Source organism: Pyxicephalus adspersus, chromosome 10, assembly GCF_032062135.1.
Source record: "Pyxicephalus adspersus chromosome 10, UCB_Pads_2.0, whole genome shotgun sequence".
NCBI classification, from domain to species: Eukaryota; Metazoa; Chordata; class Amphibia; order Anura; family Pyxicephalidae; genus Pyxicephalus; species Pyxicephalus adspersus.
The window spans coordinates 55,874,184-55,946,023 of NC_092867.1; the positions used below are offsets into that span (position 1 = coordinate 55,874,184).

The 71,840-nt window shown below is 40.1% G+C and overlaps 4 protein-coding genes across 9 annotated transcripts; 3 read left to right on the forward strand and 1 right to left on the reverse strand.

Annotated features, from left to right (window-relative positions):
* The first annotated feature begins 12,190 nt into the window (after window positions 1-12,190).
* Window positions 12,191-19,417, forward strand: LOC140338962 (uncharacterized). Of its 3 annotated transcripts, none has more exons than XM_072423359.1 (5): window positions 12,191-12,232; window positions 12,691-12,823; window positions 12,905-13,087; window positions 13,166-13,289; window positions 16,515-19,417. In XM_072423359.1, the coding sequence occupies exons 2-5, from the start codon at window positions 12,746-12,748 to the stop codon at window positions 18,443-18,445; spliced, it is 2,316 nt and encodes a 771-aa protein (XP_072279460.1). In that variant the 5' UTR covers window positions 12,191-12,232; window positions 12,691-12,745; the 3' UTR covers window positions 18,446-19,417. The 3 variants fall into 3 exon arrangements, with proteins under 3 accessions (XP_072279460.1, XP_072279459.1, XP_072279458.1); XM_072423358.1 differs by lacking the exon at window positions 12,191-12,232 and adding an exon at window positions 12,239-12,484; XM_072423357.1 differs by lacking the exon at window positions 12,191-12,232 and having other exon boundaries at window positions 12,239-12,823.
* Window positions 19,418-19,885: 468 nt separating this feature from the next.
* On the reverse strand, window positions 19,886-29,212 carry LOC140338968 (uncharacterized). 4 transcript variants are annotated; one of them, XM_072423370.1, is made up of 6 exons: window positions 29,034-29,180; window positions 28,855-28,914; window positions 27,152-27,278; window positions 26,221-26,406; window positions 26,025-26,148; window positions 19,886-25,312 (listed from the first exon to the last, which is right to left on the reverse strand). In XM_072423370.1, the coding sequence occupies exons 3-6, from the start codon at window positions 27,227-27,229 to the stop codon at window positions 23,637-23,639; spliced, it is 2,064 nt and encodes a 687-aa protein (XP_072279471.1). In that variant the 5' UTR covers window positions 27,230-27,278; window positions 28,855-28,914; window positions 29,034-29,180; the 3' UTR covers window positions 19,886-23,636. The 4 variants fall into 4 exon arrangements, with proteins under 4 accessions (XP_072279471.1, XP_072279470.1, XP_072279469.1 ...); XM_072423369.1 differs by having other exon boundaries at window positions 27,443-29,212; XM_072423368.1 differs by having other exon boundaries at window positions 27,377-29,212.
* Window positions 29,213-33,721: 4,509 nt separating this feature from the next.
* On the forward strand, window positions 33,722-40,371 carry MRPL16 (mitochondrial ribosomal protein L16). The gene is made up of 4 exons (XM_072423695.1): window positions 33,722-33,879; window positions 34,585-34,656; window positions 34,737-34,885; window positions 39,656-40,371. The coding sequence occupies exons 1-4, from the start codon at window positions 33,825-33,827 to the stop codon at window positions 40,139-40,141; spliced, it is 762 nt and encodes a 253-aa protein (XP_072279796.1). The 5' UTR covers window positions 33,722-33,824; the 3' UTR covers window positions 40,142-40,371.
* Window positions 40,372-49,039: 8,668 nt separating this feature from the next.
* Window positions 49,040-70,346, forward strand: LOC140338948 (uncharacterized). The gene is made up of 5 exons (XM_072423286.1): window positions 49,040-49,133; window positions 51,094-51,270; window positions 53,290-53,416; window positions 65,285-65,398; window positions 65,803-70,346. The coding sequence occupies exons 2-5, from the start codon at window positions 51,202-51,204 to the stop codon at window positions 69,219-69,221; spliced, it is 3,729 nt and encodes a 1,242-aa protein (XP_072279387.1). The 5' UTR covers window positions 49,040-49,133; window positions 51,094-51,201; the 3' UTR covers window positions 69,222-70,346.
* The last annotated feature ends 1,494 nt before the right edge of the window (window positions 70,347-71,840 follow it).

The following is a 71,840-nucleotide window of genomic DNA, read 5'->3' on the forward strand; positions in this document are numbered from 1 at the left end:
TGTGTACTTCGTCTGGTGGATGGATCATCTGTTATGATGTCTGGCCCTGAATTCTGGACTTGCTTATTGGAATCTTGACACTTCTATCTGTGGGCTCCTTGTCTGCTGCCAGCCCATCTCCACACACCATTTGTTGCACACGGGGGCCTGGGGGCAACCGTGTGCTGGAAGAGGCAACCTGTCTCCCGAGGCTGAGCGGGGGCTTACTAAAGGCATTAACTGCGGTGTAGGGCTGGTGTCTGGGGAATACTGGGGCTAACCAGGGCCTTACAAGTAGGGGCAGAGGGGGTTCTGTGGGATCTTCCTCATTTCAGGTTCTGCAAACCTTTACAGATCCTGCAAGGTACCAGGGGTTGGAACAGTCACCTCATGGTGACACTTTAGAACATAAATTACAGGGAGAAAAAGATCACAAAATTAGGTAACATATTATTTGATATTGTATTGTTCCGTAAGCTCTTCTGGGCTTGAGCACAGCCCACTGGGTGAAGAGAGTATTGACAACGCCACAAAAGAAGGTCACTCTTCATCCAGGCACCATACACACCCAAGTGTCTTCCTATAGACAGCCTATTTATAGGACATTGTTAGGCTTTAACAAATGTCACACTGTAGTGTAAGACTCTGGCTTTTGTGAGCTTCCAGAGAAGAGCAAAAAAAAAAAAACAAAGAGCCTAGACAAGTTGTATGACAGACAATTAAGAGGTTCTCCACCCCAACATTCTTAGAAAAACCCTCTGTGTAGGATTGAAAAGAGTCCAAAGCAGCCAGAATACATGCAGATGGCCATCCAGTGTTAGAACACTGGAGGAAGAAAGCCTTGATGGACATACCAATGGAGGCCTTGATTTCAGCCTTGCTGAGCCCCCTGTCATGGCTGCAAGGCAGGTCCTAAGTCAACATAAGTGGCACCAATGATTTTTTTGGCTATCTATATTTGTGACATTTTTCCCAGTGGCCAGTAGTGTAAGAGTAATTCTTCCTACTGACCAACACACTAATGTACTGTGAGCTGTGGATATAGTAATTATAGCTTGGGGTCCCTGAAGACCTGAAAGTTTTTTTCAAGGGGTTCCCCAATGTTAAAAAATTTGAGAAACGTTGCCTTAGATAGGATCTGCCAATGTCTTTAATGCACCAAGGCTACCTTGTTAAGCTTACACTAGGTTCATACTCTTGATACAGGCATAATCATAAAAGCTTATCCACAAGTTACTGTGGAAATACGAAAGTTAGAACAACCGTACAAATCTGAGAGTAAGAAAACGGAAAAGGAAGCTTCCCTGAGACCAGTAGGGATCACCAAGGTCGTTGGCCAGATATACAGTGTGAGCACCCATCCAGCATCAATGGGAATGGCATATTCAGATCTTGGATCCCCTATGTGTGATGCCAGGAAAACAGAAAATACATTACCAATAGGTTTTGTAATTTTCCCTGTCTCTATGATATTAATATTTAAAAGGTAATATAATATACTAAAAAGTAAAATATCACTTAGTGCCAAACATATTTTATTGCTTTCTCCCAACAAACTAATTTTTTTTTTTTTTTGGTCCTCAAACCATTTACCAGAATGTGAAAAGGCAATTACGCCTGTCCAGCCAGGTCATCCATGACCTGTACATCTTTCTGGGAGCTAAAATTGCTGCAAAAACCAAGAGAAGCTAGGCTGTGCCAAGAATGACGAGGCTCCTGGACACTCTATAAATTTTATAGGAAAATATATATATTTATATATTTTATATAAATTTTAGGAAGGGAGTCCTTTCAAAATACGTAGCCCTTAATTTATGCACTGAGCCAGTATACAGTTTCCTGGGTGTTTATGAAGGTTTCAATGCCATTTTAGACCTTGGCCCACTATATAGTCACTTTCTCACATCAGCTTGGGAGTGGAGGAACATCATCCACGAATGTATGGTAGTCTGTGATGTGACATTCCAGAGGCTTGGCAGCACTGCAGAGAGATGTTATCGCCCTGTAAAAAAAATCGATTACATTATTTGGATGTGTTAAGCAGCATGATAAATCATGTTTTGTTGGCAACCACATGGTACTGGATTGTATTTTTCATGCTTTTCTGGCTGCATAAGCAATGCTTGCCCAAATCTGCACTAAATTGCACTCTGCCCCAGTTTGGCAATTTTTTTTGTAAAGTGTCACATAAAGGTCCAGCTCTTACACAAATATAAATAAATAAAAAGTCTGCTATTTCATTTCCTAAACGATTAAAAGTGTGCTTGCTAGGTTGGTTTGTAACCCAAACATGATGTGCTAAAATATGTAATGCATGCATTGTAAATGTAAATATGTAAATACTCACGCGCAAAGACATTGGCAATAAATTCATCCCTGACTCGACGGCCCTCTGCTGTGCTTTGGGAGCTGAAGGCGCGATGTTGGTGCACCTCTGGCTGAAGTTCCTCTGGAATGTCCCAGGTATCGCCATGGTGCAGGACGCACCATGCCATAATGACTTGGGCAGCTTTCCAGGGTGCTTAAAGGAGTTCACCACCGGGCCGCACCAAGCACAGAAACCGTGCTTTTAGCAGCCCGATCGTGTGCTCCACAACCCCCCCGGGTTTTATGCAGAACCTTGTTGTAATTATGCTCTGCTTCAGACCGGGGGTGACGCACGGGTGTCATAAGACATGGAAGCTGCCCGTATCCTTTGTCAGCTGTAAAAAGACAAACATAATACGTGTCAGTTCTTGGTATAATAAGTGTTCTGTAAATGCAGTGTAACACTAAAGTTTTTTTTACAAAGGATGTTAAGGATTGTGCTCTTCGGTTAGTTTATTGCTTTTTGGTTATTAGGAGCCATTGTTACTACTGACTACCACACTGAAGTACTGTGAGCTGTGAACATAGTAATTATACGAGGGCTTCTGGGAACATGTGAAAGTTTGTTTTTCCCCTAAGCTCCCAATATTGTACAATATTTATAAATTATTTGCTAAGTTAGATGTTAGCACAAAATATGACATATATACAATATAGGTCATAGCCTGACATTCTGACAATGCAAAGGGACATAGCAACATAATAGGTGTCTTTAGGATTTGACTACTGTTAGTTGTATTACAGTAATGACATTATATATTACCTATTAACAGCCCTCAGGCATTTCTCCAGAGATGAATTTCTGGTAGAGGGCTGTCTGACACAGGATATAGGCATCATGGCATGATCCTGGGAAACCTTTGCATGCACTCATAATTTTCATGTTGGCATCACAGACTATTTGTACATTCAGTGGATGATATCGCTTCCAGTTGCGAAAGGCGATTTCCTGCAGTTTAGGTGCCTGATTTGCCACATGGTTGCCATCGATGGCTCCCAAAATATTAGGAAATCCCGCTTACCCAAAGAAATCCACCTTTACCTTCCTCCACTCCTGAGCTATTTGAGGGAACTGAATATTTAGTGGGACAAGGTCCACAATGGCATGTATGACCTTCATAAAAACCCTGGAAACTGTAGGCTGACTTAGTCCGCAAATTAAGGCCGAAGAGGTTTGAAAGGAGCCCCTTCCTAAAATATAGGGAGTGGCCAAGAACCTGACCATTCCTGGCACAGCCTGGCAGTAACCACAAGAGTTGTTTCTTGCCACAACAGCAGTGGTGAAAAGCAACTCCACCTCAATATCCTCCTCCATGATAACAACATGCACAATCCTCGCCCCCGCGCACATTTGAGCGAGCATGAACGTGTGCACGTGACACGCATAAACATGCACTGCGTGCGCATGCAACGTGCATGAATGTGTGCACGTACTGTATCCCTATAAATTTTCACAGAGCTTCTTAGCCATTCTGCATCCAAACAAAAAATTGACAAACACAAAAACAAAAACAGCACACAAACCAGAAGGCTGCTATAAGGAAAACAGAACTGAAAGTAAGAATACACCATACACCACACCTTCAGGATAGGCGTTGGACCTATCCTGAACACCATGTGCAGCGTCTCAGGGAGTAAGAAAAATTGGCGTTGACATTCATTGGGCCAGAAACGGTAGTAGGGGTGGACTACCGGAATGACTCCGATGCTTGGCAGCCATGTACCAATGTTATTTATTTTGGCTTTTTTTTTACTCGAATATGACCATTCGAATTCGGGTCGAAGCCCCGAATTCGACCCTCCCACAATGCCTAGGGACCTCCCTCATAATGCCTAGGGCCCTCCAATAACAGCAGGGATGCTCCCCTCCATGTTTGTTGTGGCAAGCAGCCGATTGGCTGTCTGTCACTACATGCCACACAGGCAGCTATTGGCCTGTATAAGGCCAGGGCCTGCATAAGGCCAGGGCCTGCCTGCATTTACAACTCCTGACAGAGATTTGCTAGCATCACAACCTTGTTATTATTAGATTGTTAATTTAGTCAGGTAGAGTGTTTCACTGTTAGCTAGATAGATAGATAGTCAGTCAGTGTGTTACATACACGCAGCCAGAGATAGGGTACACTCCCTGACTGTGTGCACAGTATCACACTTGTACTGAGAAACAGACACACAGACGCAGTATGAGTTTGTTTTTAGCTGCAGACCCGAGACCAAGAAGTGCTGCTGTTGGTGGTGAGCGTCCATTATTACCACACCATGAACAAGATGTGGTGGAGTACATGACCCAGCCTGGGTCAAGTGATTGTACCCCCTCTTCATCCCAGTCCCAGAGACAGGCCTCACGGGTGTCCCAAACAGTCTATGATACAACTGTTCCTCCTAGTTCTTCATCAGCGGATGAAAAGTCTTGTGTACAGCAGTATGTAGAGGAGTCCCACCGAGGGGTTGGTGAGGCGGAGCTACAAGCATTTCTTTAAGATGCTCAGTTGTTTTACTCATCTGACAAAGAAAGTCAGTTCACAGGCTTTCCCCCCACTTACTTTTCACCCGAACACTCTGAGTCAGACGAGCCAATTCAAACTGGCTCCAAAAGGCCGCTGCTTCCTTTGGACACATACAAGGACATACTAAGGAGTGAGGGAAGCTACCTATGTATCAAGTCCCAAGTGACATGTTGTCAAGGTATTTGGATATGTCCAATAAACTATCCTAGAAGTGATGTACTGGCTCCTATGACACTTTTCAATCGAAATGCCATCTTGCTGGGACCCTGGCAAATATTTTCCAACAGGGACAGGGACAGGGACATTGATAACTCTCTAAGTTAAGAAATGTCTTCCTGTTGTAATTCTGGTGAGCATGTCATTAAGACAAATGCAGGACCCCACGATGAAAACCTAAAACAAATTTTAGCCTTTCATTGCTCTATTCTAAAAAAATGGTTTGGGTTTAGTTACATTTTAACATTTACAACTCTAGGGCAAAAACAATCAAAAGTTTTACATAAAACTAATAGATTTTTTTGTTCTCCAACAGACACATGTTGAACAAGACAAGAGTTTACTTTAGGCACAGTGCGAAACCACTTGATGAGGATATACTGAAGTTGCAAGAAAAAATGTCTCACTATGGTTGCTTGGGTTTTTTGCCCTTGTTTCTTCCTTGACACCATGATCTATAGCTGTAGATCTTCCTGAAATGATGGTGTTCATCAGACATGCTACTGTCAGAATTCTGATCTGTGGACTTGTAGGATAGAAGGTTGTGTGGACCATTTATATGCGTATGATATGCAAGTTGTCGTCACAATCTGAAGGATTTGCCAGATATTCCATATCTGTCTCTTCCACCACTTTAATTGTAATGTCCTCCTCATCCAAAACCTCCTCCTTTATAGATATGGATGTGTCCTCCCTATCAACAGGGAAGTCATGTGATCCGGATTTGACCACACTGCATGCTCTGTTTTGCTCCATAGCATTGTCCAAAAAAATGGTTTTCTTTTAAAGCATCCACTTCATTGCCATCCCTTCTTTCTGTAACAGACACATAACTGGTACCTGATATGATTTTATTTTGCTTTATGGGTGGAGCAAAGCTTCCACTTACCAAAATTATTGGAGGATTTATGGTCCTCCATTATGATGTCATCATACAGGTCCTTGTGTCCTTCTAAATACTCCCACTCCTCCATGCAGAAATAGACTGTGACGTCCTGACACCTTATAGGAACCTGACACAACCAATGATAGTCACCACCCAGACACATCCCATAATAATGTCCCAGAAATCCCGGCACCTCTCACCTCTCCTGTCAGCAGCTCAATGATTTTGTTAGTGAATTCTAGAATCTTCCTCTCATGGCTTCTGCTCAGTCTTCTGGAAACACAGGGTTGTAAATAATTTGTCCCCAGTGGTTATGTAGCTCTATCTTGCTTCCTAAAAGAAAATTTAAAAGCTTTGGGGACAACCTGACCACTTGTTTCAGCATGGCATCTAGAAAGGTTACACCATCCTATTTTTTTTACTACACTTCATTCTGTATATCTTATATACAAAGCTGTTCTTGAAGGATATCTGTTGGTTCTTCTAAACATCCAGGTCTATGCAGAAAACCTTTAGTTTGCAGACTGAGAAGGGACTGTCAGCTACCTAGCTTCTAAGCCTACTGGCTCTCTAGTGCTCAAGAACGAAAATCCAAAAAGCTTTGAGGATACCTGAAGACTTGTTGATTTGTTTCCTCATGACCATCTATAAAGTTGATATCAAAACCATCCTTGACCACACTTTGCTCTGAACCATACAGTTTATTTCTAAACCATAGCTGGAGGAAACTGGTCATTCAAGGACCCAAATCCATCCAGATAACCTTCAGTTTTGAGCTTCTTTTCCCAGACCGAGAAGTGGCTGCAGTAGGAGTCGGAGTATGGTAGACATGGTCATGGTTTTGTTCTTGCCCGTTTGGTTATGGCAGTTGTTGACACTGCAGTACAGCATCTTGTCCTAATGGAGAAAAGAACACTTAAAGGAACTTAAAGGAAAGCTTTACTGTTACTGGAAGATCAGGACATCTGAACAACTCCAAATCTGACATTTGTCCATATGATAAAAGTCAGACAGGCACACTCACTCATAGCGAGCAGCTATGTAACTGAAAAGAAGATGACATGAAGTGCAGTCACAAGGTTCACAAACCACAGAAAAATATAACTGCGGCTCATCTAAAATGTAAAGGCAAAATCCCAAAAAGACATTGAGCATTTGGGTCCAAGAGGCAAATTGAAGACAAACTTGTGGCACTCACCAAACTTTGAAGATCCAAAGATTATTGGCCAAAACTGTCCTGGCAAACCTGGCCATCTGCTGGAACTCGTTATAAAGGTTTATTGAAGGTGCCTGCTGCAGTGAGCATTTAGACATCCCAGGTTTTATTTAATTTATGGAAATTAGAGAGAACCCATGAATGTGAAGGTCTCAGCAAAGGGTCCCACCAGAGATTTCAGTTCAACCAAAATATATGCTGATAAAATAAGCCACCTGACCATCATTCTATTTGTTGGGCAATTCTTTTGGTGAGTTCCTGGGTCTTTGGACCTGGGGACCCTCATAATGGGCACAGCAGGGGTAAATATCTGCTCTGATCATATGATGGGTTCTCTCCATTCCTGTGCTGAGTTCCTGAGGCTGTAGCTTTCCTGTGTCCATTATGAGGGGATTCACCATGTGGCACACCACAATGTGATTAGCAAGTCTATCAAAGTGTGAGTTCCAAGCCAGAAGCATGGTCAGACTTTGTCTAAGCCCTTTGCAGGATCTGTGTGGTCTACGAGAATGAGGAAGGTGAATCATGGCAGTCATGGGTGGCATCTACTTAGAAGTTAAGATATTTTATTGAGAACAGGTTTACTTAAAATCAGAACTCCAGCAACTAAATAAAAAGAACAAAGATTTACTTTGTTACAACCACTAGATGTCCTCAGTTGTCAACGTTATATGACATCCAGCATCACTTACCCATTTTCTCTAAACTCAAGTTGTCTTATAGCTACCTCCGCCTGAGACTGGACAGTAAAAAGAAAAGCAGAAGACCCATGAGCTCATCCTGCTGTCATTCCAATCTCTTCTCTTAATAGCATGTTTTTTACTCTTTTAATCAGTAGTTAAGCTGTATGGGAACTACAAGAGGCTGATAGTAGGTTAAATGTAAATAAATAAACTCCTCACATCAAAACAATAGTTTCAATAATTACAAGGTTAGATGACTTTGTGTCTTTTATATATCGCAGGAGTTATAATATTATATTGTTACTATAAAGGTATATTAAAAGATGCTCATTGATCATTGTCTGAGGTAGATCTGCTTCACTATCTATCAAATTGAAACATATTTTAGGAGTTCCACCTAAAAAACTGCAACAGCCAATCAGCTTTTCACATGCATCTTTAAACCTGTATCACAAACAAGGGGAGCCTACCTGTTACCCCAAGACCCATCAATGAACAAACCCCAATCACTCAGCCCTGACCAGAAATGGCACTCTGGAAATGCCTAAACTCGGTGTACTGGGCATGGTTTTCTTCATGCTTCCAGGTTGCATTTCAAGACTGGCTCTGGATTTTATGCTCAGTGCTGTGATTAGCTAGTTTTTTTATATATGTTAGAGGTGTGGGTTTTCGCTACATGCGCTGCTGGAGAGAAAAGAAACTCTGCTATAATCAGACTGATTCACCAAGCAAAATCGGAAGCTATTCGCGCATTCGTATTTCAAAATCAGAGGCCTTCAATCAATTTATTAACCAAATCCGAGGAGCTGGCGTACTCACCTGGAAGTCATCAACTGAAGGGATCTCTCCGATGGATATGCGCAGCCCCGGCAGTTTCACACTGGCGAGCTTGCATTAAACTCACTGTTCCCCTAAAAAAAACATTCTTTCTAATGGCACACCTATTACCCTTAGCCCTAAAAAAAATGTTTGTGCTTTTTAAATGTTTAAAACATCTATATGAGCTAAGAAATAGGCATATTTTAAAATGACTTATTTCTTTCCTGTTAGGCAAGAGTTAACCGAGTTCAGCTCCCTTACATAGGCGCCTGTCTAAATGCTTATGATGCCTGATCAGAGGAGCCACCTGGGGGTATATATTGCGACTTTCCGCGGGCTAAACCTCGGTTTTGCCATCGGACTAGATTTTCCCACTAAAGTCACAAGCACACACATGTTCTTGTTTGCTTCTATAGATGTATATCTGTGTGCTTTTGTCTTTTTTTTCTCCTTTCTTGGAGGGGCTGTTGTTTTGTGTGTTATCCCAATTATTCTATGTTGCTGCATTTTATACTTTGCTTACCCTTTAGCACAATAGTTGCAAATGTTTCTTTTGAAGAAAGTTGTTTGTAAAATGTTGTTGTTTTTTTGGGGGGGGGGTTGTGGTTATGGGATCCCCATTCCAATCTCCTAGGACATACACTTAAAAAAGTCAATTGTGATTGTTTTAAGCTGTTCCTTTCTCTGAATTGTTTAAAAGGCTAAAAATAGCACAATTGTCTTGTTAAAACTCAGTTATTTGATGCGCACAGTTGTGCGCCAAACTTCAGGAGTGTGTAGCTCATAGTTTTGCGCCAAGGTCCACCTGCTATGTGCACGTGAACTGTGTTTTATCAGTTGAAAAATGTGCCACACTTTTGCACAGTCCTCATTCAGGTAAGTTTGTATTTGATTTGTGTATATTGCTGGTTTTGCTTCATGTGCAGTCATGTATGTAAAGACATGAGTGCACATAAAGCAAAACATGTATGCATGTAAATGTGTTTACATATACATAGAAAAGAGAAATTATAGGAAGAAATAGGCAAAGAGGGCATTTTGGACCATATTGATTCACATGCTTCAAATTGAAAAGATTACCTATTTGTTCCTATGATTTCTGATGTCATAGGCTTGGCTACAAGCAACATTCATGGAGGATATTGCTTCTGGTTAAGGGAGGAATCCACCGTTATGTGCTTCCACTACAAAGCTGAGGTGAGTAAGTCAATGTATATAATAGTGAGCCAAGGTCTAAAATGCCATTTAAACCTGCAGAAACATTCTGAAGGGATGAAAAAGCAAGAAAATGATTGGCACAAAGTGGATTTGGCCCTGGAAGTTTGTTTTGTGTAAACACCTAAATATTGCATACACTCCAGTATTTAATGCATTAAGCATTAGGTTAGGCAACAACACAACATCTGTTCACTTCCAAGAGTACCTGACCCTGCTTGTGAGCTTGGCAATCAATGTGCTTTGATGTTGTGCTTGGCAACCTGGACCTCCTTCCATTACCATCAGATGTGTTAGAATGAGTATGCAACTCAGCTGGACAACTAATTCACAACCAGTTTGGACAGCAAGTGGAAGTGTGTTTGTATACAATAGTGCTAATATCAGGCAGCACAACACAATGACAACAAACCTATAACACTACTACAAATGAACAGAGGAGTTGTGTGGCAGCAAATCAACATGAGTGCAAATGTCAGAGTAATAAAATTCTAACAAAAAAAACAAAGAAGGAAAAAACATGGCAATTTATTCCTAAAAGAAAAGAAATATGTAGAAAATACCAATATGTGACCTTGAAAAAAGAACAAAGGCAAATAGGGTGTTCAAGTAGTAGTTTGGAGTGGAAACCATACATACAAATATACTGAATATTTGTTGAAAAAAATGACAAAACATTGCAGAAGATTTGCTAAACAACAGAAACTGTCATTACAAACCAAGCACAAAAACATTGCACCAACAGATGAAACTAACAATAATGAGGATTACAAAGTCACATCAATGCATACCATCCAAGCAAACTTACCTAATGCACCCCCCACCCCACAAACCAGTCCAGTTAAATAGTAATAATGAAAATGCATATGTATTTATATCACTAAATGTTTCTTGATACATCTTTAGCAACAATCCTTTTTCAAATATTTGATTTCTATCAAGCCAAACTACAATAAATTGTAATTAGATCACAAATGCTTGGTGACAATTTTTTACAATTCATACTATTGTGTGATGCATATTAACAAGTGTTAACTAGTATATATAATGCTTGATTTAAATTAGTTTGTAGTGTTAGTGCAAAGCAAACTAAAAAGTATGAAAACAGTGCAACAAATATAACAATAAATTACTGAATTGTAAAAAAAGTGGGCAAAAGTATTTTATATTAGGAATAAAATGTTTTTTTTTTATCAAATAAAATGCAAACACTGTGGCAGCAGTTCTGTATGATAAAGAGATGGTGCCATAGGCTAACGTAAGCTCTGTTCTATGCATTCTTCACCTATGCCTGTGTGACCTAATATTGCACCACCACCATAAGTCTATAGGAAGTCTATAGGAAGGGGGCTAAATGGGGCTGGGTCACCCAAAAGATAAAAAATGGTTGCGGTCAAAAGTAGTCACTTTTGTAGCTGACTGTAGATATGGAAAGAGAAGAGGTGGTGAACTGCTTTGGAGGCTGAAAACTCCATCCTTGGAGTTAGATTTTAAACTGATGTACTAAAAAGGGTACTAAGGTTCTGCATAAATTAACCTTCAGCACATTAGATTGTACTAAAGAGATCAAGCAATGAGACATGGTAAGAGGACACCACCTTTCCAAAAAATATGTTTTTGCCCAGGTAAAGCTATTTGAGATGGAAGTGGCTTACATATTGTACTGACCGCAACTCAACATCAGGCCTCTGGGCTATGTGGGAATGCCTAATAGCAAAATATCACTGTTGAGTTCCTCAAAACCTTTCTGACTCTTTAAAGGGTTAGTGTACCCACAACTAATATTCCAGTGTTGTATTGGTGTCAGTGGGATTGGGCGAAGATCACTCGACCCAACATAAATAGCATAATGAGTAGTGTTGGAGCAAAGGATAAATTAGCACTGACTTTCCGTTGTTGATTTGGTTAACAGACCAAAAGGAAGCTTATAAGAGAAGTTCATTGTTAGGATTGACATACACTTAAGTACATTAGTAAAAAAAAGGTTCTCTTTTTCATCAGACCAGTAATCACAGAAAAAAAGGCGACAGTGGCTTAGGCACATTTTTTTTTTATTATTATTTGGCATTAGCGAGGACACATGCACACCGAATTGTCATTGTTCTTAGTTTCTTATAAGATATGTAGTTTTGTTTACTAGCCTAAAAAAAACTACAACTCCCAGAGTCATTAGAATGTCTTTGTCACATGGTTAACTGGGAGTGAGGCTTGAAATGCAAAAACAGGAAGAAAGGCTGAATATCGAGGTGGAATGCATCCTCCCAGCTAACTGATTGGCTGACAGGGGCACCACCTTGTGATTTCCGGCTATCCTGAAGAAAGGAGGGCTGAAGGGCTGCTGCGGGTTAGTGCAGGATATGATAGTATATGTGTGCTATTTGCATTGTGACTTTGCTGGTTATGTGCAGATGCCTAATCACAGTTCTTGTACTGTGCCCAAAAATATCTGACTTTTCTTACAATACTGTTTAGGTTCATGTAGACCGATTTTGTTTCTAAACACCGGGTTTTGCATTAAGAACCATGGATCAGATCATGAACAGATCTTCTTTTTTCCAAATGGACATCGGTAGGACTGACCTCATTCAAAAAAATGGTAAATTAGGTCGAAACCTAACTTGACAACAACGTGCAGAGATCACAGTTGCTGCTAGTACTCTTGGGCAAACTTTGCCAAAATTTGTGGTTGCAAGGGTTACTGCCAATACATGGTGCTGCCACACTTTTGCAATGAATGGACCTAATGGTGAGCTTTTTTTGACAAACGTTTTATTGTATGTAGATGTTTTTGTTTTATTTTAGGGTAATTGCTGCGTTTACAAATACTAAAAGCCATACTAGTAACATACATCTAAGGATGGAAAAAGACAACAAATGTGTAACCGAGATGATACTGAACTTCACCTTGGAGATAATTTACCTGCTGACTGGAGAGGTGAGGACAATTTTAGGAGGGTCACATAACATCACCTTCAGTGCATTCTGAGATATATAACTGACATATTTTATTGTTAAGGATTACGGACCTGTAAAGAAGTCATCCGATCAGCATGTGACCCTGAACAAGGATGCCATTGTGTCAGAATGGAAAATAAGTCAAAGCCCTATCATAGAGCCTCCTCCACCTTCACTGAGACCTGAGAGAAACAAGAAGATTAAAGAAATCATCAGCAAGATCACTGAGCTTCTTACAGAAGAGGTGAGCAGGGCTGGGCATTATGGGACATTTTTTAGTAACTTTTTGTCCGGATGTTGACTGTATCATTGTGTGTGTCAGGTTCCTATAAGGTGTCAGGATGTCACGATCTTTTTTTCTATGGAGGAGTGGGAGTATTTAAAAGAACACAAGGATCTCTACAAGGATGTCATGATGGAGAATCACAAATCCTTCAATTTTTTTGGTAGGTGAAAGTTTTGGGAACTTTTTTCTTTGGGTGAACATGTCTCATTGTAGCTGTTTCCAGGTTTTAAAACCCAACTGACCTACTGACCCTACTGTTTTGGTCACTTACTCTAAAAGGGTATTTGGTAGCCATATGTATGTCTAGATCGCATTTTCCTGCTGATTTATAATTTGTGTATTGTATCAAAATTATGGGTGGGTGTTTGCACAGAACTTGACCCCCTTACCCTTGACCTATTGGTAGGATCTCTGTGATGAGTTCCTGGGTCTGCACTCCTTCTGTGTCCATCATTGGAGGTTCCTTCTGTCCATGCTAGATTTATATCTATTATAAACATTGGTCAACAAACATTTTTTTGCCAAACAGATTTACATCATTTAGGTTTTGTTTGATGCACAGATTCCAAATATGGTATTGGTTTTGCTAGATTGGCTCTAGTTTTTGAAATAATTACCTCAATAATAACCTCATAGAAAACTAATAACACATAAAAATTAAGCAAACTTAAACTAGATATGTCTATGTATACAAAGGTACATTTTTGAAATAATGTCAATTTATTCTATATTCAGTATATTTACAGAACTATTTACAAAGAAGTCATTGAAAAACTCTATGATTTCCTTTTAAGCTGATGATCAAGGCAATCACGTTGAAGGCTCCAGCAGTATTCTGCCATCATGTGTCTATCCCATCTGCCCTGATACCTTTCTTCCATCACCTTTATATCTTGATGGAACCTCTCCCTTTGTTCTAAAATCGCCAAGGTTTTCTGTAAAATTTTGCATAAGGTTATGGAAATAGTGTATCTTTATGCTCATAGTAGCACCCAAATTTTTAAAGTTTAAAAGCAAGTTTTGTACCAGTTCTTCATAATTTTGTGTTTTATGGTTACCCAAAAAGTTCCTGACAAACATGACATAGCTGTGCCAGTTTCCGAACCTGGGGTCCATCAAAGATTTCTGCTTTTAACTTTTCAGTACTGAGGGAAGAACTGAGGGATCTACAAATGCATTTAAAGCAATCACTGTCCTTGTTCAGAGCAATAAACAAATTGCTTATTTATTCCCAACTTTATGTGTAGTGGAGGGAGAATGATTTTTTTTTCTTTGTCAACCATTGGCTCGTTAATGATGTTCGCTGCACCCTTTATCATGTTTTCCCTTGGGGACCATGTCATTTTTTCCAGTGATCCTGCATTGCTCTACTATCCCACAAGCAGATGAAACATGGGTTCTTTGTGTATCCACTTTGCTGTCCAAGTAGGAAGTTCACCATTTTTAAATCAACACATATATTGGTGTTTATGATAGCAAAGCTTTTATAAGACCATTTTCATATTTTCATATTCTTCTTTAAGTTTTGTTAAGTTACCAAATGGAATTGATGCATAGCAGTTGCCATTATGCAGTAAAACAGATTTCAAATTTCGAGTGGAACTGTCTATGAAAAGCCGCCAGTCTTCTGCTTGGTATTCTGGTACTCCCATATGGGCTAGTAGTCCAGAGATGTTACAACAGTACACAAAGTCTCCATCTTCACTGAAATATGGTAGGAGTGTCACCTCTCTTGTGCTATAAACTGTTATTTTAACTTCCGGTCTCAAACAGTTCTTGTTTTGAGCCTGGATGCTAAAAGTTCAGATGCTTGTTGTGACAGGCTTAGGTCACCTAATAAATCATTGAGCTTGTCTTAGGAGAACTGCTGGTTTAATGAAACACTTCCTTCTTATTCACTTTCACTGCTAACTCCTGGATTATCTTCCAAACCCTGTATATCCTCCATGTTGGATACAGGAATATTAGGTAGTGTACTAAACACTGGTATGGGAACATCAGCACCATGCGGCACTGGTTGTCTTGCTGATTCCAAATCAGGGTACCCGCACTTGTTTTTCCTGTTACGACTGAAATCTTTACATTCACAGCACAAAAATAACAAATATTATGATGAAATTTGGGCTCTTGCCATACATTAGGTAAACCAAATGTTACTGTTTTCAGTTTTTCATTTTTCCTCTGACGTAGACAGTCTACACAAGTTTTGCATACCATATGGGGAGCCCAATACTTTTCTTGGTCCCCCAGTTCAATACCAAAATATGCAAGATATACTTGTTTTACAAATACTGTAATGTTTCTTCTCTGTTTTTGCTGAGAATATTCACCACAAATGTAGTAAAATACATTAGGGTCATTTAAACAACTTCTTCTTGAAGAACTCTTGAACTCTGTGAAAAAAGAAAATGTATGAATAAAAAGAAGGCAAATGAAAAATTTTATGAAAATAGTGCTACATTTAATATAAAAATGCAAAACATCTGAGTAAATAAAGATTGATAATATCATGCTGTGTTAACATTTGTTGTTGGTAAAATCATCTATTCCGATTCCTGTATCACAAGAACTAGTGCCAATTCAATGAAACCTATGTCATTTCTGGATTCAGCAGACCTGAAATACACTAAATATATTGAACAATCCTTGGCAAGTGAAACATTTTTTTTGAGCTGTGTTATAGATTATATTACAGGAGGTGCTGGAATACAAAAAAGTGGATGGGAACACCCTAAACTTCCAGGTGGACAGCAACAGATTCATAACAGAATTATGGAAGGGAGATCTCACAGTTGGGAGTATCCAAAAGGTCCAGGAAAAGGTGGGCTGACTCAGACCCCAAGTCACTGTTTATAACTACATTTTCAGTTTCTAGTAGACTGAAGTTTAAAGTAGAATGCAGTGTTCTATTAATCAATTGAACACATCCTAAGTTGGCCTTAATTTAGATAGAGCAGCCATTCTCAACGTTACATGGGGAAACCCTGGAAACAACGTTCAGGTCTCTAGGGAACCAAGTTATAAATATTACATCTACAGCTCACAATATTATATTCATGGTGGTCAGGGGAAGAATGCCACTCTTAAAAATAGCCAAAAAGATAATTGGTGTCACCTAAACTGACCTGGGAGGCAAAACTGGACCACTGCTGAACCACACCTGAACCCCTAGTTCCCTTAGGGACCCTTGGGTTCCACGAAATCCTGGTTGAAAAAAACTGAAGTATAGGAGACTGTGGTAATAATGTGCTTGTGCCAATAATGGCATATCACTGTTTGTCCATTGGTGTTTCAGTTTTTTACCTTTTTCTGATGTAGGCAGAGATGTTCCCAGGCCACGTTTTATTGCACCATCATAACCCTTTGCTTTCTATCTTTCCCACAGGAAACAAAAAAACAGATGGCCGCAATGTTTCTGGTATTACTTCACAAAACAGAGAACGTAACAAAAGCTCCCCCAGGACTTACAAGCCTAAACATCTCCAGGATTCTGGTAAAAATATAACACCTATGGTACAATATATGGAAAATGTTTACGGTCATGGGAGGAATGCATGGCCAGGCCAAGACCTACCTAAAGTTATGGGGGATACCTCTTCTCTGTCTAGGGAGAAAGATGACACTTCTCTTAAGGAACACGTTTTTTTTGAAGGAAGGGAGAAATCATGTTTGCTTAACAGTGTCACAGACAAAGCTGAGAAACAAATTCATCCAGACTGTATTGAGGAAACATTATCAAACTCAAAACCAGATACTACACATCGTGAGGGGCAGACTGTTGATGATTCAGATATGTGCCTGACTGTGGTCACAAATACATTTTTTATTGACACTGAACCATTAAAACAAATGAGTGTGAGGAAAGATAATCCTACTGAATCCCAAGAACAAACTGTTGTGGAAAAGGGTGGGGGTGTTAAAGCCTCAGCAGACCTTAATGAGGAACCAAAGTTTACACAATCATCTTTTAATGAGAAGATTGTGTTTAATCTGCACAGGAAAAGTTATACTGGGCAAAATGGGTTTGTGTGCAGTGAATGTGGTGAACATTTTAGCAAAAATTCGCAGCTTGTGGAACATCATCGGTTGCACAGCACAGAAAAACCATTTGCTTGCCCTGAATGTGGGAAACAGTTTGCTGAACGTGCAAATGTCATTGCACATCAGTTGATACACATCAAGCTTTGTGCACCTGTAAGAGTGTGTTCCTCAGGAGAGGTTCCAGTTGTATGTTCAGAATGTGGGATGACTTTTGTCAATAGCTCTGCCTTTGAGGAGCATCAAAAACTTCACCGTCAGGAGAAGCCCTTTGTGTGTCTGGTTTGCAATAAAAGCTTCACCAGGAAAGGACATCTTAGTAACCATAAAAAAATTCACAATGGGGGAAAAGAGATTTCTTATACTGAAGGTGTAAAAAAAAACTTTTCTCACAGCAGCTACACACGAAAGAGATCTTACTTGTGTCCCGAATGTGGGAAATGTTTCCCGAGCCGCTGCCATCTTGACAGACACCAGCGTGTTCATACAGGGGAGAAACCATTTTCCTGTACAGAATGCGATAAACGGTTCACTGACCGCTCGGGCTTGGTCATACATCAAAGGATTCACACAGGAGAGAAGCCATATAAATGTGACCAGTGTGAAAAGCAATTCAGAGACCGCTCAGGACTTGTAGTTCACCAAAGGACACATACTGGTGAGCAACCATTCAGATGCCTCCAGTGTGGGAAGTGTTTTCACAATCGGACGCGCCTTGAGCACCACAAGAACACTCATGCTGAAGAGAAGGCTTTCACCTGTCCACAGTGTGATCACGTTTTTCTAGATGTCACAACCTTTGCTTTGCATCACCAGACTCATTATGCTAAGCTGCTACAAGCTAAGGGAACAAAAAGCTACCATCCCCAGCTGCTTTCCAAGCATAATCAGGAAACACCCCAGCTGTTTTTGTGTCCAGAGTGTGGGGAAAGTTTTGAAGATCCTTCTGTTCTAGCTCTTCACATTCGAACTCACCAAATAAATCAGACACAAAGTTTCTCTGAGCCTACACATTTTGATCGGCAGCATAAAACTGTTACTGTAGAGGTGTACCAATATCAAGAAGGTCAACAATCACACCAGTTTTCCCATCAGAACGTTAAGGGAACAGATGGGTCACATTCATGTTTCCTGTGCAAAAAGAGTTTTCCTGATCTTAATAGTCTTATGGCCCATGAACAGCAACACTCAGAAGAGAAACCCTATAAATGTGCAAAGTGTGGGGAATGTTTTGTGTTGAAGGGGTATCTAATGAAACACTTAGAGACTCATGAGTGATGGGTGGGCATGAGACACTCACAAAGCAGTTGCTAAATAAGATGTTCGATGTGCATGCCAGAGGAATTTACAAAGCAATTTAGGTAGAACCCTAGGGCCTCAAAGATAAAACCTTCAGGAAATCAGGGGTGTGAAACTGGGGAAAGCTGTATACCTGTCTACTACTTTACAAGGAATGTAATTGTAGGCTATTGGTGTTTAGTGACGAGTACTTGGTCTGTGCCAAGTGCAATCTTTATCAATATAATTTGAAGTAAAGTAGGAGGCCAAAGCAACTACCTTGCCTAAGGCCATTCTTCCACCATTGGTCTCTGGTTGTTAGTGTTTGTATTCTAGAGACAACTATCACAAGGTAGATAGCATTGTGAGTCTTGGGAAACCAACAACCTCATGGCTTGAAATGTTTGTCTCTTCAAGCAGAGTTGTCTCTTCAAGAAAAGTTGTCTCTTCAAGCAGCCACAAGCTTTTTTTCTTGACAAGTTTCCCATGTGATGTTGTCAAATCTTCATTTCTAAATATGGGATCTTGGTTAGCTAATTCTACAGAAATCCACATTAAGGTACTAAAAATACATTTAAACCAGCTCAAACTGGGATGTGTTTCCTAATAATTGTACTGTTTCTGGTTTCCCCTTCCTCAGAGAATACCGTGCAAACAGGCAAGTGTCAGATGTGCCAACATATTATGAATAGGGGTAAGGACAATGACAGTCCTGAATAAATTTGTTGGCCAACGTCATCTGATAGATTTGCACCATTGCTGGCTTTACTCCTGCTACACTATATAAAAAGCCCTCCAATGACCATGACAGGGGATAGGGTAGAGACACAGAGAACACCCTGGAGAGACATAGAACAGAAGAGTTTTGACATTAAAACTGAAATCTATTTGTGTGCAAGTTAAAGTCCAGTCTGTTTTATAATGTTCAGGTGATGTCCCTTCTGCATAATAATAACCTTACCTGCCTGATAATTCTTTTTGTTACCTCTCCCCGCTCCATCACAGGTGCTGCCATCTTCCCCTTGATTGGCCGGGTGGAATGACGCAACTCCTGCACAAGTGGAGTTGATTCATTCGCAGAAGCCTTGGGGGATGCCAGGATACCATCTATAACCCAGCATTTTACATTGAGCTGCACAACCAGGTTTATTTTTGGTTTGATAAAATTTACTTACCGCTTGCTCCACCACCAGCTGGACCAGAACTTCAGGGTGTGGGAGAAAATGTAAAAGTCTTACCAACAACTCTGTTAGTTGTTGAGCAGTTAAAATCTGGGACCAGTGCTATGCTGTGTGCTGAAACCAAAAATGAAACATGAAACATTGAAAAATGGATCTGGAAGATTTCCATGAGGGAATGCCTGGTACCCTGTTTCATAAAAAGCCCTTGGAGATTTTTCACTGTGCTGTTTTACTTTGTTGAAGAAAAACATCTCACTGATAGATATGACACCAAACTATTTTTATTTCCCAGCTGAACATTCTGGCACTATAAAACATACCTCCAAAAACATTCAATGACAATATTGTTCAGATCAATTAGGGGAAAAATTGGAATCAATATATTGGAATCGCCTGGTAATTTGGAAAAGGAACAGATAAAGGTAGACCTAGGAAAGTCAAGATGTAAAAACTCAAAAGCAATATATGCCTGGAAAAAAACACATAAAAAGAAACAAAAGATTTTAAAAAATTAAAAGAAACAGGTAAATAGGAGTCAAAATGTATGACTGAATTGTAGGAAAGATGGAAGGAAATTAGATTTACATAGGGAAATCAATGAAGCTCATATTTCATTTTGTTGCTGGCTACAACATATAATATTTTGACAAAATTTTGCCATCCCATTGAAGTATGCCACAAAATTGGCACTGAGATGCCTGGAATTGGACCTGACAGTGAAGTCATTAGTAACCTTTGAGCACTTCTACAGCTTAAAAAAAGGATACATATAAGGGTACATAACATGACCTTAGGTTTACTGGTGATATTTATGTACGCTTCTCTTAACAATGGGAGGTTTGGGGTCCTGGTTATGGCAGGGTCCATCTATATATCTTACGTGTGATAAATTATGTAATGAACCATAGATGACTAGTGGTAAAAACAATGAAATTATAGACTCAAAAACACCTCCCTTCTGCTGCTGACCCTTCTAGTGATGCATCCCAGAAGTGTATTCACGTTTACCACCCTCAGACCTATTTGCTCCTTTTTCAAACATATACAATAAGAGTGCCCAACTTTGGGCCAGAGCTGCCAGATCCAGCTCTTTCTGGATTCCCTCTCTGCTCGTTGTCTTGCGGGGGATAGGGCGCGCACATCGTCTATGTTTCTCTGAGAGTGTGGTACCAGGGGAGGGAGCTTCCTCAGCATGCTCTGGGTGAGCTCCCTGAGAGTAGGTGTGTACTATAGACCTGGCAATCAGCCAATCAGCTGTGTCTGCTTCCAGCCCACCTTGGACTGTGAGATAAATCCAGCAGTATGAGTGCTGTGTCTGTGTCTATGCTGCTCTCATTATTCCCATGTATAAACCTTCATATCCCCTATACCGATTGTCATAGAAGTTCAATATTTTCAGGGTACATGGGACTATGAGAGCTGGAACTAAACCCCCTAAACATAACAGGTTGCCAGATACAGAGTCACAAGCATAAAATCCTAATAACAATCATGGATATTGTCACAATAAGGAGGAGCATTAGGGTACTGTCAATTCGTTCTGTGCTGTGGTGCCCTAAATATATACTTGCTCGTTCACAAAACCTCAAGGCTCACTGCTCCCTGGAGTCAAATCTGCAGATGGACTGAGCGGCTGGTGGGGTGCCTGTAGCGTAAGCTGTACGCTTACATTCTTTGAAGCCTACTTTCTCTGGAACAGGGATGTTTGCAACTGGAAATGTGGGAGCAAGTAGGTAATGCCTTTTGCCCACCCCCTTCATTAAAATGTTATACCCATCATATCATGCTAGCGTCACACATATCTTTTGCCTTACTCTCTACGAACCCCAATTTCTCTGTAAGAAAAAGAAAATGTAACTGTAACCTCCTAAACTTACATCACTATAGCACCATCACAAGATACAAAAAAAACCTTCCATACCATGCTACCCTGTCACACATAGCTGGCCACTTACCTTCTGTGAACCCCAATTTCTCTTTTAACAGTAGAGAAAGCAAAATGTAGGATAAATGAGGGACTCTTGTGGCTACCCCCCCTGACCCCTACCTCACTCCTACCATACCATGCTGCCCTGTCTCACATATCCAACCACTTACCTTTTGTGAACCACTTTTTTTCTGTGAACCCTAATTTCTCAGGAACGGGCAGATGTAGGGACCTGAAGATGTAGTAGTAAGCTAATGTACCCTTCGGCTATCTGACTCATGAATTGCATATCTCTGGAAGTATCCATAGCAGAGATTTTGGGGTACAAAGAAGGTTAGTGGCCCCCAAAAACTGACAGGACACATTGTATGGTGTAGTTTTTGCTCTATGGTGCAGGAATTGTGAGCAGGGAGCAATATATGACGGCCCAGCACTGTATGATAGATTTAGTTTGTATCTTTCATTAATAAAATTAGCATAAAATGGGGAGTCAAGAAATTCTTGATTTGTCATTAGTTTTTTTTAGTGCATGTACGGTATGGTAACAAGAAACATTTCAGTTTAATTTCCTTTTCTATTCTAATTTTTAACATCTTTAATGTTTGTTTGCATTGTGTCCAGCGAGTTTTATTTTAACAGCGGCCTCAACATGTCAACAGCAGCTCCCAGATGAAAAAAGGTTAGGCACCACTGATATAAAATACGCACCTCCAAGTACTTTTTTTCTGTAGTTCTGACGAACTAGGTACCACCAATAATATAATCTATCGGCATTATTTTTCACTACGTTTTTTGCACTAAAAATGCTGAACTGCAGTTTCCACTGCTTTGACTGATTTTCCAGCAATTCTAAATCATGTTCCATGTTACAAATGTCTCCAAAAAGTTTAACCCTGTTACATATTTGTTTCATTAAACAAATTCCAAACCTTACACACCTTTCAGGTCTCAGTTCTGGTCCCCAATCAGGTTTTATCCATCACTCTTACTAATTGCCCTGGTGATCACCATAACCAAAATGTAACGAAAAGCCATCACTTTGAGTTGTCATAACAGGATTAATGGGTATTTTTCTAATGGGGATACTTGTTTCCTATTTACCCAAGAAGGTATTTCTCCTACTTTAAAGAAATTTTGTTTCACCTAATGTTGTATCCTTAAGACAAGTAAGGAAAAATTCCCAATGGGACGCAGGTGGTAAAAACCTAACTGTGGATTTAATTGCTTTAGTAAGTTACATATTAAGTCAGGTTGAAAAAAGACATCCATCAAGTTAAACCATTAGGGAAATAAACATGTCCCAGATATAAAACCCTATGGACATAGCTGATCCAGAGGAAGGCAAAAACAAAAAAAAAAACCCTGGAACAAATTGCTCCAACAGGGGAAAAAAATCCTTCCTGATGCCATGAGCTAATAAGATGTTCTCTGGATCAACAGTCTTTGTAAGGCTTGGCTTAAGATATGCTTTACCTTTTATACTGCAAGATCAAGTAAAAACATTTAGACATGTTTATATTTCTGCTGAGGATTTTAGGTACAACAGACTATCTCTCAAGGAGTTCACAAATGCTAGGTCACCTAAATTATAACTCAGAGGATCAAATTTCTGTCCTGCTAGGATGTCACAGTTTGATGGGAGTGGAAGTTTTTGAAGAACTGTGACTACCCTCCTACTGTAAGGTGAATTAAAATGACTGTCAATATATAACGTAGCCCTGTACAATAGAGAGGGTTGCAGATGACAAACCTGTATACTATATCTTATACAAGAACAAATAATGACACATGGGGGGAAGAGGACTGAAATGCTAACTTTGTACCAGATTTTCCCTGGTTTGGTGCTCACCTTGAAACAGATGCCACCATCCAGTGGATTACCAGTAGGGTATAAAGGCAGTTATAACTAGGAGAGTCAACCAAGTACATATTACTGCAGAATAAAAATGCTGTTTTTGTGTTGGAAGTTGCTGGAAACTCTTTAGTTTAAATTCAGAACAGTATATCCTATATACTTTTTAAAAGCTTCCACAAACACACCAAATCAAGATAGGTAAAAAATCTCCTTAACAAATTGATGACTTCACCAACCTGGTGATGAAGATGCATTCTGATATTTTTTGTTAAAAAACGTGCTGGTGTTGTAAATTTTGAGAGAACGATGGTTCACTTCACGGGCTGTCCAACTCTCTGGTCCATCCTCCCCATGTCCTTCATCAACCATCATACTTTCAGTGGTGTGAATCCTAACGTGTCTGTTGAGGTGGCCTTTGTGGCCAAAGCTTTTCCCACAGACCAAACAAGAAAATGGTTTCTCTCCGGTGTGAATACGTTGATGAACGGTAAGGTTTGAGTTGTTGGTGAAGCTTTTTCCACAGACAGGACAGCCAAAAAGTTTCTCACCGGTGTGAATGCGTTGATGGATAAGCAAGCTTGATTTGTAAAAGAACAACTTTCCACATTGCAGGCAGGCCAACTTATTTCCATTATGGACTGCCTGGTGCTTGATTAAGCCAAAGCTGGAAGTAAAAGTTTTCTGGCATACAGAGCAAACGTGACTAGTCTGTAAGGCTAGAGATGTTTGTGGGATCAAAGGATCCATTTTCTCACAGTAGGCTTTGTTGTAACCATGTCCATTAGCTATAGTCTTTTTGCGCATCTTCTGTGTTTTTCCTCTTTCATTCAGGCTCTCCTGAAGTAATGCATACTGCGTTTGTGAATACTGAATAGGGGTATATGTATCACAACTTTCTAAATCAGAGAAAATATCCTTCTTAATGTGATTAAACTGTTTTTGTGGACAAATTGTGTTTAAACATTGTCTAGTTGTTGTGCATCGTCCTGGCGATTCGTGATGTTCCGTGTTTATGTAAGGTTTTGGTGAAGTATCTATTATTGTACACTGTTTTGCTATAAGATTTGTGGTCCTACATGTTTTTTTTGAAGAATTGGTGGTGGCACATTGTTTTGGCCTAGGCTTTGTGGTTGGATATGGTCTTTGAAAACAATTGGTAGCTGAAGAACCTTCTTCATTTAAGACCATTTCCATCTTAACAAAACCAGATACATATTGTTCAGCATCTACATTATAAAAGTCAGTATGGCTTACAGACAATAAATCTTCCTCCTTTTTAATAGGATTTGATGCACATTGTGCATAATCTACAGATGAGCAGTGATCATTCTTTGACAAAGACACAGTCTGTCCATCTTCATCACCTGTCACAGGTTCCTCCTTTATAATATGAGAGGTGAACTGTGGCTGCTTAGCTGGAATGTAAATGTCTGTGTTAAAGGATGTAAAGTTTGACCTAAAGTCTTCATTAAAACCAGATGGTACCTTGGTTTCCATGTATTCTGTTGGTTTACAGATGTCCATGGCTGAGAGGAGAGGAACAGCAGAAGAGGACTCTGCTTTAGTTTTATTAGATCTTGGTTGTGTCGAGGCACATGTATTATCCTCATGGACAAAATGTTCAGTCGTGCACAAGGCAGTTGAGCTTTTATTGGCTAGAGAGTCATCATTAGTCCTACAAGCAGAGGGCGTTGCACATTCTGACCAAGCTGACTTTTTTTCACTGAGGGTAGGCCGCGCTTTTGTATTTCTCATCCATTTGAGCCTCCATTTTCTTGGCCATTTTCTCTTAGAGCTTTTCAAGCTAGTTTTATTGAGCAGAAAAGTTTTATCACTTTCATTAGGTGATACCGAGGACAATATATGGATCTCTACTTCCCCATTCATCTTCTTCTGGTTCAAGTCTGTCAAAAAAGAAATTGGCAGAAAAGTGTGTCAAAGAATTACAGCCAGGAGTAAAGACTTGTACTTAGTGAGAGAGAAATAACATGTGTGATGCTTTCAATGAAGTAATATTCAAAACCTTTCCTACACTGCATCAACAGCCAGGTGACCATTAACTGGCATGATCACACTGATGATCTTGTCCTCCTCTAAGCTTCCCAAACCAATCCCCCAGATTCAACCTAAACCATGTTATATTGATAGCAATGTGTAATATCCCATTTGTTTATGGCCCACACCTTCCCAATTAACCTCCCTGGCGGTCTGATTATGTCCGTAATTATGTCAAAAGTGGTACATTGTTTTGCGTGGAAATTTATTGTTTTTTATTTTAGGCCTGTAGATCTTAGGAATAACTCCTGGGTATGATAAGTTTGAAACACAAATCATACATTTAAATATGATAAATAGTTATAAAAAATTATGCATTTATTTAATTTTATTAAAAAATAAAAAAAATAATAATTTGTCCAAACAAGTGTACAATAATAGAATAAACTTTTGGATTTTTTTATAATTTTTTACTGTGATCAATGTTTTAAAAGCAGAATACAATCTAATGTAAGGGGTTAAAGTACAAGAGTACAGTGTATTGAGTGTGGAGTGTCACTCAACTGCATATTTTAGCTTCTCCTGTTACCTACATAAAGAAGTGGCCCCATTCTCCCTTACCTTTCATGTTGGGAAGTGGCTGTTTGTCCATCACAATGTTCTCATAGAGATCCTTGTGTCCTTCCAAATACTCCCACTCCTCCATAGAGAAATACACAGTGACATCCTGACATCTTATAGGAACCTGACACACACAATGACACAGTCACCATCCATACACATTCCATAATGTTCCAGAATTTCCAGCACTGCTCACCTCTCCTGTCAGCAGCTCAATAATCTTTTTGGTGACTTCCAGAATCTTCTGGTCTTTATTATTTTCAGATATCGAAGGAGATAGAGGCTCCATTATGATACTTTGACTTTTGCTTTTTCCTCCTGACACATGTGAACCAACACTTCTTGTGATATGTACATCGGATTTTCTTAACGGTACATAATCCTGTATGAAGATATGTACATGAATATTTCCATGGTTGGAACATATAAATATGGTAAAGTACTGTTGGGTTAGTACAATTTTATTTAATATCAAGTATGTCTCACCAGCAATAATGTTTTAGCAGTATATACTGGTATATGTATACTTTATGTCATCCTAAGGGAATGGAGCACATCCTTTAAAATGCTGGTTAAAGGATGATCATTGGTCAGTACTGGTCAAGCATTGGCCATTGGCTCAGTTCCTGGATAGTTTTAAACACAGTGCCACACCTAATTAAGCAGTTTCAACTAGACCTTACTGCATGCAACATGTTTTTGATTATCTGCCAAGCCATTAAACTGGGGGACTCCTTGGATGAATGCAACACACTTTTGCAGCTAAGTATTATTGTTATATCCAACTATTTGTCACAGCATCGTTTTATCTATTTGCCTTTTTTTTTCAATAGTTTTAAATAGTATACATTTAATTTAAATTTAGTTAAAATTTTACTTACAAGTCTGTGTTATCTCTTTGTACACTTAAGTTTAAATCAATATTTACATAACTGTCACAAATTATTTCCATGACATAACATATACCAAAACCTATAGAACCCAAATCGGTGTCTAAAGAATTCTTTCTGACAGTTCTTGGTTTGCATACACATCATTTACTCCAAGACTCCTCACCATCATAAGCTGTGTATTTTATTGGGATAGAATAAAGTGATGATATGTGACCCTCCCAGAATCTTCCTCACCTCTCCGGTCAGAAGGTAAATGATCTTCAGAGTGAGGTTTAATATTTCCTTGGTCATGTGATTCATGTCTTTCTCCATGCCTTAGATGTGTGCAGTGTTGAGATTCCTAGTCCCCATGCACAATATACTGGTATGAAAAAAAAGTATAAAACATTGACCAAATTAGTTACAAATCCAAAATATGTCTCTATTAGCTTAAGCAGATCTAACCACTGGGATTTTCACCTATTCCACAAATCAAAAGTACTCCAACTTTTTTATGTTGGATTAGTTGCATTAGTATACAACAACCTTCAAGTCATGCAACAGATCCTCAGTTGAAACGATGTCTAGACTTTTCCAAGATATTAAAATGTTTCCCTTTCAGCCAAGTGTAGCTTTAGCAGCCTGTTTGGGAATATTGATGTGCTGGAAGGTGATCACCAAGAATTGCCCTGTATTTAGTTCCATCTATTTTTCTGTCAAGATTTTCTTTTCCTGCCAAAAAAAAAACATCCCACATCACGATGATTCCATCACTATGCTTCAATGTGGGAATGGTGTTCCCAGGGTTAATATTAGTGTTGGGTTTGTGCCACATGTGGCCAAAAAGTTCAACTTCAGTCTAATCTGACCAGAACTATTTCCTTGTGTTTGGCGAATCCTCCATATGCATATTTCAGGCAAACTCCAAATATTTTTTTTTTTTTTTTTTTTTAATGCCAATAACTTTTCCACTCTTTCACAAAGCTACACTATGTGGAGTATAAAGCCGGCTTAATCTGACACATGTTACCAGTACAAAAAGTATTAGCCCTAAACAATGGAACCATCAATCCTGATTCAATAAATCTCTCCAAGACTCAAGAAGATAGACTATCATGGGAGAACCTGGGTGATCCAATAAACCTATGCCAAGTCACAATCAATATGAAAATTACCACCACCACTTATCATCAGCAAACAGACAACCAGAACAATTTTATTTTATTAGTTTTGCCATATATTTAACTAGGAAGAAAAATAGTGGGTTCACATGAATTCTGGGTCAGAAATCTTCCCAGGGATCTAGCCGGCCTTACTGGACATGTCCACTGTAGTTTATAAATTTTAGTTGTCTGCGGCTTCTTGATGGGCCTTACATTGACATTAATGAAGTTCAATCCTACTGTATTGGAGGTTCCACAAATGGCTGTGTGAATGTACATTCACTGTAAGAAAAATGAAACGTGTAAAAATCTACAGCAGCCAATCAAATCTCATCCTTTACATAGGACTTCAGCAAAATAATACAAATAATAATAATACTGATCTGTGCACCACCCACCTTGCAGGAGGTATTGTACCCAACTGTATTTCCTACATTATATCCCCAGTCTGCTCCAAACCAACTGGGATTCAGTAACCTGAAACTTACACAGGGCTATGCACATCCTCCTCTTCATGTGACCACGTTTGGTCCTGGTCATTGGCCATCTAGGCATAGAATGGTCCATTATAAGAAATGTGCTGTGTATCTTTACAAAGCCAAGTACCATGTGTCAAAGACACCTGGGACAGCTGAGCAAGAGGGAAAATAAGGAGACCTCCTGACTCACTGCTGCTTCTAATTAAAGTAAACATGTTCTTCTAGATAACATGGGCTAAATACAAAATCACTTTAATTCCGGACCCTGCAGCAGCACATATATTTATTTTTTCCCCTGGGAAGTGAAATGACATACCTGGTACTTCCAGTTATGGTGAAGCATGTGGCTCCCTCCTCTTTCTCTCACGTGACAGCACTATGGAGTAAACAAAACGGGAGAATCGCCAGCAAATTCAAAATGTCTTTAGTCTTTACATTACCCCTATCCTCACCTGGGGTGTCGGCACTGAATCCAACCATTCGTTTTTCACTCACCTACAGCTTCCTATAAACCATAATCTTCGTATGCAGCTGGCCGGAAGTTGTTCGCCGGAAGTGTAGCTTGCGTTTCAACTGCACTTCCTGGTTGTGCGGCTCAAGCCTCCTTATCTTCCACGTCACAGTCATCAGAGGTATCTGGGAGTTGTAGTTTTGTAGCTGTTGGTAGATGTTTCTGACATAGTAGGGCATTCAGTTTATGGAAAGTAGTGAGGGCTGGAATGGCTGACCTAATATTAAGTAAAATGTGGTGCACCTTCATTTACATGGGAGTGGAAGGAATAAGTAATCTACTTTGGTTTGTAATGTTGGGGTCTTTCATGAATTGAGGACATTTATAATTCCTGACATGTCATAATATACAACATTTTTCAGAAAAGCTAAATCTTTTGTCAGGCTTAACCCATTTCCAGCCCAGTGACCTAGGTTTAAACGATGTAATCAAATAAATCGAGCTTTTTGATTTGAATTTTACATTAATTGCAGAATGGGGATCTCAGTTACCCCCCAAAAAACTGCCATTGTATGTAATGGTATTGTATGTGAAGGATACATAGATTTGGCTGTGTCAGGCAGGGACCATAGTACTTGGGTATAGAGCTTGGTTGTCAACCATTATCATGGTAGCCACAGTAGTGGCAGTAGCATGATGTTCCTAAGACATTTGGTGATCTTCCAATGACGTTATGGTGCATCTGGCTGCTGTAGTGCCAAAGAAAAACTGGAAAATGTTTCCCCATTAACTGCAGAGGGATTTCAATTTGGGATATTCACAATTTTTGCCATGATATCCTCTTTCATTTTAGTCAATCCAAAAATAACTCGGGTGTACAGGACAGGGTGGAGGATAACCATTGTGCATATATCTTGTCCACCCAACACCTGAATTCTCTTTTACACCCTCATAGGTGTTGAAATGTTGGTATGCAACTCCTTTTTGGAGGGGTTCCTCAACGACTGGTTGAGCAACCCTAACATCACAAGACTGGGGTTCCTCCATGATATTCCCGTAGGAACACAAAAGATGACGTGAAAATCTTTTGGAGATGACTCTCACACCTGGCCAGTTTCTTAATGTTATATATCAATGGTATATATGATGTGATCAGGTGTCTTGCATATTGTTAGTAGCTTCTCACCAATCTCTAGGAAAAAAAGAATCAGCAAGAACTGGGAGCCCATTCTTCAGCCAAAGTCCTGCTCAAGTGCCCAAAATCCTAACTTGTTTGAGTCACCAGATACGGGGTCAGCTGGTATTTTGGAGGCATTGACTCTATATACTCACAAGATGTCCTGGAGTATTTGCCACCAAGATGTAAGCAACACTTTTAATGACACTACTCCCAGCAGTCTGCCTTGTTTCTTTTCTGCATCCTGCTGCCATTGCTCATAGAACCATTACGCCGCTCACAGGCCCATTGTGGGCACTTTACATGGTAGAGATGGGTCAACATTGGCCTTGTATACAGTAAGCTCTGTTGCACTGTGTGTTGTGATACCTCTCTCTCATGACTGGTATTACCCTTTTCAGCAATTCTTTGTACAGCAGCTCTTCTATGGTATCATGCCAGATGGGCTAGATGCCCTCTATAGAAATGACTGGACGGGAAAGGATAAAAAGATTGTACTAGAGCATGTAGATAATTTGGTGCATAGCCACAATGAGATACGATATCAGAAAACAAGGAAGGAAAAAGAAGCAGCTTTTTTTGTGGCAAAACAAAAAATGTCTTTATGTATACTAGTTGTTCTTCATGTTAACATCACAGATTTTTCAACACAGATTTTTCACACAGATGAAAATATAAAAACCAATAAAAATAAATACCAATGAAGACAAAAAAAGAAAATTAAGTGTACCCCATGTACCCTCCCCTTCCACCTGTAAATCATCACTGGCCTCCCTCAGCCCTATTACTGTGGACGAGGTTTTATCTCTTCTCTCATCATCTCCATCTACTACCTGTCCACTTCACCCAATCCCCTCTGATCTACTCCGTGCTTATTTCTCCACCCTGGCCCCTGCCCTAACCAAACTATTCAACCTCTCCCTTTCTACTGGTAAATACCCCTGAGCTTTTAAAAATGCCATAATTCTCCCTATCCTAAAGAAACCCTCACTGGACCCCTTCCTAACCTCTAACTACCATCCTATCTCCCTTCTCCCATATGTCTCCAAACTTCTTGAACGCCTTGTCTGCAAAAGACTCACCCATTACCTGAGCACCAACTTTCCTTGACCCCCTCCAGTCTGGTTTTAGAGCTGCCCACTCCACTGAAACAGCCCTTACTGTGGCCAACTTTTCCCTACTCCTTCTCCTTGATCTTTCCTCTGCTTTTGATCACCCCCTTCTAATACAAATCATGCACCCCATTGGTATCAGTGACACTGCTCTCTCTTGGTTTGCTTCTGACCGCTCCTTTCAAGTTTGTTTCAATGGTAATTCCTCCTCACCCACTCTCCTCCCTGCTGGTGTTCCCCAGGGTCAGTCCTTAGACCGGTTCTCTTTTGTCTGTACACCTCCTCTGTCGGTAGTCTCATATCCTCCTTTGGCTTACAGTACCATCTGTATGCTGATGACACTTGTGGAAGGCAATAGCCTTATTCACGAAGCATCAGGAGTCTCTTGTGTTCAGTGAAGCAAAGTTTCTTTATTCATGCATGGAGATTCTCACAATCAGTTGGCACGTGCTCTAATAATAATTTCATACAAATTGTCTTGTTTCCAATGCGTTTCGTCTTCTGGCTTTCTCAGGGGAGTTTTAAGACTTAGCTCTATTAGCATGACATAACAAAATGATAGGGTAAGTATGTATACTATATCTATCATACATCATAATATATACACAACCAAAGTTATATTTGTCTTTAAAACAATACATAATGATTACACAACATCTTGAACATAATAGGTAAATATGAAAAACATTAGATATGCTTGTACTCATTGTAATAATATTGACACCATAATCGATTAAAAGAATTAGCAGATCATAAACTACTAACAGAGTAAACTTACTTGTGTGGGTATTAAATGTCATTGTGGTAGGAAGACGCATCAGTCTCAGGGGGGAATATGTTGAATAAATGTGTTATTTCATAACTCTGGCTCTCTTCTTTCTAGGCAAAGCCAGGAACTTATTAGCACTAGTGTTGGTGTTCGAATTCGGGTTGTGCTTATATTCGACCCAAAATTTGGCTCTTTGAATTTGGATAGACCTGACTCGAAAAACACGGGATTCGACGGTAAAAATTTGTAAAAAAAAATTGAAAAAATGTGTTTAAAAAAATTTTTATTTTAAAGTAATTTATTGAATGTTCATGTTTTTTAACTAACTTTTTTTTTTTACAAGTTTTACTCAAATGACAATATGATTCCCATGGCTGTGCAGCCGTGGTAATCCTCCTGTCATTGCGGGATCTCGGGGCAGTATAGGTGATGAGTGGGAACTTGTCCCCATTCTTCACCTATAGTGCCCGGAGTTCGTAGTGGAATTGCAGAGGTAATCTGCAGTTTAGTTCTATTGTGACGTCACGTGGGAAACTGAACTGCAGACCTCTGCAGTTCTACTACAATGTCCGGGCGCTACAGGTGATGAATGGGGACTTGTTCCCATTCATCACATGTAGTGCCGTGTTGTTGGATAGAGTTTCTCTATCCAACAACACATAGTACAGTGCTGCAACAGCAACCGCTGTTGCTGCGCTGTGCTACTACTATGTATTCTTGGATAGAGTTTCTCTATCCAAGAATACAGGGCACTACAGGTGATGAATGGGGACAAGTCCCTTTTCATCACCTATAATTCCCAAAGATCGTAGTGGAACTGCATAGGTAATCTGCAGTTGATTTTCCCACGTGACGTCACAATGGAGGTGAACTGCAGATTACCTCTGGAGTTCCACTTCGATCTCTGGGCACTACAGGTGATGAATGGTCCCTATTCATCACCTGTAGTGCCCTGTATTCTTGGATAGAGAAACTCTATATGTATAGTTTAAGAATCTGTGATGTTAACATGATGAACAACTAGTATACATAAAGAAATTTTTGTTTTGCCAAAAAAAGCTGCTTTTTTCTCCTTCCTTGTTTTCTGATAGATGTCTTTCATGTATGAAGCTTGGACACCCATTACTTTGTGGTAGATCCACCAGTTGTTCCTCCTGGAACCTGTTTTTGGTGGCAACTAACCATTGTATACCACAAAAGAACCACCTGTTTGGAGATGCTCTAATCCCGTCAACTAATCATCACAATCTGGATAAAAATGTTGAGTTCTCTACACTTGGTCTTTTTTCCTGCTTCCAACACAGCACCCACAAGACCTGAGTGCTCACTTATTGCCAAGTATTTCTCCTCCACCTTGTCAGGAAGAATTAATGTGATCACTTCCTCAGTCAGGAGGTGTAATGTTTTGGCTGTGTTCATGCATTGACCTATAAATTAGGTTTAATAGGCTGGCTGGTCAGTGACTAAATTATACAATGATTATACATTGATGACTGTTTATATTTTGGTGATCAGGGATTATTCACTGGTTGCTTATTGTCATACATCTCCCATGGACGATTTAGACTTCGGCTAGCGTTGACCAATTGCAATGTATTGCGAAGAACATACTGGGAAATCTCCCTGTTCACCCTTATACATCGGGTACTGCGTATGCGTAAACCACGCGCGTCAGTTGCCCTTGACCTTTCCGCCCCTCCCATATACGTGGTGTCACATCCCTCCTAACTGACTGCTGTCTGGTGTACAGGGTGCTCGGTGTCAGCCTGCTGGAAGGATGGCGCTATCCCTTTGGAACCGCTTGACGAGGCTCCGAGGTCTTTTGCTGACAGGTAGGAAACTGCTGAAGCCGTCCTGCCAGGATTTAACATCTTACAACTATCCGGGCAATGACCGCGATCACACGGAGTGTCATATCCTACTGTCCACTAGAGGGCGAGGTGTTGGATATTTGTCTCCAGTATCCTGTGCACAATGTTTAATGGCGGCCATTTTCATGTAGTCCAATTTTATTTACGTAGTATAGAGAGTGCTTCGGGAAAATGGCTGACATTCAAGGGACAGAAACGTAGCGATCATAAGTTTGACAATGCTGATCTGCACCACAAAGCTCTACCTATTTGTATTCAATTTTTTTTTTTTTTTGCGATGGATTAAAATTGTGCAGGAGGTTCTATTTGTAAAGATTTATACAATGCTGACGTTAAAGTCGTTGGTTTTCTTCCTACCCCATCTGCTTACCAATCTGATCCCTGGCTCAATTTTTCTGTTGCTTTGGGTCTATTTTTTATGTAGATCTCATAATAAGCTTATAGAGGGTCATAATTGACGTATGCCCCCCAATTGGTGATTGGCCTGAGCACTCTATCCTAGGGGTAGGGTAGAAGGTCACATGCTCCCCCATACCCAGAACTGTTAGGTACAACTGGTGCACAGATGAATGAACATGGCAGTGGGTTGGGTGGTGAGCTTTTGAGAAATACTGGGCATGGTGACAAGTTCTCTTTATTCATACCCTTCTCTTTTTCCTCCCACAGGTCGCATGGCTAACCCACAGAGAGCCGCCACAGCCGGACTAAAGTCATATGAACCCCCACCAGATTTTAGCAGTAAGGATTTTTTATTTTTTTAGCTGTATATGGTTGTGAGACATACAATATATAATAAAATAATTTCTTGTGTGTTACAGAGGTAGAAATAAGGGAGAGACCCAAACTCCGCTTTATGAACAGAGCCCCTGACCTTGTAAAAGTGATTAGAAAGCCCAGGGAACTGAAAGACATCCGTGGTCCTGCCACAGAGGGACGGGAGTTCCAGGAAGGAGAATATGGCATTTTGGTAATAACATATAACTTTTCAGAGTTGTACATGACATAAAGTGACCCTATAAGCCTAAGGTTATGGTGAATGTTATAAAACATACTTAGCTGTTCTGTGGCCTTTTATTGATTTGCTTCCTCTCGTTGCTGCAATTAATCAACTAGCCTTACGCTTGAATTGGTTCCTTACTATAGTAACACATGAGGTGATGGGAAGTATCACACTGTGTGGCAGGGGAGCAGATATTTTACACACCTAGAAGTGAGGAATAGTTGCAGCTTCTGGAGTGTTTGCTTTTACTTTACCTGTATATTCTGATCTTGTAATAGCTGTGTTTCCTGTTCCTATTTAATATTATTACTACACACAGTATTTATATAGCGCCAACATATTATGCAGTACTGTACAAAGTCCACAGTCATGTCACTAACTGTCCCTCAAAGGGGCTAACAATACCATAGTCATATGTCTTTATACAGTCTAAGGTTAGTTGGCTTCCCCCCAAAATTGACGTAACTGCCACATGCAGTCACTTTTTTATCTTTTTTTGTATTATGCCCGAACAAAACATGTATTTAAACCCAGTTTCCTAGTGTTCTATGTTTTGTTAAGCGTTTATTTCATTCTCCCCAGTCCCTTTTAGCAGGGTGTACTACCCGGCACTTTTCAGTGTAACAAGTTGGGCTTAGTTCACATTAGCAATAATAACCGTGCCGATTTCACTTTATAATTTATTTATTATTTTACATTATTGGAAAGCCTCTGATGATGCATGCCCAATCTCAGGCATGCACAGAAGAAGCATCCCACAGCCTCCTGGGATATTTGTATTCCAGGAGGCTGCAGGTTTCCCTTTCAGTCTTCACTACTGTGATGGTGAAGACAGAAGGGGATGGGTTCCCCCAAAAAGCTAAAAAAAAGCCCAAATGATTCCATTACAGTGTTCTCCCCAGATTTTTTTTTCAGCTGAGTGGGGGGGAGCTGAAGCCAGGTGGTAAAAAAGTGGGTGGGGTAAGACAGCAAATTTAGAGCTCCTAGTTATTTGTGCCATTCGTGGCCAGTAACCTCTAATTTTGTGTCAGTGTTCTACCTTCCCCCTATGCTTTATCCTAACTTTCTATTGCCTGGCTTGGAAAAATGTCCAATTTTTTCCATTTTTTATATTGTGCCTCAACAGTCCAGTGTAATGTCTTGTATGCATAGTGTGATCAATGTGGTGTAACAAGTTAGGCTTGTTTCAGATTAGCAGTAAAAAAAAAAAAACGCCATTTACCCATTTACAAGTGACTACTTGGTAACTTCTAGGCTCCTGGGATTGGTAACCGGTGGTAAGTGCTGGACTTTTTCAGGCCTAGCAGTTTTTCAAGCAGCAATGGTTTGTGGTGAGAGGAAAGTGAGGGGCAAATGCAACTGCCATTGTGAATTCAGCCTAACTACAGATCACCTCCTAGCGCCTTATCTGGATAAGGCAAAACTTTTCTGAAAAAAAAATTTCTCTTTGTCCACAAATTGAGCACAGCTAGTCCAACACTTGCTCATCTTCTCTATTCTTCCCGATGCTCACCGCTCCATCAAGTGCTGATCTAATTGGGCATGTGTGAGATTGAACACATTTTTTACATTATAGGAAAACCCCCTGATGATACATTCCTGATGTTGGATGCGTGACACAAATATCCCAGAAGGCTGTAGATTTACCTTGCAGTCTTTACCACCATAGCAGTAAAGACGGAAGAAAAGGGGTCCTCCCCCCAAAAATTAAAAGAAAAAACAAAACATTTTTCTATTAATAAAAAAGAGGAAAGTCACCCTTTATATAATGTAAAAATGTGATGATACTTTATATTCTATGGGCAAAAAAAAAACTGCCTGTGAAATTTATCCACCCTCCGTGTGATAGCTGTGTGTGTGTCTAGCAACTCACCGCGTTCAATCTTTCAGATCTCCAAAATTGTTGGTTGTAATTACTTTAAATTTTTAGGGTACACAAGGTAATCTCGTAGCTACTAATAACCAAAAATGTCTTTAAAGAATTTCAACATATGGGGATTATGTGTTCAAAAAAACTACACCTAGCAGCCCAAAATTGAAAATGCAAATTAAAGATTAACTAAACCCAAAAGTGCCTAAAACAAAAAAAAAAATCCACTTACCTTCAATCCCGCAGGCCATCCGGAGGTCTCTTCCATCAGGTCCCGCTTCGTCCCAGCAACCTTCGTGCGCCAGTCGCCACATTTTTCGCCTCTTTTTCAGTGTTCTTCCTACGTCATTCGACCCAGGTGCGAGATCTGGTATTGTAGGTTGGGTTGGGGAAAAAAAACCTGCCAATCTCACTGCGCATGCGTGAGATCGGCAAATTTTTTTTTCCCATGAAAAGGCTCCTTCTGCGCATGCCTGAGCAGCCTCCCAGGGTGCCTGATGAAGGTATCCCGGGAGTGTTTGCGCTTTCATTCATTTTTGACCACCTAGGCGATGGAGAATTAGGGGGCAGTGCTGCACTTTTTTTTAAATTTTTTTAAAGAAGAGTTGCGCTTAAAAAAAAAAAAAATTACTTAACATGAAAAGGGTTGTCCACCCTTTTATGTAAAGTAAAATTTCTGAGTTTAGGTACACTTTAAGGCCCCCGTGGCCACTAACATAGCAAGAAGCATTGGGGTGGAGCCCCTAAATTTTTGACCTACCTTTCTTTGAACCCCAATTTATCTGGAATGGGGAGGTGCAGGAAACTGGAAATGTAGGTGCAAGTGGGGAACAGATGTAATAATCCCTAACATTTCATTAGCATGGCATCATTAGAACATAAAACTTCTGCCCATCAAACTCTCCACTTCCCTACACTGAACCCTAGTTTCTCTAGAACAGAGAGGTGCAGGTAAACAAAATTATAGGTGCAAGTGAGGGATACTTGTGGTTAACACCCCCCAAACTTTCATCACCATGGTATCATTACAACATAAACTGTGCCCATCAAAACACACTGACCTGTTACATATGACTGAACTCTACCAGTACCTGAACCCCAATTTCGTTTTGATGGGCTGAGTTTTCTTTATGTTCCAATGATAAAGTAGTAATGTTTTAAGGGGGTGTTATCCATAGACGTTCCCCACGCATTTTCAGTTTCCTACACCTCCCCATTCTAGACAAATTGGGGTTCAAGTGTTAGGAGTGGGCAGTGCATTTGCCAAAGTAATTAAATTTTAGTTTGTGTGTGTGTTGTTGGGGGGGGGTAGCCAAAGGTGTCTCCCCCCCACTGCACCTACATTTTTGGTTTTGTACACTCCACCATTCTAGGGAAATTGGGATTCAAAGAAGAGAAGCAAACAGGGTAACATAGTATGACAGTTATAGATTTCTGACAGGTAGGTATTAATTTAGGGGCCCCTTCCCAATGCTCCTTTCTATATAAGTGGCCCTGGGGGTCCCCAATTTGCATTTTCAAATACGGACTCCTAGGCACTCTTGCTTTTATTACTGCACTCCCAATGTTATATTTTCACTAGTTTTTACAATTCTGATCCTCATATCCTGAAAAGCTGGGGTGCAGAAATTGTGGTTACTACTAACTATGAGTGTTCCCTGTGCACCCTGAAAATTTCAAGTTATTATGACATACGGTTTAGGAGATATAGGGGTTTATACACAGAGAGCTGTAAGGCTGCAGAATGACATGCAGCACACCGACTGCTCTGATGACGTCATTACACACTCCCACTGGGCGGATACATTGTTACACTATGTTTTATGTTTTTTTCTTTTTCAATAGAAGATCCCGCACAGCTAGAGAATAGGGAAGGGACAGCCTGTGTCCCTATCTCATGCTAGCTGTGCTGTTCTCCCTTCACATGGCTCTTACCAGCAATGAGCTCTTATCAGCTGGGAACTGAGCAGCCTCTCGGTTGACAGTTCAGAAGGTTAGAACTGCAGATAAGCGCTGGGCAAAAGAGGCACGACAGCTGGGCACGCCATCCACCAAAAACAGGCTGGGGAGAACTATGCATTATATAAAGGAATAGCCACCATTTTATATATTGATAAAATAGTGGTGATAGGTCCATGCATGTGATAGCATATTGGGGGGGGACTACTGGTGTTCTGCTATTATCACTTCTGAGCACCTGTAGGCAGTTGACAGTAGGACTACCCATACCCCGGTGTGATCCGTTCAGCAGATAATCATGCTGATGGCAGGTGGGTGGTAGAGTCACAAGTGCCAGGCGGAATGCCCAGAAAAAGGGAGAATTAAGTGAGTGTGTCTCAGAAGTTAGCACTCTGGCCTTTGCAGCGCTAGGTTCCAGGTTTGAATCTCGGCCAGGGTGCTAGCTACATGGAGTTTGCAGGTTCTCCCTGTGTTTGTGTGGGATTCCCCCGGGTACTCTGGTTTCCTCCCACATTCCAATAACATGCAGTTAGGTTATTTGGCTTGCCCCTAAAAAAAATTGACCTTAGACTGTTTTAGAGACATATGATTATGTTAGGGACATTGGAGGACATTTGGGAGGAAACTGGAGTACCCGGGGAAAACCCATGTATAAACCCTATATATTTATGTGTTTTTGGCTTTCTTTAGCATGACTTTGAAATACAGTGAATGTCCGAGCTCAAGCTTGAAAACACCAATAATCTTTAAACGTGTGACTATATTTAAGTCTAAATTGACTGTGGAATCTGGGGAGTTTTGCTCAATCTAGGCAGCAGGAGGGCTTGCCCAATGCATGACAAACTACTGATTATATTGACATTACCTCCCAATGTGAAGTAACATTCTCTTATTTTGTGTTTCCTTAGGCTCTGGGAGGTGGCTACTTACGCTGGGGTCACTTAGAAATGATACGTCTGACCTTAAACCGCAAGTTCGATTCCCGCACCACCTTCAGTGTCTGGAGAGTGGAAGCCCCCCACAAGCCCATTACTCGCAAAGGACTTGGTCAGCGTATGGGTGGTGGGAAAGGTGCTGTGGACCATTATGTCACCCCAGTCAAAGCTGAGCAACTGATCTTGGAAGTGGGAGGACGCTGTGAGTTTGAGGAGGTCCTGCCAGCCCTGGAACAAGTGGCCAAAAAACTTCCTTTCCCAGCAAAGGCTGTTAGTCGGGAGAGCCTAAAACAGATGCGGGAAGAACTAGAGGAGAAGAAAAGAAACAACCAGAACCCATGGACATTTGAACGCATTGTGTCACGTAACATGATGGGATGCAGAAAGTATATGAGTCCTTATGACCTTCAGTATAAGGGCAGATACTGGGGCAAACGCTACCTGATAGATCGTATATGAGAATGTTTACCTGAGATGACACAAAATGGCAGCTGTTATGATCTGGGTTGGCTGTTGTTAGTAATATTGTATTGAGACTGGGTACATCATGTCCAAATCCATGACCATGTATTGTCCTTTAAAAAAAAAAAAAAAAAAAGAGCCTGTTATGTTCAAACGATTTGTTAGCCAGTATCTTTTTCTATATATGTATGAGCAATAAAACCACAGGCTGAGATGACAAAATGAAATTTTTGTATTTGTACTTTTTTTTTTTTTTTCTACCTAGATATTTTACAATCTGACACCCAGAATCTTTATTTAGGAAAGTGTTAGAAAATCAGCTACATGCAGTGATCAAGCTGCAACTGCACTGCATGTATGCTTAAATGGTGAGAGGACAGCTCCTCCTACTAGCTGACACGTGCTGACCATTGTTCTCCTATTATGTGCAGTACATCCATCAGTGTAGCCATTTGGGGGAAACCTGTCTGATGCAGCCTGTCCTTGCATCAGAGCAATTAGAGCATAAGAAAGAAACAGAGGGGTTTGATGGCACAAAGTCAAATATCCAACTTTACTTAATATATTACTATAATTGGTACACAGATAGTTATACATTCAAGTAGGGAGGGATAAGCCAATGATTGGTGGAATAGAGGTATATCCTAGCCAAAAATTATTTGGGACTTATTGCCCAAAAACAAATTTACTTCTGATATCCAAGTAGTCTGATTGTTTTCACAATTACAAATGTTGTGGTTAAACTACTAGATGGTGCTAGACAAAGATATCCTAACAAGGGATTATTTGGGGCACACGGAGTTTATGAAGTTTACATCCAAAGAAATTTTTTAAGCCATTTTGTTTAACCCGACGCATTTCACCAGTGAGCTTGGCTTTTTTTAGGGGTATTTAAGGGCTTGCATACCATGGCTAAATGGTTAAGAAAAACAAGCTTAGTACCAAAAAAATATCCAGAATGTTTGGCACATGGTTAATATTAGAATGGAAGAAATAAGTAAAAGAATACAGAAAGTCTTGAGTTGTATTCAGTTAGTACACAGATTAATATTTGCTCTTGTTCAGTGGAAATTTTGATAAATCAAATAATTACTAGATTACTCACATGTAACAAGGATCATAGAGGCTCTAAGGGTCCCATATCTAGCAGATACAAGAGGCTACCTAGACAGGGACAAGCATAAGTGGTAAAAGAACAAGTGTTATATGTAAGCTAGTATAAAGAAACAATTATATCTAATATCTAATACAATTTTTATTCCTAAGAAGAGATAGGTCTATGGAGGATCTGACCAAGTAATGTATGAAGTCCTGCTAAGAATAGAAATTAAAACAATGTCCTTGCAAGTTTACATAATTAATTACAAAATGTATGCATTAGGAACCTTTCTTCTGACGGCTCATATCTTGGTTTGATAGTTGCTTATGTTTGACAATGTTTAATATTTTACACTCCTTTTATGTATTTTGAATAAAAAAAACTGTAGATAACCATGGTGTAATCAGGTATACTATGTATTGCAATGTTGGCATCAGATGCTCCAAGTTTACCTTTATTGTGAAACATTCTGATGCCAATTATTATAAAAATTTATGTTAGGTTCCATTCATAGGGACAATTAAAGTTACTTACCTGTGCCTAATGTCATGTTCATGTTTAATTTTATGTTACACACTGAGGTCCAAAAATCGAATTTAATGATATGAACCTCCATTTACTTGAAACTTTAGCAGGGGGAGCACAAGTAAAAATTAATTTAGATTTTTTGAAAATGATAAAGAATATACCAAAAGATGTAAAGGAGGTAAAATGTGCAAAACTTCAAAATGAAAGACAGATTGCAAAATGAAGTTAGGTAAACCCATTTAAAAAAAATATATAATAATAGCAAAAAGATCATATCTGAGCATGTAGGCTCCTTAAGGGATGTCTGGGGGTTCGTAGCTGGGGATAAAGAAAAGGCAGATTTACTTAACATTTTTTTTTTTTTTTGCTTTGTGTATACAATGGTCCAAGTTACAAAAAACAATGTTGCAGCCTTAAATGAGCCAGAATAACACAAAATTGATATGACTGAGATAAAATTTGGATAAAATTAAGGTTGATAAAGCACAAGGACCTGGTGGATTACAGCCACGTCTTCAAAGAGCTGAGCTCAGTTATTTCAAAGTCATTGTTTCTAATTTTTAGTGAGTCAGCATAGATTCAAGAAAGACCAAAGTTGTCAAACAAATCTACAGACAGTGGAGTAGCAGTTGACCACATCCAGAGAGTTGCCATTAATGATTCATACTCTGCCTGGTCTAAGGTTATTAGTGGTGTACCCCAGGGTTCAGTAGTGTTGGGACCTTTACTTTTTAACATCTTTATAAATGATAGTTTGGGATTAAAAGTACCATTTCTGTGTTTGAAGATGATACTAAACAATGTAATATAATTAAGTTCATACAGGATGTCTATAATCTACAAGCAGACCTGGATGTACTGTTTGATTGGGCAGCCAAGTGGCTAGCAAGTGCTAGCAATGTACATTCTTGCATTAAAAAAGAATTGACTGCAGCGATGGATACATAATCCTGCTCCTATACACAGCATTGGTCAGACCTCATCTGGAATATGCAGTCCAGTTTTGGGCACCAGTTCACAAAAAAGGATATTGTGGAATTGGAGAGCGTGCAGAGAATGGCAACTAAACTAATAAAAGGAATGAAAGTGCTGCGGGGTGTTACTGCTGTGTTACTTATATATATTTTCTATTGTTCCTCATCACAAGTACTTTGTGTTTCCTCTTGTCCATTTATTCCAATTTAACCAGCAGGCACCCATTCACATATTACAGTGAAAAAAAAGTCTGGTGGCCATTTAAAAGAATGATCCTATTACAGTGATTTCTGAAATCAAATCTTTATAAACAACTAAAAACATCAGTAAAGTCATGGGGTGGTTTCAAAATATGGAGGCATCACCAAAAAGAAGGTCAAACACAGTCTGAGGAACCCAGAGTAACCTAGGGATGAAAGGTGCTGGAGAATAGCTGCTTTAGAGGATGAAGGGGTTCAATTTGGAACCCCCTGATCAGGTTTAGAGATAAGGGAAACCTATAGGAAATAATGACTAAAACCTGAAAGCATTGTAAAGAGGAACTTGTGATTAATAGACCTTGGGATTTATGATGACCTGGACAGTGATGGTAACCCCCGTAGATTGGTTAATCAATACCATTGTTATTCAATAAAGCAGTGGATATATTTAATATATATATTACACATTTTATCAGACTTTATGTGATATGTACTTATATGTGAGAATTTTTGAGGAAGGGGAAAATATGTTGTTTTTTCTTTAAATACCAAGGTTGGTGTTTTATTTAATAGGACTTAATTGCCTTTTGTCATCTACATATTTAGTATGCTAGGCATTTATAAAGTTTTTTTTTTTTTTAAATTCATTTTTTTAAGATACTTACCTTCATTTTCTTTATCTGATAGAATTTCAACACCATTATTATTTTGAGAAAATTAGTTATCCAATAAACTCCACCTCTTCCTTTTTTCTATATAGAGTAGACATACAGCACATATAATTCTTAAAGGCAAAGATACCAGTTGTTCTCTTGCTATTCATAGACTTTTTATTATTAATTTTATTTCTTGGTTTATTTATCCTTTATTGATCATATTGCCAGCTGTTGTGGCATAAGCTATTCCAGTCTTGGTCCAGGGTAATGTGAGCCACCAATACTTCGTTCAATGAGCATGCATTTCTATTGTAAGTTTGATTTCCTCTGGGATTATGTATTATGAAAATATTGTTATTATATATATAGGATAACCCAATATCTCCATTCAAAAACTTTTTTCTTCTTTTTTAGAGAAATTATCTTTACATCCACATGTTACAATACTCCTGATGAAGAAGACTGTAAAATGCGTCGAGTTTCGACCCTAGTGCCTGATACAATCTTGTAACATGGGTATTGGAATTTACATAGGAATTACCATTACGAATTATACATTTATATTAGAAGTATTTGATATATATATGCTGAATCGTGTGTATTGATGTTTTTATTTGTGTTGGATTTTAGGAATTAGTAAATAAATATGAAATTTTATTATATATCATCCTTATAGTGATTTGTAGCAGTACCTTAAAAGTCCCTCTATCTCTATACATTACTCCATCCTGGAGCTAAAACTTTTTTGTTCATCTTTCTGAACTACCTTGCCTGCTTATATCAAGAATCTGGACAGTTTCCTGAAACCCTTGAAACCCAATCCTCAAAATGGAGACATTCAAAGCTGCCATTATACTCTTGGAGATACAGCCAGTCAAATTTTCTCCATCCTTCTCCAAATTTCATCCACAACTCATCCTCTTTCACTCAAAAGTGCGGTATACATCCAAAAGCTGAAACCAACAAAGTAGTGGTCTTTTTACACATTGGTCAACGGAAATGTCAAACTGGAACAGCAATCTGGAGCTGAAAGGTGCTTTATTGGCTTTATGAAAGGCTGTCTGAAGCTTTCCGAATAGTTTTACGGTCTTACGAAGGCTTTCCATTTAGGAAAATACACATAATGTCCTCAAGTGGCAAAGCTTCCTCAAGGCTCAGAGAAAAAAAATGTTTTAGTTTTGCTTCTACTTCATTACACTTCAATCGGTAGTCAGTTGCTTTCTTTATTTTGTCATTAAATTCATCTCTCCCTTAAAGTTCATCTTCCACATGTAAACTACTGAGCATGAACAAAGCAATGCAAACCCATCAGCTGCTATCAGATAACCTGGTGTTTGAAACAGTATCAGTATCAGAAGATGTGATTAGCATTGAAACACTGGATGCCCCCAAATTGTGGGATTTGCAAAAGCTAGTGGATTGGAGATTAGGTACTGTCCTTCTACTGACCACTGTTAATGGGATGATTTATAAGGGAGCAAGATGCAAGTGGAGAGTTTGGCTAGCCCATAAGGGAGCTAGGTGCAAGTGGAACTTGACCATCCACTTGCATTTGACATTTATTTAGGTAGTCTTGACTACCCTTACTCCTGGCTCCCTTGCTTTTTCTTCTCCACCATCTAAATCCATGTTCCCTACCATAGTTTTCCCTAAATGATGGCTCCATGGTAGCATATGAAAGGTCCTCAGAGTGGGAGAGTCCATACGCCTAGTGTTCTGTAACTAGCCCTTCTTTAAAAATATGGGTGGTTATGTATGCTGCCGCAGAGCTAGAAATAGAAAATGGTAGTTAACTATTACATTTTCTGGTTTCCATGACCGCTCCGTGTCAGCAAATGAATCGGAAATACCTAGCACACCCAGGAAGGGAAGTTCAAAAATACTTGAAGCTAACTTTTATGAAAAAAAAAAAAAATATCAGTGGAAAGCTTTTTATCATTTCACAATCCTAGTCTCTCCTGTCTTCCTTCTTTTTTCCATTTTCTGACTGGACACAAGGAGCCAACTTCTTCCTTCTTACTTCACCAGATCTCTCACTGTGCAGATGGCAGACCAGGTGAGGAACTTGTAAAATGTAAAAATAAACAAAAAATGTGCCAGTCTCACTGCGCATGCATGCAATCACAGGAACATGGCACTATACTTTACAACAGGAAGTGTTTGTACTAGAACCGTCATGGCAGGATCACCAGGTAAGACACATCATTGAAAGAAGTTTCCCTAGCACAGAGCATGAACAGATCTATTGGTTTCATTCAGATCCTTCACCAGGTGTGAGATTTTAAGCAAACAACACCTGATCACATGCTGTTGTGTGTCTGCACATAGTGCTCCTATAATAATGCTGAACCTTAAGGTAAAAAGTATTTATTCACATATCATGTCTGTGGCTCCACATAAAGGAATCCCATGGCATAAACTAAAGATATAAAGCTTTCATTGAGGACTTGCACAACGCAGTGTAGTACCCACACTGGCTGCTCTCTTGAAGTACAGACTTAGAGCTACTGTACCTACCTACCTCTGTGTTCAGGGTCTCTCAGGGTCCTTCTGCTGGGTATTCAATCAGGAAAGGTGAGGAGAAGAGAGACTAAGAGTTCTGATGACCCAGGTAGGGAATTGTTCTCAGGAAGAAAAGATTTCTCTTGAAGCTTAATCTCTGAAGAGTGCAGGACTAAGAGTTCAAAATGCCTGCTAGCCATTCTCTGCTCCTTAGCAGAGAAAAGACACAAATCCATGACAACATTCATTTCCTTGAGCTCAGCCCTAGCACCAAGTATCACTGGCTTTGGTGGCTCTATTGGCTAAAGAGGATCTTGGAGCTTTTTGGTAGTTCTTTTCAGCAGGGCCCGGTACTACAATGCCCCCCGCCCTCACCCTGATGGAGGCCCTAAGGGAAGGCTACAGATAATGGTGAAAGAAGGCCACATCACTAATAAGTTGAATTTGGACTGCAAGTACAGCAAAGGGCAACTGAATGAATATTCATCAGTAGGAATCTGGCATGGGCATCCCCACTCTGGGAGGGGAAGGATCCTGTTACCAGCAATATTAAAGCTTTCCTGTGCCTCTTTAAAAAGGTATTTCATGAACCAGCGTGCGCCTCCTCTCCAGCCAGCGTGCTCCTGCGTCTCCGCCAAGGGTCGCCTACTGTTGGTCAGTATGCAGTACGGTTTCAAACTTTGGCTGCTGAACTCGCTTGGAACAATGAGGCGATCCACGCTACCTTCTGGCAAGGTCTTTCTGACCATGTGAAGGATGAGTTGTCTGGTCGGGAAATTCCCTCGTCTCTTGATGATCTGATCTCCTTGGCAATCCAGATAGACATCTGCTTCCAAGAGCGTTTCCTGGAGAAATCTCGCCCACCCAAAGTCTTTGTCCCATGACTCGCACCATCCTTTCAGCGGCCGCTGCAAACTCCAGTCTCCCGTATTCCCCCGTCTCTGAAGAACCGATGCTGCTAGGCTGAATTAGGCTATCCCAAGAGGAGAGGTGACGGCATCTCTGATCTGGTCTCTGCCTTTACTGAGGACAGAAGGAACTAGTTGATGCCTCCTCTGTTGGAGTGGGAGCAATTCTCGTCCAGACCCCCGCTGGTGCCAGATGACCATGAGCATTCTTTTCCAAGAAGTTTTGCCCGACGGAGAAGAATTATTCCATTGGAAACGGAGAACTGCTAGCTATCAAGCTAGCTCTGGAGGAATGGCGAGATACCTCTTGGAGGGTTCTCCTCATAAGATCACAATTTTTACTGATCATAAGAACCTCCAGTATCTGCAGTCTGTGCGCTGTATCAACCCCCGGCAAGCCCGTTGATCTTTGTTCCTTTCTCGCTTTAATTTTGTGATTTCCTTTAAACCCGGTTCTGCTAACTCCCGAGCAGATGCTCTATCTCGCTCCTTTGATCCACAGGATTCAAAGACTGCTGTGGAACCAGAGTTTATCATTCCTCCAGCCTGCATTCTGGCCTTGACATCTATCCAGGAATCCACTATCCCCCCTGGAAAAACCCTGGTGCCTCCTCAACTCTGTACTAAAGTCTTACGTTTGGCACATGACTCCAAGCTTTCTGGCCACCCAGGCGTCCACAGAACCTTTACCTTTCTCTCCCGACAGTACTGGTGGCCCAATCTTCACAAGGATGTGACAGACTATGTCAAGGCTTGCGCTGTCTGTGCTCAAAGTCCGCCACCTGCGCCCCTGCAGGCCCACTTATTCAACTACCTATTTCCACTGAACCCTGGTGTCATATATCCATGGATTTTATCACGGAACTCCCTCCTTCAGATGGCTGTACGGTTAAGTGGGTAGTCGTGGACCCTTTTTCTAAAATAGGCCACTTTGTACCTCTCCCAGCTCCACCATCTGCTTCAGCATTGGTGCCCACCTTCATTCGGGAAATTTTCCGACTTCACAGTATGCCCACAGATATTGTGTCAGACCGCGGGGTGCAGTTTACTTCCAGTTTCTGTAAAGGCTAATGCCACACATTCACCTGTTCCTTGCTAAAGCACAGGCATCTCTCCCCTGCGCATGCAAGCAATTCTGATGCTCGGCATGCCTCTGTTTACAAACCTTATCAACTCCGTCTATGCCACTGGCCAATCAGAAAATAGCCTCTTACCCAGCCCTGGCTATTTAGCTAGCTCTCAGACTCCATTTTGTGTTAGTGAAACAAGTCGTGTCTCCTTTGTGTCTCCATTGGGCCGGGCCCTTAGTTCTGTGAACTAGTTCCTGTACACCTGCTGCTTAATCCAGTGTTTCGTGTGTCCAGCTCTTGTGTTAACCAGCAGCACAAGATCCTAACCATCATAGACCCTGGAGAAAACCTTAAACCTAACATTTGTAGATATTTAGTGAGGGAAGGAAGGTTGGGTGGATGTTTCAGTGCAGTATGTAGGTTGAAATATCAAAACCAAAATATGTTCCTTGTTTTTTTGGCTGTCTGTGCCCCTACTGGGAGTCTTACCCTCACCATTACCTCCCAGTGTTTCCTGGTAACCACTGTCATTGGTACAGAAAATGAATGAGAAATGAGAAATTCAACATTATGAGTTATTGGAAAAGCATTGGTAGGATAATCAAACAGATATACTTTTTGCTGTGACAAATGTGTGAGATTTCCCTTGCAGAAATTGTATTTTTAAATATGCGAACATAAGCTTCCCTTCAAAAAATGTTTTATATTCTATCCCAAATAAAAAAATACAGGTTTTGGCTTTGGGTAAAAAATAGCTATTTTAAGAAATTTTACAGGGAGCTCACATCCAACTTGCCAGTTGGCACTTTGCCCTGGCCGAGCATGGCCGCTCCGGCTCTTCCTCATGGTTACGTCAAGCCAAGCATCCTCGTCGCCCTGACAACCAACTTCCTCATTGCCAGGAGTCTATGCGCGGGCGCACTGCGCTTCTAGCCGGGGAGGCTGTGTGGTCCTCAGCGCATGCGCAGTGAAAGCCCCCCTCTCCTGTCCGGATACGGACGGTGAAGAAAATAGTGCGGGAGGGGAAAAGGTGCTGGGAGCGCACAGACAGGTAGGTAAAGGATGAAGAAGGCTTTTGTGACAGCTGAGGGTTCCTAAATAAGGGATGCTGGGATAGGAGGGGGTGGCATAGGCCTGTATAGGTGCTCCATCAGCCAGCCTGCAGGTAGCCTGCCTATGGCCTTCAGCCCCATCTTTATCTCTATCCCCAGAGCATCCTAATGTAAGAGCCCTGCACCCAGCTCTCCCATTGCTGGCTTATGTGCAGATCCCATTTATATTCCGTGAGGGGAGCAATGAGGAGCCACACACAAGGACAATGTGAAAGTTAAGATAAAGTCATCAGTAAACTATGAGGGGAGAGCCTCACAGATACAGGTATGGGGGAGGGGAGGGCAGAAAAAGTTTGCAGACAAACCCACCAATCAAATAACCTGTATGATTTTACCACAAACAAAACGCTTCATATGATTGATCGCTTCTGGAGAATCTTGATTTTTGTTCTGGTTTACTTTTCTGCAGGAAAGGCAGTTTTATTTTACTTCAATATATAAATAAAACATATTTACACAAAGACACTGCATGTATAGATGGATCTATAGTTTTTTAGCAAAAATTGTAGGACAAATGTTTTCATCTGGCTCTTCTCACTTTATGCATCATTCCATATGTCCATCAAGCCATCCATCTGTCCTTCCTTCCACTCATCCATGCATTGGACATCTGTTGGATGAGGGGGGTCCGGGACGCTCATGCACTGGAACACTTTGTACCTCTCGGTGTCTGCCCATACTTCTCAGCATCCTTCCATCCATCCATCACTTCATCCTTCTTTCATTTCTCTATCCATAGATGTATCATTTAATTCATCCACACTATCTATCCATCCATCTATCAATCTGTTTCATTCATCCATCTTTAATCAATCCAAAGTTCCATCCATCCATCCATCCATCCATTGCTCCATCAATTCATTTATCTATCTTTCTTTTCATCCATCCATCTATGTACCATCCATCCACCTTTCCTTTCATCAGTCCATAGCTCCATCCATCTATCCATCCATTCATCTATTCTTCTTTTTATCTATACATAATATCAGTGTACAGATCCATAGAAGTCCCTGACTGATATTTTACAGGCTGGGTCTTGGTGAAATTGGTCAGTTCCCCAACTCTTATCCTGTCCACCTTGAATTTGTCAGTGTTCCCAGCACCTCTCCTGTTGCACTTTTTATAATACATAAATAAATCTAAAATCCAGCAGGGATGGCAGGGACACCTCATAATGGGGACACCGGGTGTTCATACCTGAGACACCTCATAAAGAGCTCAGTAGTTTTGGGGGCCTTTTAACAAATATGGAAATATACGTTTTGGATAGTTTACCTTTTTTTGGGTTAGATTTATAGTTAGGGGTTAGGATCAGAATAATTGAATGATCAGAAAAAGAGTTGTAGCACAACCAAGGGGTATATTAAGGGATTAGAAGGAGTTTACAAATTAGATTTAAGTCACATACATACGTCAGACGATTCTCATGTGATAATTGCCTACGAGAATCTGAGAGCGCAGTGGGGTGCCAATCCATCTTTCTTATCCCCCCCCCCTCTCCATAGAGCAGAACAGCGCTGTATGTACAGTGCTTGTGCAGTCTTTTGTCAGTGAAAAGGATTCTGAAAGATCCTGCAGATGCTTACATCCTATAGTAACAAGTAAGAGAGGAGTAATCAGCAACTAGTGGGAATTCTTCATACCCAGAGGAGTGACTGGGAGGCAGAGAAATGTCAGACTATTGGTCTATGGGAACTCAGATAGGTAAGTATATTACCTGTATGGTGCTTAGGGAAATCAGAACTTACACTGTAACCTTGGGTGGGCAAGTCAGGGGCAGATTAGACTCCACCCTATGGTAAAAGTGCATGTTCTCCATGTCATACCCATGCCTCAACCCCCTCCCCCCCCCCACACACACACATACACAATACTAATGCAATGTTTTCACTTTCTCAGTGGAACAAGATGGACGCAGAAGTACAGAAGCCCCTCCCACCTCCCACCGACGAGTAGAATGTAGTGCCCTAACTGCTAATAAGGACTTTGTTGTCACATCTCCTGAATATGGCTAGTGTGCAAACAGTTGAAGATTGTTTTGCCTCCACCCCTGAGCTGAACCACCTGACTGGAGAGGTACGTAGTGAATTATCAGAGACAGAGTCCAGTGATTGCCCCTCCATTACTATGAACATAGAGCACAGGGTATAGTTTGTGCTCCTCCTGATTAGGTTATGTATTGATATTGGTAATTGCCTTTATGGCTACCATTCAGTGTCAGGGTCTACAAATACATAAAAATTTGTGGACAGTGGAGTACACAGTTAGTCTATTGCTGTATGGACAAAGCTTGGGCTTATTCTAATAAATGGCAAAGTGACCATTTGTTGGAATCCCATTTCTGACCCACCAATACTTCCTCCTTTGCTCTGTCAGAGCAATCAACAAATACCTGGTACTTCCAGGTATAAATAAAAAGGGGCATATAATCTCCTCTCAGAATGCAGAATGCAGTGCTTCAGATAAGGGCCAATCACAAGGTCTTTACACTGTCACACAAGGATGACATCAGCAACACTGTGTAATCTCTGTTACGGAGCTCAGCTAAGTGAAGGATGGGCAGGGGAGCCAGCAATTGTAGGTTAGTGGATGGGTAGGTGGGCTCTAAAGAGGTTTTATTAGTCAGTCCTTTCATGGAAAAAGTGATGATCTCTCTGAAGTGTAAGAGGATAAGCTAACACTTCAAACTTGGTCAACAATTATTTTGTTTCGAAAACATACACTTTTTTATTTGAATGTTTGCCTATAGCTCAGCTTTAAGATAATAATAAAATCAATTTAACCACTTTTACCTTTTTTCCAGCTTATGTACCAGCACTCCTTTATATTGTGTATGTGTCTGCATTACCAAGATTGCAGTACAGGTAGTCCCCGGGTTACATACAAGATAGGGACTGTAGGTTTGTTCTTAAGTTGAATTTGTATGTAAGTCAGAACAGGTACATTACTTTATTAAATGCATTAGGACAGATGTTTGTCTCAACATATTAGGCAATGTGGTGTCAGCTACTGTTTAAAATCCTCAATGTTAGTTAATCACAAACAAAGCAAAAAAAACTTTATGGAGCCTGGATATTCAGTAATTTCTGGAGCAAGCTGTGCTTTGATATGCAGAATGAAACAACTGCAGAGTTTGTCATGGTCAATAATTACAAGAGCTTGCAAAACATCAAAAGACTTCTTCTGCAAGTCATGCGAACAGTCCCTCCCCCATCAAGCCTCCGCCCTGCACACAAAGGAGCAGGGAAGTCCAGTTCATCTAGGAGTCGTCTGTATGTCGGATGTCCTTAACTCGGGGACTACCTGTATATCAAACAAATAAACAGCACTGCTGAGGAAGGAACAGAGAATGAGTTGCCCTTTTGTATCATGGGAACTTCCCATAAGATTTTATGTGCTTGTAAGGTGAGCATATATTTTCATGTAAAATTCTCCCTTCTGTATGCATCCTACAGCCTTGAAATTGCAGCACGTGCCCTCCATCTTGGATGTAATGTCAGCAGCCTCAGTAGACTCAACAGCCACAATATTACACAGCTGTATAGTATTTGCCTTCGCTTCTTTCCCAGCATTCATAAAAAAAGTTTGCCTAGAGAGGTAAAGAAAGGGTTGGAGGAGCTGGGCCAGTGCAGACAGTTACTAGACATTGCCAGAAGAGGACTATGGTGTGCAAATATGTACAGTATTTGGGCAATGCTAGGGAAATGACTCTTCCTGGACTGATCACATTTTTAGTTAGTTTAGAGGCACATAAATTCAATTAATTTACTGAGAGCAAAAGACTGTTAACACTCAAAATACTTAACTGATTATTTGCCTCTCGGTCTGGGAAAGTGTCTGCATAGACTTGGAAAGTACATGCAGTTCCTTCAACAGATTTGCACTTGACCAACCAATCCAATCAATTTTACTTTAATTTATAATCGGCAGGTTCCAAAACAATGCACATATTGTATGTGTACAGGATTCTGCTCCTCCGGTAGTTTATCCTGTATAGAAAGAGATTGAAATTTAGTTACCCACTAGGTTGTCCCCAGGCAGAAGGTCTCCACCCTTAAGGAACAGTTACATTGATCATAGAATCTTCTCTTGCAGGAACAAGCTACGTTCGATGACATTTCCGTCTACTTCTCCAAGGATGAGTGGGATTACCTAAACAAAGAAGATAAAGATCTGTACAGGGAGGTGATGATTGAAAATTATCAAACCCTCCAGTCACTAGGTAAGACCAATGATACACCTTTTCCTTCTTTTTTCCAATTGCAGTTTTTATTACAGGTTTTGTTTTTGAAAGAATATTGGTAGGTATTTGGTGTTATTGCTAGATGTGCACAGCGACAATCATAAAAGGAAAAGTAAAAATGGTGAATTCCACAAATTGGTTGACTGGAGTCCTTTGTAGACACTAGGCAGTACAATACATGACCAAAAATTTCTGAACACCTGACCATCACAGCTATGTATATGACCAAACATGGACAACTGACCATCACATGTAACTATATGGCCAAAGGTATGAGAATCTTCTCAAGATTATTGAATGTGTTTCCAGTGAAAGGTACTGGTAATGTTACAGCTTACAAAGACATTTTACACAATTGTGCATTTACAACCTTCTGGCAACAATTTGGGTAAAGTTCTTTTCAGTTCCAGCATGACTGTTTCTCTTTGCACATTGCCACCTCTAGTTTGTTGTAGAAGAACACAAATATTTGGCAAAGAGCCGGGATCTCAATCCAATTCCACAATTTTAAGATGAATTGAATTACTAATTGGAAGCCAGTTATTATCATTTAACATCAACCCCCCAACTTCACAAATTGTACTTTTGTTGAATAGGCACAATGCATCACAGACGCTTTGCAAAATCTTTTGGGAATGCCTTCCAGAAGATTTCTGTAATCACAGAAAGGCCTATTAAAGGTCATGGGATGTAGGTAAGTTTGTGTCACATGTACTGCATAACAGGCTTGTCAAGTATAATTAGACCCCTTTGAGATTTGTAAAAATGCTTATTACTGATATCTGTATGTGCACCTGCTGGGATCTGAGAAGTGTGGGTCAGAGCTCACAGCATGCTCTAAGAACAGGCTGAAGGAAAACAATTCACCCAGAATAGAGTTGACCTTGCTAAGAGTCAAGAAGGGTATTTTTCAATGAGGGATGGTTGCTGTGGTTGCATTGTAAGGAAACCACCAATGTGACTACTAAATGCCACCAACATGCAGCGAGGGAGGAGAGACCAACAGATGACTAGAAACCTTGAAGAATCTGGACCAAATGGTGAAGAGGGGCCAACAAATATCAGATAGCTTGGTTGGCAGTGTCTGATGCCACCCTGTAACAAGCAGAATAATTCCATACTGCAGAAAAGGAAACAGGTTTTCAGGGAATTATCTTGGTATGAGCTGAATAGGATTGTTTAATTAGGTCTGCTGTTATAATGTGCCTGTTACACAATGGCATCAGACAAGCTTCACAAACCATCTGCAAGCTGTATAGAAAACATTTATTAAAGCGTCCATGGAATACAAAATACAGCATTGTGTCCTTTTGGCAAGTAATGTTAATGGTCACAAGAAAAAAAGGTCAGTGTCCATTTCATTACTGCTTCAGGAGTGCTAATGAGTGCCCACAGCTCTATAGGCTGTGCCCATGCCATGCCTGACATCATCAGGCAGTGATGTGAACTCCTGAAGACTTGGATCTGGTGACACAGACCACAATTTTTGGTGAGTAGATTGGGCATTTAGATTAGAGTTTTAATTTGAAACTAACTGAGCAATTAGTGGGGGATGGGTACTATGCTTTGAGTTATTCTTTAAATTATTTTTTTCACTTATATGGTAGCAAAAATATATATAACCATTTACCACACTCGAGGACCCCTTCTGTCATATACAAATTAGGCATTTAAGAAGGAACTTAGCAGTGTATAGCTGAGCAAGATACCAAAGCACCTGGTACCCTCACAAATATTGGGAGAACCTTCAAATTCACATATCCATAGAATCAAACTTTCATGGGTTACCCACATTTCTTCAGTACAGTGCAGTGTCAAGGATTAGGTACAAAAGAAAATTCATTTGAAAGATAAGCTGGATATAAAGGCCATATTTTTTATTTTTTCAAACTCTACCAACCAATTGTGAACCAGGTTAAGGAACATTTATCCAAATCCTATGATAGAGCTTATTTTGTAGCGAGCCTCTGATATCTGCAGAAGGCAGTATCAGAAAATTAAAAGAAATGTGAATTAATTATTAATTCTTGAGTTCTTGAGGGGCAGCAAGAGACAGTTAAAAGTTGTATTTGCAAAGTTGCCTGATTTGACTTCAGATTTTTAGGAAGCTAAAACATTTATAAAGTGCACGTATTCTGACCATTGTTTTATTCCAATTCTTTAACTGCACAGTGATGAGACATTTTCTATTCATGGGGTAAGTTTTTTTTAGACATCATGCACCTATAAAAGCATTAAATAATAAAAAAAAATATTGGTCATCATCTTCATCCCACTGATGTTTCACTTGAATCATTCTTAAATACTTTATTTAGGTTGTTGTTGCAGCTTGCAGTCCAAATTCACACTTCAAACATTGATGAAGGTGGTTAGAGATGACGTTGGTTGTCTGGTACAGTATGCAATTTGTAATAATAATGAACATTTTCACATTAGAGCCAGTGTTCCTCTATTTGGACTAACACTCTCAGTTGTAAAAAAATCAATAAAAACATAATAAACACTCATCAAAATTTGTTCATCCTCATTGAAGCCTCTGGTCCGATTTGGTGTGATGCTTAACAGTGCCTCAAAAACATTAGTTTACCTAGTTAGTATTAAATAGTTGTCTGTAAATATTATCAATAAATACTAGCAGCATTATGTGGTGTTGGGCCACATTTTCCAACAAGGCCCCAACTTAAGAACAAGACAACCTGTATTATGTCCTGTAGCCTTAGTTTACACCACCAGGATAAAAAGAAGTTTGTTTTGTGTAGTGCATTCTGATGCTGTAATGTATTTCAACACCCTGTGGCACAGCACACAAAAGCATCAAAAGAGAAAAAAAGGCATTGCAATATGTCTGCCAGGATTGTGCTGTGTGTCAGAGATATGTATATCTTGAGACTGAATGAACAGAAATACAAATTCTTTGGTAGGTAAAATTGCTATATATGTATTTCATATGTGTATTTAGCTTTGTTCCTGAAGGTTAGCTTTAAATGGGAATATGGTACTTGATCAGAACATTGTTTTATTTTAATAAAAATATTACCACCCCACATTTTTCTGTGCAATTGTTCTTTATGTGTGTTGTTGAAGGTCTATTGTTTTCTATCTATTATATGTTAAAGAAGAACTAAAGAGCAGATCAATGTAAAATGTCTATAAAGTACAGGCTATTTTATGTTTTATTCTGATTACAACCTAACTCCTATCAAAAGGTGATGAGACAGTATGCAGTTTAGAATCTGTCAAGGTCTGTACACTATTTTGTGTGTTTGTACTTTATAGTATAACTCCCTGTCATAGTATTTAATAGTATGCATGTTGATAGAAGCAGGTAGATCTGTCATATGATTGGGACATAATTTAGAGCTGAAATACAGTGTGCCTGGAGTTAGGTGAAGTAGGGTGAGTAGACAATAAATGTATCCAGATGTGGAATTGGTAGTAAAAAGCATATGTAGTAGGTAAGTACAGGGTAATACTTGGTCACCTGGTTCAAAGTTTTAGCTTGATCTGCTTTATTAGACACACAATTTAACAACAAATTAGATTATGTTTAATTGTAAAAGAAGCCGAGTGCTAGTAACTATTAGGGGTCACTAGGTATTATGGTTATAGTTGGTCACTTGGTTAAACTTTTATTTATTCAATTATGTCTAATTGTGAAAGAAAAAAAAAAGATTGCAAAATCCTTGGGGCACATCAGAGTGAGCCTGATGAATACTAAGTACACTAGCCTTTCGAATCGGGTAACTAGTGATATAGAACCAAATTATTTCCCAGTTATGAAAACTAAACCTTTTACATTAAAATGTGTCCCAGCCCTGTAATATCTGGTGCTGAATGCATCCCACTGATAGTATTCAGCACCAGATTCTTCCTTCTCTAGTAGTATTTGTCCCACAACCCATTCCACCTTGGTAATATCTTATCCCTGAACCTACCCTACCCCAGTTCTAACCTATCCCACCCCAATATTATGTGTCTTGCAATCTATTCCACCCCATTAATATGTGTCTTGGAACTTATCCCACCCCATTATTATGTTTCTTGGAACCTATCCCACCCCTGTAATATGTGTAGTGGAACCTTTTTCTCCCCAGTAATATGTGTCTTGGAACCTATCATACCCCAGTAATATCTTTTCCAGAACCTACCCCACTCATTTATATGTGTTCCAGAACCTATCAATCTCCAGTATCATCTTTTCTAGAACCTTTCTCACCTCAGTAAAATCTTTTTCACAACCTTACTAACCCCAATATTATGTGTCCCGGAACCCCTCACACTCAGTAATATGTATCACACAACCCGTCCTCACTAGTAATATTTGGCACAGAGCCTTTCCACCAAAACAATCCCTTTTTATACCCCTTAATATGTGTCACAGAACCTATACCACCCCAGTAATATCTGTCCCAGAGCCTATCCCAACCCGTAAGAACTGTTCCAGAACCTATCCAACTCTAGCAATATGTGTCTTGGAACCAATTACACTTCAGTAATATCTGTTCCACAACCCATCCCACTTCAGTAATAGCTGTTCCATACCCTACCCCACCTTAGTAGTAACTGTTTCATAACCTATGCCAGCCCAGTATTATGTGTCTTGGAACCTATCCCACAAAAGTAACATCTGTTTCATAACCTATCCCACCCCAGTAATATCGCTCACAGAATCTGTCCCACCCTAGTATTACCTCTTCCTGAAGCTATCCCTCCAGTAAATTATGTCCCACAACCTATCCCACCCTAGTAATATTTGTCTATGAACCTATCTCACCCCCGTAATATCTCTTTCAGAACGTATCCAACCCTCGTAATATCTCTTTCAGAACTTATCCCATCTTAATAAAACCTGTCCCAGAACCTTTGCCACTCCAGTAACATCTGTTCCCAAACCTATTTCACCTCAGTTATATCATTTATAGAACCTTCTAACACTAGCAATATGTGTCCCAAAATCCCTTACACCTAGTAATAAAAATCAAAACGTTTCCACCAAAGCAACATACATACCAGTACTCCTTTCACACAAGTAATATGCGTAAATAAAAACATTCCCTCCCAGTAATATTTATCACCAAACCCCTCCCACCCCAGTAACTTACCACCTCCCTATATTATCTATCAAAGAAACCACCCTTGTTTTAAGGGCAGATAACCAATTCAACCTCCACAGTATATTATCATAGAACCCATCTCTAAAATGTGTTCTATGGAATTCTTTCCTCCATTGTATTGTAAACCACAGAACTTTTGCCACCTATGTTTTATACAGAGATCACCACTGTAAGGTGTATTACATAACTCCTCCCACCACATTATATGTGTAACAGAACTCACCCAGTTATTTGTATCAAAGTCCCCTCCCCCATTATAGATTGTACAGAACATATCCCGCTAAACTATCACATAACTTCACCTACCCCAGTTATATGCATTATAGAACTCATCCCTGTATCACAGAATTCTTTCCTAATCAGTGTATAACTGAAATTCTCCAATCCAACTATGTAATATATGACATAGGATCCAGTGCATCCCATAATATGTGACATAGAACCCATCCAGCTGTATAATATATGAAACAACACCCAGCCCACCTCATAATATGTGACAAAGAACAGATCCTGCCCTCTGATATGTGACACAGAACCTATATCACCCCTCAGTATGTGACATATTATGTCCCTCCCTATATTATGTGGCATAGAACCTATCTCACCATGTGACATGCGACACAGATTCTGTCCCTGTGATATGTGACATAGATGCAATCTAGCTCTATAATATATGACACAAAACCCATCCCACCTTTTAATATGTGACATAACTGATCCCACCTTGTGATATGTGACATAGAACCTATCTCACCCGTCAATATGTGACATAGAGCCAGTCCCTCCCCATATTATACGACATAGAACCCATCCCACCTTGTGATATGTGACATAGAATTAACCCCATCGCATATTATATGACAGAGAATCTGTCCCTGTGGTATGTGATATAGAATTCATTCCACCTTGTGATATGTGACACAGAATTCACCCCACCTCATTATATGTGATGTAGATCCCATTCCACCATCTGATATGTGACATAGATACCACCCTAAGCCCATAATATGCGACATAGAATCTGTCTCTGTAATATGAGACATAGAACCCATCCTACCTCCTAATTTTTGACATAGAACCCAGCCTACCTCATTATATCTGAAAAAGAAGCCACCCCTCCCCCTGTGATATGTGATACAGAACCCATCCCACTCCAAAATATTTGACATCACACTCTATAATATACAGCATTATTATTTTTAACCCTGGGAAACTGGATAAAACAGAACTTATCATCCACTCCCCTCACATTCCACCTCACACCCCCCTGACGTATTTCTGGTAATACCAGAATTCGGCCCTCCCCTCATGCATGTTGTTTTCGCATCACCTTCTGCCCTCTTTTTTACCTTCTATATTTGGAACATTTCCAGGTCCTGTCACTCCCACCTGCGTAACATCTACAAAATCTGCCTCTATTTGTCCCCAGAGACCACCTAACTTCTTGTACATGCTCTTATCTACCCTTTGGACTACTGTACCATCTTTCTCTCTGGTATTCCTTAAACCTGAATCTCTCCTCTGCAATCTTTTATGAATGCTGCAGCCAGACTTATCCATCCTTCCCACCACTCCTCCTCTGCTGCCTTTCTTTGTTGTTCTCTTGACTTCCCTACTCATAACCTCGTCACACACATGGCTCCACAACTTTTCTAGAGTTACCCCGACTCTCGTGATTGGTCTTCCCATTCAGAATGGTCATCTAATTCGGCTTGATCCTACTTTCTGCTCTTTTAAAACAGCAATTAAAACCCATCTTTTCAAACTTGCCTACCCATGTTCTTCTGTCTTTTCTGTCATCTCTTAGATTTTAAGCTCTTCAGGGCATGTTCTTCTCCTCCTTCTATGTCACTGCCCATATCTGTCATTTGCAACCCCTATTTAATGTACAGCGCTGTGTAATATGTTGGTACTATATAAATACCGTTTAATAATATTAATAAAAATAATAATAATTACCGTATTTTTTGCCGTATAAGACGCTCCCATATAAGACGCACCCAATTTTAAAGGAGGAAAATCTAGGAAAAAAATGATTCTGAACCAAATACTGTACTATTCCCCTTCTGATCACTCATGTGCCATTCATACCGTATTCCCCTTCTGATCACTCTGTGCCAATTTAAATTATTCCCCTTCTGATCACTCTGCCAATATAAATTCCCCTTCTGATCACTCTGTGCCGATTTAAATTCCCCTTCTGATCACTTACTGGTACCTTTTATTCCGCCGGGGAACTCTGTTAGGGCAGGGATCAGCTTGCTTCCAGCGTACTTCCGGGTTCAGAATCGCGGGGTCGCGTGTGCCGGCATCTTCTCGCTCTGCTCTGCAGGAAGCAGGAGACACACGCTGCAGCCAGCATCGAGGAGAGGAGACGCACGCAGGATCGGGGTATCGGGTGAGTATGTTATTTTAATTATTTTTTAACACGGTGTTTCTCGTATAAGACGCACCAACTTTCCCCCCCCAGTTTTGGGGAAGAAAAAGTGCGTTTAATACGGCAAAAAGTACGGTATAATAAAACCCACCACATGATTTGAGGCATAGAACACATCCTCATAATAAGCATGATTTATCAACCAAATGCGCATATGCTCGCTGCATGCAAAAACACGCTGGTCATCAAGTTCTATTACCGCGGGGGCCGAATTCTAGTGAACTTGCCTGCCGGTTTCCTGCAAAAATGATCAAAGATCTTGAATAGGCCAAATAAGGCGATTAATTTTCAGCTGCGCGATTCAGAAGGAGATGTTAAACTCAATGGTGAGGTGATAGCAATTGATTAGCGCACACCTGCTCCCTGTTCTGTGCGCATCTTCAGTCGATTACAGGTTAGTTTGAATCTTTAGTGCTTGATTTTTGTGTGTAAGTGCTACTTTTTAAATGTTACATTCTACTCTGTCACAAACTTGCTTCATTTATAGTTAAATTTGTTGTACTTGTTGTTTTGATACTTTTTCTTTATCGGGCAAGAATCTGGCGCGTGTACAGCCAGCGTAATTCATATTCCATAGATCCGTCCTGGCAGATCCACAAACGATGAACTACGAGCGATCCTAATGCAAGGGAAGGGGGAGAGCGCACAGCAGGGTGCCGCTCTGTCGTTCTTCCCTCTCCATAGAGCAGAACAGTGCTGTATGTACAGCACTCGTTCATGCATTGTGCGGTTCTTATCATTGGAAAGGATCATAAAAGATTCTTTCCAACGACAAGAATTGCATGTGTGTACCCAGCTTAATTTTTATCAAGCTGGATATATACTAAGTAGCACTTTCAAATATGTCATCACACAATAGTATGAGTGTAAAAAAAATGTGAACAAACATTTGTGACCTGATTAAAATTTCATTCTAGTTTGGCTTTAGAGAAATCAAATATTTTAGTAAAGGATTATGGGCAAACATGGTATAATATATGTATTAAGAAACATTTAGTGATTTCACTTGTGTGTATGTCAAAATACATTTAAATGTATATAAATACATATGCATTTTCATTAGTACTATTTTAACTGGACTGGTTTGTGTGTGTGTGTGTAATGTTTTTGTGCCAGGTTTGTAATTACAGTTTCTTTTGTTTAGCAATTCTTCAGCAATGTTTTGTCATTTTTTCCACAAGTATTGAGTACAAATGTCTGCATGGTTTCCACTCCAAACTGCTACTTGACCCCCCTCGTTGCCTTTCTCCTATTGTCACATTTTGGTATTTGAATGTATTATGTACATAGTCCTTTTCTGAATAAATTGTCATGGTTTTTATTTCTTTGTTTTTTGTTTTTTTAAATAGTCTGACATTTGCACTCATGTTGATTTGCTGCCACACAACTCCTCTGTTCATTTGTAGTAGTGTTATAGGTTTGTTCACGTTGTGCTGTGCTGCCCCTATTGTATAAAAGCACACTTCCACTTGTTGTCCAAACAGGTTATCAATTAGCTGTCCACCTGAGTTGCATACACATTCCAACACACCTGATGGTAATGGAAGGAGGTCCAGGTTGCCAAGCACAACATCAAACCACATTTTTTGACAACCTCACAAGCAGGGTCAGGCACTCTTGGAAATGACTAGATGTTGTGTTGTTGCTCAACTTAATTTTACTCAATAAATACACTGTGTTGTATGCAATATTTAGGTGTTTACACAAAACAAATAGTACTAGTATATCAAATTTCCAGAGACAAATCCAGTTTGTCCCAAACATTTTCTTGCTTTTCCATCCCTTCAGGGTGTTTATGCAGGTTTAAACGACATTTTAGACCTTGGCCAACTTTATATTGACTTACTCAACTCAGCTTGGTAGTAGACGCACATAAAGGTGGATTCCTCCTTTAACCAGAAGCAATATCATCCATGAATGTTGCTTGAAGCCAAGCCCATGACATCAGAAATCATAGGAAGGTTTTCTAAACCGATAGAACACAGTTCAAATGCATATAGCGGGTCTGCCTTGGCGCACAAATGTGCGCATCACACTCCTGAAGTTTGGCGCACAACTATGCACATTAAACAACTGAGTTTTAAAAAGACATGTGTGCTGTTTTTAGTCTTTCAAACAATTCAGAGAAAGGAACAGCTTAAAAACCATCACAACTGACTTTTTAAACTGTATGTCCTGGGAGATCACGTAACAACAAACCCCCCAAAAATAAACAACAACGTTTTAGAAACAATATACACATACACAATCACACAAACATATATATATATATATACACACACACATATGTGTGTATGTATATATATATATATATATATATATATATACACAAACACACACATATATATACATATACACAAACACACACATTTATATATACATATAAATACACACACATATACGTATATATATACACACACATATATACATACATATATATATATAAATATAAATATATATATATATATAAATATACACACTATATAATAATAATAATGTTATTATTGAAGTATATATTTATATACTTATATATATATCTAGATATACACACACATATATATATATATATATATATATACACACACACACACACACAAATATACATATATAGCCATAGAAGCAAATAAGAACGTGTGTGTGCTTGTGACTTGTGGGGAAAACTAGTCCTTGCTTGTGACTTTTGGGGGAACTTCTAGTCCGGTGGCAAGGCCGAACATTTGAACACCACAAACATTTTTTTTTAGGGCTAAGTGAAGGATATGTGCCATTAGAAAGAAAGAAATTCTGGCCAGTGTCAAACTGCCGGGAATGCGTGTCTCCAGCGAAGAGATCATTTCAGTTAATAACTTCCGCGAGAATACACCAGCTCCTGGAATTTAGTTGATAAATCAACTGAAGAGCTCCGATTTTAAATCGCGAATACAAATGCGCGAGAGAACTTCTGACTTTGATTGATGTATCAGCCTATGTGTGTAACAAAGACCCTTTAGTCCCTGTAATGAAAAGTCAACAATACTTAGTTCAGACTTTCTTCTATTTAGCCCAGATATATCCTATTCTCCTATGTATCATGTTACTTCTTTCATCTATCTTATATAAAATAATATATAATAACCCTTAATTTCCCTGTGATCCCTCCTCTGAAGATACATTCACATGCTAAATAACTGTCACCCTAGGCAATAGGTCGCAATAATCTCAGGTGAAAGTCTAGTGTTTCTACAGCAACTGCGTTTAGTGATCTGCCAGGTGGATTGCTAAATGACCAACCTGGGATGCCCATTTTCATTTCCTATGGGGGAAGAAGGGACACACCAAGGTGCATAAAGATAAAGAGCGCCTTTGTTCATTCTACTGTCATTTAAAAACAGTCACTGAAGACTATTAACCAGAGACAGAAATCTAGTGTTAATATGCAGCTTAATAGTTTTCTAGAGATAACCAAAGAAAAATCCAGAATTTGTCAGTCTTTTTCAGCTCTATGGTACGATTCTCCAGGGGATGTTTAGAAGTAGATATGTTTTTATGTAACATGCCTGAAAAAAATTAATGCAAATAAAGACCATAAATGTTTCCTCAGTATTAATAAAGGATATATCTAAAGATAGAACTAAGCTCCCTAAGCTCTCAATGCATGCTACACTATTACAAGTAAAAAAAAAAAAATGTATAGTATCATATATAGAAGGGTTACAAGACAGGATCAGCAACATCTCATAGCCATCTGTTTTGACACCACATGCTTTCTTATTGACTCAATGGTATAAAAGACAGGTGAATTTAACCACAAATTGATCTGGGTGACTGAATAAGATCAGCAAATTCTCAGAAATTGAACAAAAAGATGGAAATCTCTAAATTTCTTAGAATGTCAGGTCTTCTTTAGTTCTTTATTATGATATCTGTATATGCAGCAACTTTGACCGGAAAAATACTTAAAAGGGTTTTTGCTACAACCTCATCTATCCTAAAATAATAAAGAACAGCATTGGCTGACAATAATTTTTACATACACATGTCTAGGCTGCTGAAAATGAATAAAGTGTAGATGAAAGACAACCCAAGCCCCCACAACACTTTTGGATGTATGCCTTGAGGTCAACAGGGCAAATCTATAATCTTGCTAGGAATGTCCAACAAAATTGGTGCAATTTACTTATTTGAAATTTACAGTTACTAAAACATACACCTATTAAGAAAAAAGGACATTGCCATTGAAAAATTTCCACAAGACCTAGATGTACATGAATTATGTTTTTTTCATACACGTTAATGTATTCTGTTTGTATCTGTAAGGATGGAACAGTGTGAAGCCTTCTGTCATATCAATGATTGAGAGAGGAGAGGAACCATACTTGCCCGAGATGTTGCAATCTGAGAAGAAGATGATTCTGGAGAGTTATAATGGAGGTCAGTCACTTAGCATGACAAAATTCCAAATCAGTGTACCCTGTAAGCAACCCTTTAATGAATTTGCTTATTTTTCCAGTTGTGCCAAATGGTAATATTTCTGGGTACGAGGAAGAAAGTAACACGTCACATACCTCCCCACAATAGTTCTTTCTAGGCTTGATCATCCAATTGCTAGAACTCAGTTTTGTAACACATTCATTTTTCCAATTATAGACTATATTGGTAACATTCACAATTGCAAATGACTTTTTGCAGGGGCATTGGTAGGTAGTTGGGCAACAGGAGAGTGCTTTTTGTAAGAAGCCAGGAGAAAAATAGGGTTGGGGTTTTATAGTATTAAATAGCAGGAGTGCTTTAGGAATTGGAATGCTTTGTAATAAAGAATCTTTACATTTTTACAGATGTGCCCTTCAGTATGACCATATCCTCCTCCTCCTCAGACATCCTCCCACTAGACTGGATTGCACAAGATGGATTACACCCCAATTATTACACCACCAGGATTACCAGAAGTATGACATCAGGAACCCCCTTTCGCATAAAGTTACAGAAGCCAAACGGAATCTTCCCATTTCATGTCTCGCAAAGATTGGATCCATGGACAGATTTTTCACCGTCCCACTATAACCAAAGAATCATACATGAGCAGAAACCCTTGAACTTGTCCGATGTTAGTGCTGACTTCATCAAGCATGAGAGCCTTCTGTCTTGTTTTGGTGAAGAGCATCCGTTTAACTACGAGTCTCAGCTTTTCCAGGACGGGACAGTCTGCACAAAACAGTTTGTCTGCCCAGTTTGTGGTAACCTCTACACGTCCAAGTTGGGTTTCATTAAGCACCAGAAACTTCACAAAGGGCAGACCTCATTTTCCTGTGCCGAATGTGGCAAATGTTTTGCAAGTGCCTCGGATCTTCTCGTCCACCGAAAAATACACACAGAGCAGAAACCTTTTTTATGTTCCGTATGTGGGAAATGCTTTATAACAAGCCTCCATCTCACCAGACATTTGAGAATTCATGAGAATGAAAAGCCGTTTCCCTGCTCAGATTGTGGAAAGTGTTTCAGCAGCACAGGCAACCTAGTGGTTCATCAGCGAATTCATACAGGCGAGAAACCTTTTGTCTGTTCACAGTGTGGCAAATGCTTTACTCAAAAAGCTAGTTACCTCGCCCACCAGAGGATTCACACCGGGGAAAAGCCCTTTGTTTGCTTCCAGTGCGGAAAACGGTTCACTCAAAAAGCTAGCTGTATAGTCCACCAGAGAATACATACAGGTGAAAAGCCTTTTGTATGCTTCGAGTGTGGGAAATGCTTCAGCTCTAAAGTCTATTTGGTAAGACACCGGCTGGTCCACACGGGTGAAAAGCCCTTCAGCTGTTCTCACTGTGGCAAGTGCTTCACGCAGAAGGCCAGCTACCTGGCCCACCAGCGCATTCACACAGGTGAAAAACCCTTTGTCTGCACCCACTGTGGCAAATGTTTTTCACAGAAGGCTAGCTGCATTGTTCACCAACGGATTCACACGGGTGAAAAGCCCTTTGAATGCACAGATTGCGATAAATGCTTCAGCTCAAAAATCTACCTGGTAAGGCACCAAATGGTTCACACTGGTGAAAGACCATTTGCATGTTTTGATTGTGGGAAATGCTTCACGCAGAAGGCCAGCTTTAATGCCCACCAGAGAATACACAATGAAGATAAGCCCTTCAAATGTGAGGAGTGTGGCAAATGTTTCACGCAGAAGGCCAGCTTCCTGGCTCACCAACGGGTTCACACAGGTGAAAAGCCTTTTTTGTGTACTTTGTGTGGAAAATGCTTTACGCAAAAGGCCAGTTACCTCACGCATCAGCGAATCCATACAGGGGAGAAACCCTTTATGTGTACGCTTTGCGGAAAATGTTTCACACAAAAGGCTAGCTATCTGGCTCATGAGAGAATTCACACAGGGGAAAAACCCTATGTCTGCTCCCAGTGTGGAAAGTGCTTTGCTCAGAAGGCCAGTTGTATTGTCCACCAGAGAATTCACACAGGTGAAAAGCCTTTTGTCTGTGCCCAGTGTGGCAAGCGGTTTGCACAGAAGGCAAGCTGCATTGTCCACCAAAGAATTCATACTGGAGAAAAACCCTTTGGCTGCCTAGAATGCGGCAAGTGCTTCAGCTCCAAGATCTACCTGGTCAGGCATCAACTCATTCACCGTGGGGAGAAGCCTTTTCAGTGTGGGCAGTGTGGCAAGTGTTTCACCCAAAAAGGTGGATACATGGCTCATCAGAGGATTCATGCAGAGAACAAACCCTTTAAGTGTAATGAATGTGGTCGGGGTTTTGCCCAGAAGGCAAATTACCTTGCCCATTATAGGATACACACAGGAGAGAAGCCCTTTGAGTGCAATGAGTGTGGCAAATGCTTCTCCCAGAAGGCAAGCTTCATAACTCACCAGCGGGTTCACACTGGTGAGAAGCCCTTTGTTTGCAGGGAGTGCGGCAAATGCTTTTCCCAGAAGGCAAGCTATTTGGCGCATGAGCGCATTCATACGGGGGAGAAGCCATTTGTGTGCACACAATGTGGCAAACGGTTCACACAGAAGGCCAGCTGTGTGGTACACCAGAGAATTCACACGGGAGAGCGACCTTTTGAATGTGCAGTATGTGGAAAATGCTTCCGGTTGAAGAAAACCTTTGATGAACACCAGCGGACTCACACAGGAGAAAAACCCTTTCCCTGTTCTGACTGTGGCAAGTGTTTCACCAATGCTGCCAACCGTATTATCCACCAACGGATTCACACTGGGGAGAAGCCTTATGCCTGTTCGGTTTGTGGGAAATGTTTTACTCAAAAAGCAAGCTTTGTGTCCCACCAGAGGACCCATACAGGGGAAAAGCCCTTTGTGTGTTCTCATTGTGGCAAAAGTTTCACTAGTGCCTCCAACCTTATAGTACACCGGCGTATCCACACTGACCAGAAGCCATTTCTTTGTCCAGAATGTGGAAAGTGTTTCACCTCTAAGATTTACCTGGTTCGCCATCAGATTATTCATACTGGCCAAAAGCCCTTTGAGTGCACCGAGTGTGGAAAATGCTTCACACAGAAAGCCGGCTATGTGGCACACCAGAGAATTCACACCGGAGAAAAGCCTTTTGTGTGTACTCATTGTGGTAAATGCTTTACCCAGAAGGCAAGTTGCATTGTTCACCAGCGAATTCATACTGGTGAAAAGCCTTTTGAGTGCTGCCAATGCAGCAAGCGGTTCAGCTCCAAGGTCTATCTGGTACGGCATCAGTTGATCCACACCGACATCAAGCCCTACAAATGTTCAGAATGTGGCAAATGCTTCACGCAGAAGGCCAGCTATAATGCACACTATAGAATTCACACAGATGAGAAACCTTTTAGGTGTTCAGAATGTGGGAAATGCTTCACCCAAAAAGCCTCTTTCGTGGCTCATCAACGGGTCCACACTGGCGAGAAACCCTTTGTGTGCACCCATTGTGGCAAATGCTTCACTCAGAAGGCTAGTTGTGTCGTCCATCAGAGAATTCACACAGGGGAGAAACCTTTTGGCTGTTCACAGTGCGGCAAATGTTTCAGTGCCAAAGTCTACCTGGTTCGTCATCAGTTGATCCATGCTGACAAAAAGCCCTTCAAGTGCGCTGACTGTGGGAGGTGCTTTACTCAAAAAGCTGCATATGTTTCGCACCAGAAGCTCCACATAGATGAAAAACCCTTTGTTTGTTCGGAATGTGGGAAGTGCTTCACCCAGAAAGACAGTTATGTGGCCCACCAAAAGGTCCATATACATGGAAAACACCTTGCATGTACCTGATAACTGCATGTAGATGCATCTTTAGCCTTCATTGTATGTTTTCTGTCACAGTAGCAGTTGTCGCAGCCAGGGGTGGATGTGTTGCTGTAGGTCTAGAAGCCTTCAGGTCAAATGGTGGAGATGTTACGATGGTTTGAGCAGTCAGTCCACCCACCACTGATACTTTGGTCTTGGTTGGATATCAGTAGTTTGAGTTTTCAGGTGACCCTTTTGTGGCAATACATTTGGACTTGGCTCTCCTACTTGCCACCAGACAAGAGTTCAAAGATGCCTCCATTCATTTTTATTGCTGATGGAGGATGTCTGTTGGCTTCCCTACAATTCTGGCTGGTGTTGACTGGCCAAGGTTGGTCAGGTAAGGTTGCTCAGGATGATTTACTTTGGATGATCAGTATAGGTCAGCGCCAGCAACATTCCCTTTTTTGTCAAAAATCTTATTGGTTGGGTATTCTGTACTATAGATCAAATAGAAAACCACTTAAAGCTTAAGACAAAGTTCAGATGAGTGGTGGAAACAGACTTTCCTGGGTGGTTTCTGCCAGTTGGCACCTCGCCAGCTGCTTGGTCGCCCCAGCCTCTGTGTTGGTTTATAACAAATGTTTAAACATTTTAATGAGCACTATTAAACAACTCGCTGCCACCCCCATTCCCTATGGGCTGCTGTAGATTAGATGCTATTTGTAACGTCTTCCATTTTGGTTCAAGGGCGCAAGAGAGCAGTAATTTTACCCCAACCTTAACAACCACCTGATCTAGCCCTGAGTGAAACAACTGGTGAGTGGACCTGAAATTTTAAGTTTTTTTTTCTTGAGTTCAACAACACCATAGTTACTGAGAAACTCACCACTTTGGGTGGACTGACAATAAATGGCCAAGATAGATCCATTATCCATGGTGGAAACTACACCATGGTACCAGCAGTATTATTTTTTTTTCCTTTTAGTTATCCTGGCAACCTGGTTTCTGAGATTGGTCCAGCCCTGGGGCGGCATATGTAACCTTTGTAGTAGAAGAGAGGAAAATAATGTTAGTTCATCACGGTTCTTTTCCTGTAATCTGGTTATTCAATTTTGAGTGTTCTGGAAATGTGTTATTTGCAAATAAACTCCTAATCTTCCAACACTACATCATGGCTGACTGGTCTTCATTACAATTTTTGCCATGATTACTGTGTCTTGAAGGGCACCGGCCATAAAAAGACTACATGAACTGAGGTTGCTGATATCCATCTCCAAATGTTTTTATATATGGTTTAAAGGGGATTAAAGTTGACATTGAGCATCTACACTTCAGAATGGGATTACTATTACCTTTTTTTTAATGTAATTTTTTTATTGGATAAGTTAAGTTTTTAAGGTAACATACTATATACAGAAATAAACATATTGATCATACACAATTGTAAATTGGTAAATTGTACAACTATCACATCCCGCGCAGCAGTAAGTTGTCCAGAACTGTTAGTGAGAGAACTAACAGTCAGTTAGAGGCAAAGTGGCCAGGCTTTATTTTGCTTTTTATTTTCACAGAAAAACATGCAAAATAAACATAGTGAAAAAATCCTTACTGCACTAAACCTGCTAGGGCCTGCTTCCTGTCTGAAATACCGTGTTTCCCCGAAAATAAGACCTACCCCGAAAGTAAGCCCTAGCATGCTAATCATGCAAGGGTGAAATATAAGCCCTACCCCAAAAGTAAGCCCTATTGGCTTCTTTTCTTCTTCGGTCACGTGGTACACGGAGGGATACCAAGAGGAAGGAGGGAGCAGAGAGAGAGCAGGAGATTTCAAAAGCACTGGAGCAAGGTGTGAAGAAATCGCAGGGTTAATTAACCTACAGTACTCTGGTGTGACACTAGCACTAAGAGGTTGGTGGATTCTCTTTTCAAAAGGTCCTTGCTGGTATTTCATTCATTAGCAGCAATGCATATTTTATTAATTGATTTTTTTTTTGCTTTTACTCAGATTTAACATGTAACTCTATGAGTCACATGTTAATTGTCAGCACATTTTCTTGTTATGTTGCACTTGTTTGCTTATGGAGCTGTGTTTTTTTCATTACTCATTTATGTCAATTCTTATTCATGACTTCTTGTATATAACAGAAGAATTCTGTGATTTTGACAGGTCACAGGTAACACAGAGGTATCTTTCTATAGCATTGTAATATTGGTTACAGGTTTGGTAAATACAGATTTTTGTACATGAATAAATATAGATTTTTGTGAGAAAAATAAGACATCCCCTGAAAATAAGCCCTAATGAGATTTTCAGAGGTAAAATAAATATAAGACACTGTCTTATTTTTGGGGAAACACGGTACCTCACTCCTGAAGTTACATAGACCCTACTACTTTGCTACACCCCCCCTGTTGATCCCGCATATGGTGAAGGATACTGGCAACTGTATAAGCAGGTGTTTGAAAAGACAGCATGGAAGATTTGATAAAACAACTTGTTTTGGCCAATGCCAATCAACAGCAGGCAAATGCCTGTGAACAGCAGCCAAATACGGAACAAAAACGTATAATGAACAGTTGCAACAAGGTCTGAGGCAGACGGAGATTCGTCAGCAAGTGGTGCAGCAACAATTACATCTAGGTCTGGAAGCCCAGCGGCAT

Excerpts from the sequence above, each read along its gene's own strand:
- LOC140338968 (XM_072423369.1), bottom strand. The coding sequence starts at position 27,229 with ATGGAGAAAGACATGAATCACATGACCAAGGAAATATTAAACCTCACT. Across the intron at positions 26,407-27,151 it reads TTTACCTTCTGACCGGAGAG|GATTATGTACCGTTAAGAAA; the intron begins GTGAGGAAGATT and ends ATCTTCATACAG. Across the intron at positions 26,149-26,220 it reads TTGAGCTGCTGACAGGAGAG|GTTCCTATAAGATGTCAGGA; the intron begins GTGAGCAGTGCT and ends TGTGTGTGTCAG.
- LOC140338962 (XM_072423357.1), top strand. The coding sequence starts at position 12,671 with ATGTTTTTGTTTTATTTTAGGGTAATTGCTGCGTTTACAAATACTAAA. Across the intron at positions 12,824-12,904 it reads TTTACCTGCTGACTGGAGAG|GATTACGGACCTGTAAAGAA; the intron begins GTGAGGACAATT and ends TTTATTGTTAAG. Across the intron at positions 13,088-13,165 it reads CTGAGCTTCTTACAGAAGAG|GTTCCTATAAGGTGTCAGGA; the intron begins GTGAGCAGGGCT and ends TGTGTGTGTCAG.
- LOC140338948 (XM_072423286.1), top strand. The coding sequence starts at position 51,202 with ATGGCTAGTGTGCAAACAGTTGAAGATTGTTTTGCCTCCACCCCTGAG. Across the intron at positions 51,271-53,289 it reads TGAACCACCTGACTGGAGAG|GAACAAGCTACGTTCGATGA; the intron begins GTACGTAGTGAA and ends CTTCTCTTGCAG. Across the intron at positions 65,399-65,802 it reads TCTGGAGAGTTATAATGGAG|ATGTGCCCTTCAGTATGACC; the intron begins GTCAGTCACTTA and ends ACATTTTTACAG.
- MRPL16 (XM_072423695.1), top strand. The coding sequence starts at position 33,825 with ATGGCGCTATCCCTTTGGAACCGCTTGACGAGGCTCCGAGGTCTTTTG. Across the intron at positions 33,880-34,584 it reads CCGAGGTCTTTTGCTGACAG|GTCGCATGGCTAACCCACAG; the intron begins GTAGGAAACTGC and ends TTCCTCCCACAG. Across the intron at positions 34,886-39,655 it reads AAGGAGAATATGGCATTTTG|GCTCTGGGAGGTGGCTACTT; the intron begins GTAATAACATAT and ends GTGTTTCCTTAG.